The sequence below is a fragment of the Camellia sinensis genome, chromosome 5 (assembly GCF_055761805.1).
Source record: "Camellia sinensis isolate YWXY chromosome 5, ASM5576180v1, whole genome shotgun sequence".
NCBI lineage: Eukaryota > Viridiplantae > Streptophyta > Magnoliopsida > Ericales > Theaceae > Camellia > Camellia sinensis.
Genome location: NC_138965.1, coordinates 41,579,721 through 41,651,809, shown reverse-complemented (window position 1 = coordinate 41,651,809; position 72,089 = coordinate 41,579,721). Strand labels below are relative to the sequence as shown.

The 72,089-nt window shown below is 34.6% G+C and overlaps 1 protein-coding gene across 1 annotated transcript; it reads left to right on the top strand.

The window, feature by feature from the left end:
- The first annotated feature begins 42,995 nt into the window (after window positions 1–42,995).
- Window positions 42,996–52,001, top strand: LOC114257961 (protein root UVB sensitive 6). The gene is made up of 13 exons (XM_028197792.2): window positions 42,996–43,520; window positions 44,341–44,439; window positions 44,607–44,720; window positions 45,807–45,878; window positions 45,982–46,092; window positions 46,192–46,311; window positions 47,908–48,009; window positions 48,130–48,202; window positions 48,348–48,431; window positions 48,522–48,586; window positions 48,729–48,830; window positions 48,911–49,093; window positions 51,455–52,001. Exons 1-13 carry the CDS (start codon window positions 43,179–43,181, stop codon window positions 51,518–51,520), a joined length of 1,533 nt encoding a protein of 510 aa, XP_028053593.2. The 5' UTR covers window positions 42,996–43,178; the 3' UTR covers window positions 51,521–52,001.
- The last annotated feature ends 20,088 nt before the right edge of the window (window positions 52,002–72,089 follow it).

The window sequence follows — 72,089 nt, the reverse complement described above, 5'->3', positions numbered from 1 at the left end:
TGGAAAGTCGAGCTACATGAAGCAATACTTTCTGTGAATTATATTCTAAATAAAGTACCCCGAAAGAAAGTGAATCAAACACCCTATGAATTGTGGCATGGGAGAGTACCATCGTACAAATACTTAAAAGTATGGGGGTGTTTGGCTAAAGTGGCTATTCTTAGTCCTAAAAAGACTAAGATAGGTCCTAAAACTGTTGATTGCATTTTCATTGATTATGCCATGAATAGTAGTGCATATTGATTTTTGATTCATAAGTTAAAACATTCCGAAATGCATGTAAATACTATTATTGAATCTCAGAATGTGTCTTTTTTGAACATGTGTTTCCAAAGAAAACTAGACAAGATATTAGTACTAATAAAAGATCTTTTGTTGCTATTACTAATTATGATTAAGAACATGATCAAGAACAAGAGCAAGAGATAGATCAAAATGAGGAAGAGGAACCTAAGCGTAGTAAACGTGCTAGAACCTCAACATCTTTTGGTCCAGATTTTCTAACATTTTTGTTAGAAAATGAGCCTTTAACGTTTAAAGAAGCTATGTCCAGTCCTGAGGCTCCTTTATGGAAAGAAGCTGTAAACAGCGAAGTTGAATCCATCCGGCAAAATCACACTTAGAAATTGGTGAATTTGCCACCAGGTTGTAAACCTCTTGGGTACAAATGGATTTTCAAAAGAAAAATGAAAGCAGATGGATCAATTGAAAAATACAAGGCAAGACTTGTGGTCAAAGGATATAGACAAAAAGAAAGTCTTGATTACTTTGACACGTACTCACCAGTTACTAGAATAACATATATTAGAATGCTAATTGCCATTGCATCTTTGTACAATCTAGAAATTCATCAAATGGATGTTAAAACTGCTTTCTTAAATGGTGAGTTAAATAAAGAAAATTTACATGGAATAACTAGAAAGATTTACTGTTCCAGGAAAAGAAAAGAAAGTGTGTAAATTGGTTAAATCATTATATAGTTTAAAACAAGCGCCAAAGCAATGGCATGAAAAATTTGACAAAACAATAATGTCAAATGGATTCAAAATTAATGAATATGACAAATGTGTTTATATTAAAAACACAAACAAAGGCTATGTTATAGTATGTCTTTATGTGGATGATATGCTCATCATAGGTAGTAATAATGATATGATTAAAACTACTAAGAAAATGTTAAATAAACATTTTGACATAAAGGACATGGGCATTGCTAATGTAATTCTTGGAATGAAAATTACCAAAACATCATAAAGATGTGCTTTGTCACAATCTCATTACATTGAGAAAATACTTGACAAATTCAGCAAAGATGATGATTATCTTGCTAGAACACCTGTGGATGTTAGTTTGTTTCTTTCTAAGAATGTACATGAAAGTATTTCTCAATTAGAGTATGCCCAAATTATTAGAAGCTTAATGTACTTGATGAACTGTACTCGCCCGGATATAGCTTATGCAGTAAGTAAATTAAGTAGATATACGAGTAATCCGGGAGTAGAATACTGGAAAGTAATTATAAGGGTTCTAAGATATCTCCGATTTACTCATAACATTGGGCTTAATTATACTAGATATCCAACAATACTTGAAGGATACTGTGATGCAAATTGGATATCGGATACTAGAGACTCAAAATCCACTGGTGGGTATGTCTTTACTCTTGGTGGGGCAGCTGTATCTTGGAAATCTTCCAAACAGACTTGGATAGCTAGGTCTACTATGGAATCAGAATTCATAGCTTTAGATAAAGCTGGGGAAGAAGGAAAATGGCTTTGTCACTTCCTTAAATATATTCCAATGTGATAGTCAATCAGCAATTGGTAGAGCACAGAATCATATATATAACGGTAAGTCACGACACATTTGTTGTCAACATAACACCGTGAGACAACTACTCTCTAATGGAATTATTTCCATTGAATATGTGAAGTCCAAAGATAACATAGCGGATCCACTAACCAAAGGGTTAGCAAGAGAGTTAATTGAGAATTCATCGAGGGGAATGGGACTTAAGCCTATTAAATAACAGTTACCACAATGACAACCCAACCTAGTTGACTGGAGATTCCAAGATCTAGGTTCAAAGGGCTAACTAAGTTGTGTATGACTCATAAGGATTACTGAGGAGTTAAACTCCTACCAATTTCTGTGATGAAATAGTGATGCCTGTAGGGTTTTAGGTTAAGTAATACTTTTAATGATTCTTATATCTAGGTATACCTAGTGGAGTATGGTAAGATACTCTTCATAAGAATCACCTATATGAGTGTGAACTGGGCCCGTTTTATGAGATTTCCGAAGGGCTACAATTCTCTAAAGCACTCACGAAAGACCAAGTTGTTCAGGACCAAAATGAACACAATAGTGAGAATTAAACTATGTGTGGTGATATACTGTACTCTCTGTAATTAGATCATATTGTTGCATTTTCTCTCCGTCAAATTCCATTCATATGGGGGATTGTTGGAAAATTATGGTTTTTATAGGCTTATTTTAGGCAAACTTTGAGCCTAAAATTGAGTGGGTCCCACACGTCTTTTGGGGTGGGTCCAAAGAGGTGACGTGTTCCTTACCGCATGGCAAGTCATACGGTGAAAACGGTTTGTCAAAACCATTTATGAGTGAACAGGAAGTTGACGTCATTTTCGAGTTCGTGGAATAGGAAATTGAAGAAGTAAAATGTAGGTTTCCTTGAAATGGTTATCCTACATTGAAAACTTAAGAGAACTTATGTGTGTATATAAGTTTTAAATAGCAACACTTGGGTTGGGCCCTAAAGGGCACCCCAAGTTTGTGAAAATGAGGAGTTATGGACAAAGTGAACCATGACTCAAACCACCACACATGCGTGCGCGCACCGCTGTCACCGTCCATCCGACCGTGCTGGCCCATGTCGAACGCGAGTGTAGATTGTGGATCGGGTTGGTTCTAACATTAATTTTTTGGACAAAATTTATTTGAATTTTTTCAAAAATTCTTACGGGAATTTTTTTTTCTTTGAACAAAATTTTTCGCAAATTTGAATTCAAATTTTCTGCCAAATTTGAATTCAAATTTTCTGCCTAATGCAACCTCCTCCGGTCCAATTTCCAACAGATTTGAAACTGCACTGTTCGAACAGATTCAAACAGTTCTAGCAGTTCGGACAGATCAAACAATTCCAGCGGATCTGTTGAAATTTGAACTACACCTGTTTAATTTGAAATTGTGTCTGTTCGGTTTGAATTTCTTATCTGTTTAGCCCTATGATACCAGGTCATTTCCGGCAGTCAAGCCATTTCAAAAATCATTTTCTTGCCATCTTTTTGCTCTTTTGCATCAATTTATTCTTCATATTATTTTAGGAAAAATTTGGAGAGTATAGAACACAGGTTTTGTTCGCTGTACAAATTGTTTGGAGTGCTACTACAAATTGTGAGGATCATTGTATCCTGGAGATAGATGCCATTTTTCCATAAGCACCGTACCGGGGTAAATCTGTCTTAAGAACAGAGTGTCGCACACTCGACTTGATCTTTTTGTACTTTTACATTTCGGTAAAATAAATAATAAATTTTGTAAGTAATTTTTTTTTGTTTGATTTGTTTCAAGTTGTTTTATTTTATACAGAAGATTGTTCCAACAATAGTTCCAAACTATTTACATATTTTTTGTTCTTTTTAATTTTTTTGAATAGATGTGTGTTAAGAATTTTTGGGTTCGAAAAAAGTCTATTGAGAAAATCTAGTTTTGAAGTATGGTGTATGTATTGATATCAATATTGATCATTTTGTTTAAAGGTAAAAATGTAAAATAATAATAATAATAATTTATAAAGTTTGTGTATAAAGAATAAGAGAGCTGTTGTTAGCACCTCACTTATTATTTTAGGCCCCCCATTTATTTTATTTTACTTACTACAATATTAACTTCAAATAAAATTACTAAAGAGAACATCAATTATTTTGGGATACCCCATCTCACAATTAAACCCACAGACCCACTTAATCATAAGATAGGGTTTATGAGAGTATACACCTCTATCACCACCAACACACTTCAAAACCTTCAAAATTTACCCATCCTCAAAACCTTAAGACCCCTCCGACAGCGATATTGCGGCAGCATGGTGACAGCTAGTGATTATACACACTTCTCCGGCAATGATGATGAGTAGAATTTTTTTTAGCAACTAGAATTCCATGAGACGAATGAAGTGCACCAATCTAAGCTTAGAGGAGGTTCATAACTTGGATAGTGTTCATAGCTCAAAAGAGATTAGCCTTATAATGGTAAATTTCTTAAAAACATGGACAAAAATGGTAAAAATGATTCAACTTAAAAAATACAAAGGAGTTTACATTTTCTAAGGTTTGAGAACATAGGGCCGACTATCAGTAATTTGTTTGGCAACACAGGCCCGAACATAGGTTATTTGTTTGGGAACACATGTCTAAACAATGGAATTTTTAAAGTTTAATGGGTCAAACTTGTGCACATAAGCAAGAGTTCAGATTTTATAAGGTTTGGGAACACAAGGCCGACCATCAGTCATTTGTTCAGCAATATAGACTTGAACATAGGTTATTTGTTTGTGAACACACATATCCGAATAAGGGAATTTCTTGAAGTTTGATGGATTAAGAGAGAGAGAGAGAGAGAGAGAGAGAGAGAGAGAGAGAGATACCGTTGTACAACTTGTGAAGATGGGTTTTAGATTAACAGAGAAGTTCCTCTTCATTTGCGAAACTTGTCTTTCTTTCTATGAGATTCGTTGTGAGAGAGAGTAATAGAGATACCACTGTGAGAGTGAGAAACATGATCGACGAGGAGATCTGCATGGTAAAAGTTCAAATTTTAACTTTTAGGATTTTGCGAGATGAATGATTTTTAAGAGTGCATTTTAATAGGCGTGAAATTTTTAGAAAAATAATTTTGGCATTATTTGGGGTGAAAAGAGAAATTTTAAGGGTTTAGAAATTTATAAGTAGGAATCCAAAGAAATGGGGAGTTCAAAGTAATAAGTGATGTGCTAATACCAACACTCACAGAATATATAATGTGTGAAAAAAAAATTACCATACATGCCCTCCTTTCTTTTTTTAATTACAGTTTTATCCTCATGTAAAATTACTAATAAACTGAAATCCTACAAAGTATAAAACCTTAATTTCTCATACAAAACACCCCAACTACCATTGTCACAAGCAACTTCACCGGTCGCCAACGCGGCACCCATTTCCACTTGCTGCCATAACTCCTTACCTCTACCACAACTCCTTACATATACCTTTGCGAACCACCACAACCTTTCCCTCCACCTTTGTGAACCACTACAACCCTTTCCCTTTATCTCTTCCTCATTGTAAACCCCTTTCTCCTCCCCCACCGATGACTCCCCACCACTGCGAACAACCCTATTTGACCGCAACCCATCTAGGCCCCTACTTCAATTTAGCTACCCTTCCTCTCAATTTGTATAAGAAAAAGTTTGGATCATTGAATGACATGCATATGTGAAGCAAGGGCCTTGGTGATGGCTCAAGTGGTAATGGTTTAAACTAGTAATTTGTAGTTGAATTTGGTGATAACTTGTTTTAACTTTTAAAGTTGGTAGTGTAATTTAAGAGGATGATGAAATTGTATGGCTGAATAGAGCAGTGATTTTGAAAATATCCTTATTTAGTATTTAAAGTTCAATTTGTAATTTAAGAATATAGTGAAATTGTATGGCTTTATAAAGTTTCATCAATTTCTCAAAAAGTTTTGATTAACCTTGCTAGTATTTCTTATAGGGATTGGACTCTCTCTAATCCGTAATCAAACTGAATCGTCCAGTCTAGCCCAGTAGGCCCATTTTTGGGTCTTGTTTCGATAATCTGAACCGTTCATATTTTAGGGTTTGTCGAGTACATTATTCCTGCAAAAAATTAAGTCGATCGGATAACGAAAATCACGTGTTCAGATCAATTTTGTATGAACTATTTATTTTTTCACCGTTCATTTTTTTCATACAAAACTAACCCAAACACATGGTTGTCGTTATCCGATTGACTTGATTTTTTGTAGGGATGATATACTCAAAATAGATCCCAAAAGTAAGCCCATAAGTCCCAACAATACATCTCCAGTCTGATAGAGGACTTGCGAGAAGCCGTAGCCTTTCTTATATCATGTGCTCTCTTAAAAACTCAAAATGGTAGATTTAAATGTCAAAAGAACAACATATTAAAAAATGTATCATCGATAGAATGACTCACCTACTTGAGATAATAAACCAGACGTGTATGCATCCAATGCGTCTCCAATGCGTCTCCAACATCAATGAAAACTTCACTTTCTAGTGTTCTTTAGGCTAAAATAATTACTTTGGTATGCCTTCTAATTTTAACTTGAAAATGGTATGATTCACTTTTCAATTAAAATAACGATTTTGGTTATAACCAAGTACCATTCATGTAATAATTAAAATAACAATCACAATAACAAAAGGCATAATCAGCATCACAATAGGTCAAAATAACAACCACAATAACTAATTTGGTTATAAGTAAATATCACTTTGGTGATAACCAAATTAACAACTACAATAGGTTATAACGAAGAGCATAACTAACACCACAATAAGACTAACAATCACAATAACAATTTGATTATAATCAAAGACCACTTTGATGATAATCAAAATAACAATCATAATAGGTCATGATTGTTGTATGTGTTTCTATAATGAATTTGGGGATTGGCTGATGATATTGCTGTTGTTTGGAGGTTTCAATGCACTTGTATGGGTGATTATGTCTTTGTGTAAGAGTGGCTATTTTTGTTTAGTTTGGTTAAAATATGCTTTTGACTTTTTTATGTGCCTTTTAAGAGTCATGTTTTAATTGGTTTCTAGCTAACTTGAAAGAGTCTTGTTATCTGTAATGCCTCAAAATAATTAGCATTGACTCATTACATAACAGTGTTACAATAGATCAACGATCTCATAACCTCTATTCATTACATCTTTGATCATTACAAAAAATGGCATATCTAATATATATTTACAAATCCTAAATCATGAATCTATAGCATATGGCATGGATACATGGTAAAAAGGAAAGTGAAGTCAAATAAAGAAATGCCCTAATGGCTTGCAACTTTCCAAGACAGTACTTGGTTACAACAAAATATGTTAAATTCAATACAAATAAAGCCTGAGGCTAAAACAAAATAATTACATCAAGAAATCAAAAAGAAGCCTTAAGCTCCGAGTCCTCCCAAGCTATGTTCTTGGCGGAGGCATATCATCAGTACTTGAAAGTTATTTTTTACATAGGGTGAGCCAAAACCCAATAGAGATACTCTAACACAATATATGAATTTTAACAAAATCATAAAGTGAATGCACATGCATGCCATTTTCCAAACATTTCTCGTTTTCCATCTCAAAACAATGCAATGTCAGATTTTACATTAATTCATGAAAATAAACCTTTTATACAGAAAATAGGACAATGAATGCAAAACACTGGGAATGTCTAGAAATGTGTCTGCCAGTAGGCTATACAAGCACTACCAAAGCCATTTTACCGGTACTAATTGGAAGGGTCGACACCTAATTGCGCGAGATTCTAGACTTTCACTAAAGACACACAGGCCAACATCATAACCACAACCATACCCCCTAACCAGATTTACCGAGATATTCATCAATTTTTCTCGAAAACCAATACAATTACAATGTTCAATGTATAATGATCCTCAATGCACAATGGATGGGAAATTAGTTTAAATTCTACCTAATCCTCATACAAAATCAACAACAATCAAGACTATCCTCCATCGATAGCCCAAAACAGATATTTCTATTCAATATATAAATTCCAATCAAAAGATACATTTTTATCAATTACAATGAGAGTCCACCATCATCATCAACATAACCATTATTCCAATTTCACAATATTCAATATCATTTTCCATTTCCCTTTCGCAATTCCAATATCCAAAATTAGGGCAAATCTCTTTTTTCTTACAAAATCAATTTTTAAGAAAGATTTCCACCATTTCAACCTAACTCATCCATAACCATATTTTCACAACCATTTTCAAGAGTCAATTTAGAAAACCCCTCTTCTAATTTCAAACCAAACACTAGGCATTTCTCAAAAATCCCCAAATTAATAATCCTTTTCAAAGAGCAAATAATTAAGTTAAAAATCATATAAAAGAGTCAAAAAAATCCCTACTCAAAGAAGAAGACACAGAAAAAAGATGGGTAGAACTTGATTGCATCAAAAACACAAGATGCTACGATCAAAACAAAGCCCTCAACGTGCTCAACGGTTTTTTCCAAAGGACTAGGGTGAGGAAACTCATGGATTAGGAGTGTTTGAAGCAAGAAATGAGAACTAAAAAGAGAGAGAGAGAGAGAGATAGAGTGGTTGGATCTAGGGTTTTTGGAATGTTTAGAAAGAGAGAGAGAGATGAAAAAGTGATCCAAAAAGTACTCCTCTCGAATTGATATACGCGTAGACCGCTCGAGTGCAAGAATGGTCGCTCGAGCGACAAACACAATAAATGACACCGCTCAAGCAACCAAACCACCGCTCGAGCGCACAATGACCCAGTCCCAATAGTTCAAACCTACAAAAGTTCGCTCAAGTGCAAGAAGGACCACTTGAGCAAAGAACCCAAACTCCCAGTAGTTTTGCAGATTGCAAAGGATCGCTTGAACGCAGAAATGGTCGCTTGACCGAACAAGCAAAAGTCTGGGAACAACTCTTTTGAAAAATGAACTCCCCAACCTGTTTCAAATACAACCAAAACTCCCAAGAGCCAAACCCTACAAACAATAAGATGGAAACGAGCTGAATAACAGTTAAATACACGGGTTCTCAGATCCAAAAGCAATAAATAGGTCGGGTATAAACCAGAATCGTTATATTATCTTTGGGCCAAAAATAAAAAAATAAAAAATCACCAAAAATAAAAAATAAAAAATCTCCACAATGAGTCAAAATTACAACTATAATAAGTTATTCAAAGGTCATAGCACAATGAAATATAACTACAATCCTCTTTTAAATATTACAAAAAATTGTAAAGATTAGCCAGTGTATTACAAGAAGTTAGAAGTAAAAGGTGGGTGCTGTTTGTCAACTACATTCAACACTTAAAAGCTGAATTAATTAGTCACTCTACCTCAAAATAATCGTTCCTTTTATGCTATGTTTGGTTAGGGGATTTGGAGAGGAATTTGAAAAGAAAAATGAAAAAAGTATGTGAAACTAGGTGAAATGTAGGTATATTTTATTCACATTTCACCTAACTTTTCCATTTTCCTTTCCAAATTCCTCCTCAAATCCCCAAACCAAATACAACATTAGGGAATCTAACTTTTTTTTAGGAGTATAATTATTGCACTTTAAAAATATTAATTTTTCAAAATTACTCTTTGATGGTACATTTTTTTGAGAATATTGATTGTCATAATTATACTTTTTGTATTGTTAATAAATTTAAAATAAGGGTAAAATAGGAAATTCACATTATTTTGGTCCATAATTTTTTAAAATAGACTTATATTTTGGGACAACGAAAAATAGAATAAGGAACTAATATTTTGGGACGAAAGGGAGTAAATAAAACAGAATAAGTTGATTTGATAACAAAAATTAATTTTGGTTAATGGCATAAGTCTCTCTTAAAAATAACAAACTTAATTGCTGAATGCAGAATATGCTCAACAAAAAGGGTTTTAATAATATTTTATTTAGTTATTTTTCTCCCTCAAACATTTCATCATCTCAAACTGAACTTCTCACTTCATTTTATGCGACAAAGCTTGGCCTCACTCTACAAAGCAAACCTAATTTCAACCAGCACTGAAATCATCAACTTCAGGTCTAGCGTTCCTTCTCTCAGCTTTGGAATAAATTGGTAGCTTCATTGTTTTTGTTTGGATTTTTTTTGTTTATGGCTACACATTTTTTTGGGCTCTGTTTCAATAGTATTTACTTAGTTGTTTGGTTTCAGAATTGAATTATGCATGAGTTAGGAAGGCTTATTAATTTTATGAATTTTCTTTTGATAGGTTGTGCTACGTATAAGTTTTGTTAATTGATTTTTGATAAGAAAGATTTGATGATTGTGTATTGTTTGTAGGAGTGAGCATGAATCAGTTTAGGATAAAACAAAGACCAAACCACTACAGATCACTATTTTGAAAAAAAGGACCAAATTACTACTGTAACGTATATCAGTACATGCATATTTGTGTGTTTTGGCCGTTTGGCAAACTTTGCTTTTTGACTTTTTTAACTTGAGATTTTTTTTGTTCGTTTGGTTTTTTTGTTTGACTTTTTTGACTTTTTGTATTAGAATGACAAAATTGCCCTCCTCTTGAAATGATACTTTTTTTTACTTTTTGTTTGTATATGGGTCAATTTGATAATTTTACATCAAAAGTTAAGTGTTTTATCATTTTGTGATTTTTTGATTTTTTTTGGTCCTTAAGGGCTTATTTAGTCCCAACTCAAAAACCAAACCAAGGCTAATTGTGGTTCAAAGGATTTTTGCAATAATTCTAAGGCCGAATTATACTAACGATCCTCATAGTTTGTGACTCATATTATTTTGATTTTTGATTTTTCAATTATGACACATTTGATCTTAAATTTTAAATCTTATTTCAGATAAGGATAATTGAATATACCATTACTTAATTTCAAGGGTAAAATTGTCAATTTGATACAATATAAACTAATTTGATAAAAATAAATGTCAAAAAAATATTTTTTAATTTTTAAAAATTATTTATACCCACCAAAGATAAAATTATGTAAAATTGATAAATCATTTAGACATTTATTTTTTTTACCAAATTAATTTTTATTATGTGTTTGGATAATAATCAAATAATGGGTGGTTGTTAGGATTATAATATGTAATCGATATATTTAACATATGAAGTGTTTTTAGTTTTGGATTTTTTGACTTAATGAATTGATTTACTAATGATATTAAAGTTGTCACCATATTTGACTTTCGAAAAAATGTAAACTAATTTAATGAAAATAAAAATAATCACCCATTATATAATTATCATCCAAACACAATAAAAATTAATTTGGTAAAAAAAAAATATCTAAAAGATTTATCAATTTTACATAATTTTATCTTTAGTGGGTAGAAATAATTTTTAAAAATTTAAAAATATTTTTTTGACATTTATTTTTATCAAATTAGTTTATATTTTATCAAGTTAATAATTTTACTCTTGAAATTAAGTAATGGTATCTTCAATTATTCCTATTTAAAATAAAATTTCAAATTTCAAATCAAATATATCACAATTAAAAAATTACAAATTAAAATAACAAAAGTCACAAACTATAAAAATCGTTAATGTAATTCGTCCTAATTCTAATATGCATGGTGAAATAAAGTATATTTATCACTAGTCATTATAATTTCTTTGACTGAAAATTGACTTTTAGTCTGTCATAGGCCCCGTTTGATAGAGTTGTGGGAAAATAATTATAACTTATAGTCTAACAGCTTATAACTTATAACTGTGAATATAAGCTAATTTTTTACTTATAAATTAAGCTTCTCCTCCCTCACTCAAAGAAGAAGTTGATTTTTAACTTATAAAAAGCTATAAACTGTATTGTTAAGCTGAACTAAACACATCAAAATAGCTTAAATTAAGCTAAAAACTGAAATAAGTCCTACCAAATAGGGTCATAGTGGAATTTCATTGACTTTTTGTTGGTGAGAGTGCAATTTTATTGACTTCAATAAGTTTAAAAAAACAAATTTAGTGAATTTTTTTTTTATTAGAAATTTCATATTAATCAATGGTTTTTGTTTGATAGTTCAAGGCAAAAACTTTTTAAAAATACAAATTTTACAAAAAATCAAGATCTAAATAAAAGAAAAGCATTGTTATTTAAATACAAAAGTTAAATCTACTTTTTAAATTCAGTGAATCATTTTCTTAACACATCACTGTATTTAGAAAGTAAATTTATATATTATTTTTCATAAAAAAATAATGATTATTTAAATTTTAAAATCATTCCAAATCTAAACGAGGTATATTTTGTGTGACATCAATCACTAAGAAACAGTAAGGGCATTTTTGCTTCCAAATAAATCTAAAAAATAAAGGACTACAAAGTAATTCTGATGATACTGCTGATCCCTGGGGGTTAGGTCAAGATGACCCATGCTTCAAACACCCTTCTTTGATCACTAAGTCCATTGAGATACCTGCACAAATGCCCAGCGAGAAATGAGAGTTCCTCAGCGGACCCTCCGACGATCAAGTTAGAAGATAGAGAGCTTAATGGCGAGTAGAGAGAGAATAATGATAGGGAACTTAACTTTTTGTGTGTCTTGGAAGCCTCCTTATATCCTTTGTTCATCATTTCCTTGTCCACTCCGACTTGTCATGTTGGTCGAAAGTCTATGCTCTAGCTTGCCTTGTTCATGGTGAGGTTGCATGTTCCGACGTAAAGGGTTTATCGCATTTAATGTTGTAGAGGCCTCATTAATGGCTGATGTATGATGCAATAACTCTGCAAGATCTTTGTTTGCTCACGTGGTTGGTTCTCCTCTTAACAAGTGTTTAGATGCCATTGGTTCTTGGTGCAACGTTGGGTTTCAATGGTGTTGGGCCTTAGTGCTTAAAACGTGAATTGGGCTTTAAGTGGTAGGCCAAAAGCCTCTATGAGCCTACCGATGTCAGTAGTCCCCCATTCTCAAGTACAGTTTCAGTCCAACGAAGGAAATAAAAGGGAAGACGGGGATTGTGTGTGGTCGAGTGAGAGAAGGGTTGACCGCGAACGGACCAACTGAGAGGAGGGTCGACCGCGAAAGAGGGACCGAGTGGGAGACCGACCGAGAGGAGGGCCGACCGTGAAAGAGGGACCAAGCGAGAGACAGACCGAGATGAGGGCTGACTGCGAACGGATCAACCGAGAGGAGGACCGACCGCAAAAGGGAGACCGAGCGAGAAACCGACTGAAAGGAGGGCCGACCGCGAAAGGGGGGCCAAGCGAGAGACCAACCGAGAGGAGGGCCGACCGCGAAAGGGGGGCTAAACGAGAAGTGGTGACGGTGTGCGGGACTCGAGGAGCCGCAGGGCATGTGGTGATGTGAAGTGGAATAGACAGGGAAGGAGAAAACAATAGTGAATCGTGGTTGTACACGTGGTATGATCCTGTGATAAGGGAGGTGATACGTTAGCAGGAGGCGAAGGGTTAGGACTAATATAAGACATGGAAAAGACGGGGGCAGAAACTTTCAAAATTTTCAAACTGGCGAAATTTAATCTCGATCCTTGGAATATAGGCAAATCGTGGGCATTTGGAGTTATCCGTTTTACATACCTCTTTGCGAAAAACCAACACATCCCAAAGTTGAACTCATTTGTTTCATGTGATACGCCTTTCCAATACTTTGCGAACTTTCTTGTGCTAGCGTCCGAAGCAATACGCAGAAATGTAGAAGAGATGGCTTGAGATGGAGTGCCAGCTGTAAGGCTAGAGGCGCTAGAGGAAGATGATGCGGTGGAGTTGGCGGAACAATATAGAGCAGAAAGGCGGGAGAAAAGCAGGGTGGAGAAGATGACGCGAGCTTGCCCATCTACGATGATCGTAGTCGCAAGACCAATTAGCCATGTGGAACCAGACCATTGGTACACCAAGGCCGACAAGTCAACGTTCACAGTGGAGGAGTTGGAGGAGGTACGAAGAAAGTACCAGATTTCGGTGGAGATAGAGCTAAAGTTGCCCATGTCTAAGAAGAGGGCGTCGAATGCATGACTGGCGGAATTTACATTGTACGAGGAAGCGTTGCGGGGGGGCTGAGGTTGCTGCTTCCCTAAATAGTGGTGGATGTACTGAACTGATTGGAGGTGGCGCAAGGCAGCTGATGCCCAACGCATGGAAAATACTAATGGCCTGCTCGATCGCATGGCCACAGGCGATCGGGAGGGCACGATGACAGTGGAGGAATTCTTTTCTTGCTATAAGGCCTTTGGTCAGCAAGAGACGTGGGTAACCTTACAGGCGGTGGCGGGCTTACCATCATTGGTGAAGGGGTAGAGACCGAGGTGGTTCTATGTGTTCGCAAATAGTGAGAGGGGGGTGCGCACAACGTGGAAAATCCCTACGAAGTCGGCGGAGCCAAGGCTAGAAGCAGAGGCTGAGAATAGGGTGAAACAGGTTAAGGAGTGAAGGGAGAAGGAGGGTGTGAAATGGGATGACCTTATCCAATTGTCAACCTTCTTTGCCTTAAGTTTGGGGCCTCAGCCGACTAAAGAGGATCCTGCACGAAAGGAGTTGGAGGCAAGGAGAAAGGCGCAGGAGCCGAAAACGTTTGCCCAGGCGGACAAGTATAAGGAATCGCAGTTGGGGCTTACTCCTAAGTTGGTGATGAGGAAGCGGGTCCGACCACGGCCCAAGCTGTTAGGAGACAGAGATCTGACTGATTTTGCACCATTGCCGCCCTCAGTGGATCCGCTAAAGGAGAGGAGCAAACAGGAGATGAATGTAGTGTTAAAGAAGAAGAAGAAAAAGAGAGTGGCGGCGGAGGAGAGTGAGGGGGGTCCATTTTTTAAGAAGATGAATGAAGGGAGGGCAAAGGAGACCCCAGGAGTGGAGGTGAGGGAAATAAGGGCGGTGGGGGGAGAAGTGATGGGCCCAAGTTTCCAAATAGGAATGGGCGGGGTGGAGCCAGAGCAAATGACAATGGGTGAAGAATTGGGGCCACAATCACTCAAGAAGGGGCCTGTGTCAGAAGTGGCCCCAAGTCCTAGAGAAGGGAAAGTTAGGGCAAGCAAACTAGAGATAGGTGCCACGTTGAAGACTGCCATGTACCACGTGCGCGCGGTGGCCGGTCGATTGGTAGAAGAAGGAGGGGAAGCCAGGGTCGCAGCCGACTGCCTCGTTGGGGTAGTGGAGGATGCGGCCGTGCGGTCAATGGCGCGATTAATAAAGGCCAACCTCCTGAGAGGGTTTTGCTCGGTGCAGATGGAGGCGACGACCCTGGCGGCTGCCTTGTTGAATAAAGCAGCGCGTGCGAAGGTGGAGACAGAGTCACTAAAGGCCCAGTTGGAATGGGTGAAAGTGCAGCTGCAGAACCTAATGGTTGAGACAGCAGGCTGGAGGAAAGCCACGAGGAGTGCGTGTGCCAAGAGGTTGGAGTATGCGTAGAGGGCAAAAAAGATGGAGGTACTGGTGGTGGTGCAGAGCTACTTGGCAGATCATGCCACCGCCGAGCTCGCCATGACCAAGTTAGAGCTGGAAGTGGTGTGCCACAAGGCGGTATCACTGAAGTTTGAGTTCGCGGGCGAGCAAAGGAAGGTAGGCGTAGTCCAGGAAGCCTGAACCACCGCCAAGGAAATGTTGAAGGAAGCCTTGGCCAACAACGAAGATCTGCGTGACTAGGCAATCAAAGACAAGGAGGAAGCAGATGGGTAAATTGCAGACTTTAAGAAGGCGTTGGCAGAAGAGAGAGCCAAATTGGTATCTGAGAGGGCAGCGTACCCCGACTTATATGTGACGACTGTGGAGCAGTTTAAGGGGTCCGCCGAATTCCAGATGGCCATCAACGCCGCAGTCACTCGAAGCTTGGTGAAGGAGGGAGAAGGGGATGATGGGCCGTCGGGAGCGGCTGCTGAAGACAGGAGCGAAAAAGAAGTGATCCAAAGTTTTCAGCGGTCCAACTTCTACAAGCACGAGATGAGCCAATACTAGAATAGCGGCTGGATGTCCTTCAAGCATAAAGCGCAAGAGTTGTTCCCAGACGTCGACTTCAGTGTCGTGAAGGTAGGAGAAGACGACGTTGCCCAGACCCCCTTGGATGAGGGGGTTGAAGAGAAAGATCTTGCGTCAAATGAGGGCGATTAAGCGTATAAAATTGTTTTTTTTTTTTTTTGTACATGTAATTTCTGTGATGAATTGTATAAAAGTGCAAGTTTGTTAATAAAAGGACAAATTCTGTTATTGTTGTTGTTGTTGTTGTTGCTTTGATTTGTAAAGTTTAAATGGTAAAAATGGCTGAGTAGAATTGGATAAAAATGGATAAGAAAAATTTGGGAATATGAAATTTGATAAGTAATCTATCTTGTAAAAATGGGCAAGCAGGCTGACTTGTACGAATAGTAAAAATTGATGATCATGAACTGGGATTTTAACTAAGTCTAGCAATGACTGATTGTAACTGCGTACTTTGTCTGGATGAGACTAGTTTTGACTCAGACTGGCTGAGTTCTTCGTGCTCAGTCTGGATGAGACTTGAAGGGCTTAGTCGGGCTGAGGCTTTAGTTAACTCAATCTGGCTGAGCTTTTCTTGCTCAGTCTGGCTAAGACTTGAAGGGCTCAGTCGGGCTGAGGCTTTAGTTAACTCAATTTGGCTGAGCTCTTCGTGCTCAGTCTGACTGAGGCTTTAGTTAACTCAGTCTGGCTGAGGATTAAGTAAACTCAGTCTGGTTGAGCTCTTCGTGATCAGTCTAGCTAAGGCTTTAGTTAACTCAGTCTAGCTGAGCTCTTCGTACTTAGTCTGGCTCAGGCTTTGTCAAAAAGTTGTTATTGAATGCAACACAGATAATGGAGATGTCAAATTGTTGTCATTTAGGGCATAGCCTGTTGATCACAAGTTTACACCATGTATGGAAAGGGCGAAAATGAACAAGTGTACAGATCGGCAAAAGAGAACATACAACAATTGAACAATAAAAAAACATAAGATACCATTTTACTGGAAATAGCGCTTCAAGTGATCGGCATTCCATGGATGGGGGAGGTCTTTGCCTTCCATGTCGTGGAGACGGTAAGTGCTCGGGCGGGGTCTGGCCTTGACAAGATACGGTCCTTACCATTTAGCTATTAGCTTGCCCTCGGTCGGATTTTTAGTGGCAAGGGTTGCTTCGCGCAAGACTAGGTCCCCCACTGCGAACTTTCAAGATCGAACTTTGCGGTTATAATATGTTCTCATTTCCTGCTGATATGACACCCATCTGATAGTAGTTGTCTCTCGGAGCCCTTCAATTAGGTCAAAGTCAGCCCGTCGCAACTCTTCGTTTAGTTCTAGATTCGGGTGTAAAACTCGAGGGGTCGGCAGGCCGATTTTCACTAGGATAACGGCCTTAGCATCGTATATTAGGCGAAAAGGGGTCTCCTTAGTAGGGGTTCGGGCGGTTGTCTGATAAGCTCAGAGCACGTTCGGTAATTTCTAGCCCAGAGTCCTTTAGCAACTTCTAACTTAGTCTTGATGATCTTCAAGAGGGAACGATTGGTGTCTTCAACTAGCCCATTTGCTTAGGGATGACCTTGGGAGGAGAAACATGGCCTAATGTGGAGCTCTGCACAAAATTTCCTAAACTTGGCATTGTTGAATTGCTTGCCATTGTCCGAAACAATGGCTTGGGAGATTCTAAATCGGCACACAATCGACTGCCAGATGAACCTAGTGGTGTTTCACTCAGTGATTGTAGCGAGGGGTTCTGCTTTCACCCATCTGGTGAAGTAGTCAATGGCAACCACAGCGAATTTGGTCTGGCCTCTACCAATGGGCAAGGGACCTACTAAGTTGATGCCCCACTTGGCAAAGGAGTAGGGACTACTAAGCATAATCAGTTTTGTTGGTGGAGCAGGGGGGATGTTGGCAAAGCGCTGGCATTTATCACACTTAAGCACAAATTCGGTGGTATCTTGGTTGAGAGTAGGCCAGAAGTAGCCGGTGCGGAGGATTTTATGGGCCAGAGACCTTGTACCCAAATGATTACCACAGATACCCTCATGGACTTCTCTCATCACATAGGTCGCTTAAGTAGGACTGAGACACCTGAGGTATAGGCATGGGAATCCTTGTTTGTACAGTAGGCCACTGATGAGGATGTAATTGGACGTTCGGGCTCTGACTTTGGCAGCCTGCTGTTTATCGTTTGGCAACTCCCCTCGTGTCAAAAACAGAATGATGTCTGCAGCCCATGGGATAGGTTTGTTTTGGAGGAAGTTAACCTCTTGCTCGTTTGGTGAGGTAGCTGGATGGGTTAGGTATTCAATGTGGATGCCATGGCTAAGGTTTAATTGGTCGGCCGAGTCTAATTGGGCCATTTCGTCCGCCTTGGAGTTTTCTGACCTGGGGATGTATCTGATCTGGAAAGTATTGAAAATGTGAACAAGAGGGAGTGCAATATCCCTGTAGGCTCGCATTGTGTCTTCCTTTGCGTCGAATTCCCCAGTAATCTGCCCGACGATCAATTGGGAATCACTGAACACTTGGATATGGCTTACACTAATGTCTCTGGCTATTCAAAGACCTGCGATCAAGGCCTCATATTCGGCTTCATTATTGCTCGTGTCAAATAGAAAATGGAGGGGACACTTGAAATACCTACCCTTGGGGTCGGTGAAGATAAGACCGGCTCCACTACCTTCTTTGCGGGATGATCCATCAACATTAAGGGTTCAAGAATGGGGGTCTTCTGCCTCAGTGTTGAATTGTGTTGGCGGAGGGGGCACGTTCGGAGTGAGATTGGTGAATTCCAAGATAAAATCGGTGATGGTTGTCCTTTGATCGTTGTTCGAGGTTGGTAAGAGATTTCAAATTAATTGAGCTTGACGGACCATTAAATAAGTCTGCTCGACAACTCTAGCTGTTGCATGACCTTCTTCAAAGGCTAGTCAGTGAGAACCACAATGGAGTGAGCTTGGAAATAAGGTTGGAGTCGCCTTGAGGCTATGACTAGGGCAAGAGCCATTTTTTCCAGCAGAGGATAGTTCTGTTCTGCCCCCTGAAAGCGCGGCTAATGTAGTAGACTGGACACTATACTGAGCTGTCTTCCTTGATGAGGGCAGCACTGACTGTGGTGTTTGATACAGCTAAGTAGAGGAAGAGGGTTTCGCCTAAGAGCGCTCGAGAGAAGAGGGAGGGTTGGTGTCACGACCCAAACCCACCCCTATGGGTTTAGCATTGCAACCGGCCAGTAATCCATGATTACCAAAGGCATGCTTAATAGTGATGACAGTAATACAGAGTAAGGGGCTGGCGGAAGCCAAACAGTAAATAAAAGACGTCCAATGAGCTGTGAAAATCTAAATGCAAAAAGGCTTTTATGAACAAGCCACATTCATAACCAAAACATATATACATACATCATATACACAAACATCCAGGTTAAGGACCAAATCCCTTCTCCATAACTGTACAGTCAAGTCTTATTCAGTTAATACAAAATGGAGACGAAAGGGTGAATCTGGAACACCCCAAAACAGCCTTAGCTTGAATGGACTCGGAACCTCGAAGTGAGGCACAATGGTTGGCTCGACAAAACGAGAGCTTAACTTGACGCTCCTAGTTTCGGTCCGGTGCCTGGACACCTACATATAAATATAAACAATGAGCTAAAACCCAGTGAATAACAAATGCGTAAAGGGGTTAAGAATGAATGTCTTTTCATTAATCAAAACAGTCATTTGCATCAGTAAATCAGTTGTTCAATCAGTGGCTCATATTTCATGCCATATCAGTCATTTAAAAATCATAATAGTCATACGTGGTACGTCCAATAGCAAAACAGTACAGTAGGTCTTAATAGACCGAACAGTCAGTTGATGGCATCAGAACAGTATACAGTAGTAGTTCCAAACATTGGAATTGACAGAGATCTCTGTAACAGTAGTAGTGACAGTACAGTAGCAGTAAGTTGTTATGGATGCCACGAGTATGGTTTACAAATAGGATAAACATTCATTCTGTAAACAATGCCATTTCAGAAAGTAGTATAATCAGTTGTTCAGAAATAATTATAATTGAACGTATCTTTACAACATTGTTACTTACAGAGTACTGGGCTACAGACAGGCTAGTCAGCGTCCTCGGGTGCCAACCTTACACAGTTGCAGAACGAACACACACACTAAGTTACACACTGGGATTAATAACTTAGCTCCTTAACTTGACTTGGTGTGGTTCTATAACATTATCCTCATTAAGATGCCTTAAACTTAGCCTAGGAATGCCTAGGATGGAATGAGGATGCAAAAATGTACTTTAAAACACTTTTCAAAATTTGCTGAAAACAAGGGTCTTGCTCGAGCGTAGACTTCCTCGCTCGAGCGGTCTGTAAAAATGCCAAAAGTACTGGTTGTTGAAATTCTCCGCTCGATGCTCGCTCGAGCATGAGACACAGTCCTTCGCTCGAGCGCAGGTCTCGTCGCTCGAGCGTACTTCTGCGTCCACAAAAACCTGAGAGCTTGCAATCTACGCTCGAGCCAGCATTCCGTCGCTCGAGCGGAATCCAGAAAACAAAGGTGCTTGCTCGAGCGTGGAATCCTTCGCTTGAGCGAGGAAGCCAAAATCTGGGTTTTCCAGATTTACCTCCAAAGCTCAAATCAAGAATTAAACTTATCAAAACTAAACCTTTTGGGCCAATTTTCTGGAATACACCTGGAAATTCATACTACAACATGTTTTGAAGATCATTTTGTAAAATCAAGCTCAAAGGTAAGCCAATTGAACCCCAATTTCAAATAAACTTGAAGAACAATGCAAGAACATAACATGCATGAGTTCTTATGAATTCCAATGCTCTAAAACATGATCAAATGCAAGATTGAGCTCAAAACTATGGTGAATTCATGGACTACAACCAAAATATGAACATGCATGTATGGATTTCATGAAAACAACCTCAAAATTCTATGATATGGACATGCATGCATGAAATCACTCTCAAAACAACACTTTAAATTAATTCTTGACTCAAATCACTAATTTACCATGAACCATGCATGTGACAACTCAAATTCATAATTAGGAGGATGAATTTCCTACCTTTGGTCTTGAATTCTAAGTATGTTGGCTCAATTTTGCAAATCTCCTTCAATTCCTCTTATTTTCCAAGCAACTCTTGATGAAATCAAGTTTTTTTCCTACTCTCCCTCTGTCTCTAGGTTTTGGTCTTGGAGGTGGAGGATGATGTATCAAATGCAAGAATTAAGTCCCAAACAATGTTTTAGAAAATGGCCACTCAATGGCAAAAGTGTAATTACATAGGTTCAATTAGTTTAACATTATTTAATCTAATTCAATCATTCCAAATCAAGTTTTAATTAAACCTACCATAAAATTACATAAATCCTAATTAGCATATAACACTAATCAATTTCTGATTCGGTCGCCGATAAGATCTTCAATTTGCAATTTGAAATTAAAACATGAACAGATCATTTAATGACAAACAGATAGAAATGCAATTAAAGCAACACACTCATGCAAACAAATTAGGATTTCATTCTAACCAATTACTTATCATGCTCAATCACAGTTTAACACTAATCAGAGGTGAGGGTTGTCACAGTTGGCCATGCATTGCTTCAGTTGTTAAAAGGCCACCTCAGATTCGGTGTTCCACTCAAAAGCCTATCGGAGGACTTTAAAAAATGAAAGACATTTGTCTGTTGCTTGGGAAGTAAAATGGTTGAGGGTGGCAACTCTGCCGGTGAGTCGTTGAACCTCCTTGACCGTTCTGGGAAACCGTATTTCTATCAGGGCCTTGATCTTTTCGGGGTTGGCCTCGATTCCCCGTTGGCTGACCATGAAGCCCAAGAACTTCCCAGATCCTACGCCGAAGGCACACTTCTCCGGATTTAGCTTAATCTGATACTTGCGTAAGGTTTCGAAGGTTTTTCGTAGGTCTGCCAAATGATCAGAGGAGAGTTTACTCTTGACTAGCTGTTATCGACATAGACTTCCATGTTCCAGCCTATCTGGTGGTGAAAAACGGCATTGACCAAACGTTGGTAAGTTGTTTTGGAATTTTTCGAGCCAAACAACATAACACGATAGTGATAAGTTCCTCTGTCTGTGATGAAGGAGGTGTGCTCCTGGTCAGCCGGGTGCATCAGAATTTGATTTTAGCCGGAGAAGGCATCCATGAAACTAAGCATCTGATGTTCGGCAGTGGCATCGACCGATAGATCTATCTGGGGGAGGGGATAACTACCTTTGGGACAAGCTCGATTAAGGTCAGAATAGTCGATGTAGAGTCGCCATTTACCATTGTTTTTGTGGACTAGGACCACATTGGACAGCCACATGGGGTAGTCCACATTTTTGATGAACTGCGCCTTTAGTAGTTTGTCTACCTCAGAGGCGATGAGGGCATTGCGTTCCAGGTGAAAGATACGCTGCCTCTGGTAAAAAGGTCGGAAGTGGGGCTCGATACTGAGATGATGAGTGATAAAAGAGGGATTGATGCCCGGCATGTCAGAATGGGTCTAGGCAAACACATCATTGTGCTCGGTTAGGAGAGTTGTGAGGTCGACCTTGGCCTGGGAGGATAATTGGCTGCCGATCCTGGTTGTTTTAGCTGAGTTAGTAGGATTGATGGGGACTTCGACAAGTTCTTCCACTAGTTCCCCTCTAACTAACTCTTCTTTATCTCTGATGTTGAGTTCTTCGATGATCATAGCCTCCTTCAGCTAGACCTTTTTTAGTGAGGCGACGCAGTATTCTCTGACCATCGTCTGCTCGTCCCTCACGGTGCCTACCTCAAGGTCGGTGGGGAATTTCATGGCTAGATAGTATGTGGAGGTGACAGCTTGGAAAGCGTTAAGAGTTGTGCGTCCGAGGATTATGTTATAAGCGGGAAGATAGTCGACGGCAAGGAAAATGAGTAGCTTAGTGGTCTGCCGTGGATACTCTTTGATGGTGATGGGAAAATTGATGGAGCCTATGGAGGTCATCCGATCCCCCGTGAAGCCGACTAGCGGGGTCTGAAGAGGGGACAATTTTTCTTCTCCGACCTTGAACTGACGATAAGTGTTCAAAAAGATGATGTTTGAAGAACTGCTGTTGTTGACAAGTACTCGTCTGACTTTGCAATTGGATAGAAGAGCAAAAATGACGAGGGGGTCATCGTAAGGGTAACAGATGCTTGTGAAATCGGCCTCCGTAAAGGTGATGGGTTCAGTTCACTGCTTGAGGTGTTTGAAGGGGCGATCCAATGTCACGACTTCCTTATCGGAGCCCTGTCTGATTTTTCTGAGTTCAGCTCGTTAGGCTGAACGGGATGGACCTCCACATGTGAGCCCGCCAGCGATGACTCTGATCTATTCGACCTGGGAGACAGGGTTGCCTTGTGCTCAGGGTTGTGGTAGGGGCCAATCATTGTCCCACTTGGGTTGTGCGGGTTGTAGGAGAGGGATATGTCGGCGGTGCCCTCCGGGGGGGTCAGTCCTTGGTCTCTGCTGGGGACGAGCTGCCGTGAACTGACTGAGACGACCCTGTCGTATCAAATCTTCTACTTGGTCTTTAAGGTTAACACATTCATCAGTGTTATGGCCATGGTCCTAATGGAAACAACAGTACTTGGATTGATTTCGCCAGTTAGAGGGAGACTACGACGGTTAGGAGACCGTGACAATTGTAATCTCGTTGGATCTGGTTCAAGACTTATTCCATGAGGGAGTTGAGGGGGGTATATCGCTTAAACCGATCAGGCGGTCGGGTAGGTGCCGGTCAGTCGGCTCGGGCAAGTCGGTTGGTAAACTGAGGGGTTTGCTGTGCATATTGGGAGGGTCTGGTTTCAAATTCCTTTTTCTTCTCCCTAGGGGTTGGATTTTTAGTTATAGTATCTTGGCAGGCTGCCAAAGAGTCTTCGGCGTTCATATATTTTTGGGCTTTGGAAATGAGGGTGGCTATGGAGGTTAGAGAGTTTTTGGAGAGAGAGAAGAGGAAATCGGATGATTGTAAATCGGCCATGAAATGTCGTCGTTTTTCACCACCTGTAGGGCTTCGGTGTTGAAACGGGTGACAAAGTTACGTAGCGACTCCCCTTCCGTCTGACAGATATTAAAAAGTTGAGTTGTTGGGTGCCACTAGCGCTGAGCGCCAATGAAATGGCTCAGCAAGGAATCACTTAGGTGTTGGAAAGTAAAGACGGAGCTCGGCGGCAGCTGATTAAACCATAGTCGAGCCGACCACTTGAGCATCACGGGGAAAGCCCGACACATGATCTCATCAGGAAAAGCATGGAGGATCATGAGGGTCCTGTAAGTCTCTAAATGGTCAATCGAGTCTGTTGTGCCGTCAAAAGAGTCGATCGAGGGCATTTTGACCTTGGGAGGTAGGGGTTTGTCCCTGATGAAGGCGTTGTGGAGGGTTTATTTTATATGTTCTGCATGACTTCTTGAAGCTGGAGTTTCATGGCTTGGAGTTCCGCATCCCAAATAGGAACATTGTCACCTTCCGAGTGAAGTGGAGGCTGAACACTACTAGTTTCTCCTTTAGGGGTAGGTGTTTGAACGGACGGATGTAAACCTCGAGGTGGTGGGTTCATGTCTTGGGGTAGGGTTTGCCGACCCTCTAAGTTGGAGATGTGGGTTTGTTGGAAAAGATGGCTCGGGGTTTGTTCCCGATTGGAAGAGATATCTTGTGGTGGTGGAGGAGGTATAGGGAGGTTTCATTGGAGCAAAGCGTTGATCAAGGCCTGGTTTTGCTCGGCTAAGCAGTTGATGCTGTTGGTGAGTTCTGTGAAGTACTGGGGTGGGTTGTTCGGATTGGAAGGGTCGGCTTGGGAGTCGAGGACGTTGTGTTGGGAAGCCATGGATCTCGTTGTGACCATCTACCTTGATGGCCAGCGAGAAGGAACTATCGGGAACGAGTCTCCGATAACAATGACTACAATTATCATGCGGAGTGGCATTCCCACAGGCGGCGCCAACTGATTATACTGCTGATCCCTGGAGGTCGGGTCGAGGTGACCCACGCTTCCAACACCGTTCTCTGATCACTAACTCCACCGAGATACCTGCACAAATTCCCAGTGAGAAACGGGAGTTCCCCAGTGGACCCTCCGATGATCAAGTTAGAAGAGAGAGAGGTTAATTGTGAGCAGAGAGAGAATAATGATAGGGAACTTAACATTTTGTGTGTCTTGGAAGCCTCTTTATATCCTTTGTTCATTATTTTCTTATCCACTCTGACCTGTCATGTTGGCCGAAACTCTATGCTCTAGCTTGTCTTGTTCATGGTGAGGCTGCCTGTTCCGACATGAAGTGGTTATCGCATTTAATGCTGTAGGGGCCTCATTAATGACTGATGTGTGGTGTAATAATTCTACAGGATCTTTGTCTTCTTACGTGGCTGGTTCTCCTCTTGACAAGTGTTTAGATGCCATTGATCCTTGGTGCAACGTTAAGTTTCAGTGGTGTTGGGCCTTAGTGCTTAAAACGTGAATTGAGCTCTAAGTGGTGGGCCAAAAGCCTCTATGGGCCTATCGATGTCAAATTCTTTTATCCTTAAACTAACATAAACTTATAAGGAGGGAGATCCACCTTATTTCCCAAATAATATTTGTTATTAATTTTTTATATATTTAATTGGATCTAAACAATAAATAATCCTTATAAACGTAAAATTCACCATTATCTACAAAATAATGAGACTATTATTGTTTTTTGAACATAGTGAAACCTATACAGAAAGTTAAAAAAATTAGCAATATTTGTTTAGAAAAATATATGGATCAGGGTCATCTAATATCTTTTTGCACTAAGGTAATGATTTTTTTTAGTTAGCTTTTTGACTTTTTAAATTTTTTTAGTCTGAGACTTTTTTAGTCATTTAGTATTTTTGTTTGGCTTTTTTAGCTTTTTAGCTTTGGAATGGTGTATTTTTTTTGTCTTTTTCCTTATTTTGTCATTTTGTAATTTTTTGACTTTTTTTTTTTTTTTTATCTTTTTGTGCTTTTTTAGTCCAATAGGAAAACCAAACATCACCTAATTTTGTTGTGGTAATCCAGAGTTTAGGTTTAAAGTTGAAACACATTAACATCATTTTAAGGTGTGTTTTTTTATGTAATTTTATTTTAACTTAAAACTTGGACTTTTGAATTATATATTTTTTGATGATGTCTTGTTGGGCAAAGTACAACAAAAAATATTATTAAACAATTATGATATCTATACTATATATTAAGGGAAATGAGATTTCTATTAAGAAGAACATTGTGAAACTCAAAACTCTCATACTATGTTTTTTAGAATTCCTATTTTTTAAATAATTAAAAATATTCTATTGGATAATTTTTATTGAATCATTAAAAAAAAATTTATTATGTCTTGATCTATATATTTCAAAAGTAAATTTATTTAATTCATTTATAAATTTAAATTTAGAAATTTGAAAAGAAAAATTAACTAATTAGTTTTAAAATTTTTAAAAAAATCTTGTAATATTTATTAATCATTTAAAAAGAAATCTTATTATGCCTTGATTTACACATTTAAAAAAAAAGTTAATTAATCCATTTAGAAATTTGAAAAGGATCAGTTTTAAAATCTAGATTTTGTATCACTAAAATATAGGAATCAATTCACATCTTCCATAGATTATTTCTCTTGATGTTTAATTTTTTAAATAATTAAAAAATCTTTTATTGGCTAGATTTTATTCCCTTATAATATGATTGATGATCCATTTTAAGAACTTGCTTCTCCCATCAAATATTATATAGTTTTTTTATTTTATTTTATTTTAGATAGTGTATATCAATACAAAAGAGGATCCAAAACTCATTTCAAATATTGATTATGTGTTTGGTTCATAGCTTTGGTAGAAGTTTTGAAAGAAAAAATAAAAAGATATATGAAATTAAGTAAAATGTAGTTATATTTCATTTATCTTTCACCTATCTTTTTTCTTTCTCGTTCCAAATTCGTACCCAAATCCATGAATCAAACATAACATAAAGTTAGGTACATATTTTTCATACTAAAAAATTTGAATTAATATTACTTTTTGAAATTGTGTACTACAAACTCTTATCACATATGTCTCTCCATATAATAATGATTGAAATTTGTTTTAGTTACTATCTCAAAGATTAGTTATAAAGTCAAGTAAAAAGTGTAGGCCTTAAAGTTTTAAAGTAAAAATTTTATATTAGAATTTATTCAAATGTAATTCTCTTAACATTTATAATTTTTTTATTGATTGACAAAAAGCACCTTAAACGTTAAGAATTATTATTATTATTATTTTTTTTATGATATTGAGTTATTAAAATGTGATGTATTATAAGCTTAAACTAAGAATTGTTTAAAAAAAATCGATTCAAATTAGATTTTTTATGTTAATTTTTAATATTTAGTCTAATATTAGAACCCCAAAATAGTTCTTACCGGTCAATAACCGATAAAGACAATATTTAATGATTTGATAAATGTCACATTGGCATAAAATATTGAGTCAAGTTGTTTGTAGGTCACTTTTAATGTTTAGTCCAATATCCCAAGTCAATTTTAATCCATTTTCACGTAAGAGTTATGACATGCGATAATTTACAATTTTGAGTAAATTTTTTTTTAAGTTTTAGAAAAAAAGAAAAAATGAGTATACTAACAAATGTAATTTACTACTATCATATGGTAAATTAAAATTACGAAATTTATAAAATGAAATGTATTTACATTTTATCTTAAATATCATTTTTGTAATTTATTATTTAATTCTTACTAATTAAATTATGACATGCAGATTTTTATTAAGAACTAAGAACACACAATTAATAATATCATAATGAAATTTTTCTCTTCTGTATAACTTTGATAAAAATGAATAAAATTTAATTGATTATAAATTATTTTTATTACATATTTTAAATAAATTTTATATTATTATTTTAGTTTAAAATCTAATTTTGGAGTATTTATTCATACCCTGTGCATAGCACAGGTAATATGGTAGTAATATTCTTATTCAAATGTGTCGGTAGCGTTTGGTAACGTTTACGTTTTTTGTTTATGTTTACAAAAATTTTATAAACTGGTTTTTGTTTATTTTTAGAAAAACATAAATTATAAACGTGTTTGGTTTGAACAAAATGTTTAAAAAAATTCAAAAACATAAACTAAAAAATATGTTTGTTCAGGCCTAAAAATAATTGAAAATTAATTAATTAAAAAAAGGGGCATTTACATACAAGTTTCATTTTGTGAACTTATAATCTATTAAGTCCTGAATAAAATTATTTGCTCCTTCAAGTCCCATTAATTTTTAATAACCTAATTTATCCTTCCAAGACCTCCTCATAGCTGCCAAACATCGTTGTTGTCTTCAGTCTCTCCCTCTCTTCACAGTTGCAATTTGAAGTTCTACGCAACTTCAGTTCGACAAATCCATGCACAAGAATCACAGTAGCCAAGCTCATGGACAATTCATGGTTCAAGAAAGGATTCAAACAAATTGAAGTCCCATTGCCCATTCAAGACGAACACGACAACACACCTTGCAGCCTTCTAAACTTCAACGAAGCATTTGAATCCGATTCAGAAATCATAAAGAAGAAGAGAGGAGAGGCGACAACAAGTTCCATGATCATGAAGCCAACTTGCATGAATGCCTTTGATATCATCTCTCTTTCGCAAGGATTTGATCTCTCGGGCTTGTTTCAGAATGACAACGATCGGAATCCAAATCTGGATCCATTTCGGATCGCTTGTGAAACCTACCTAAGTTCCACTCAATTGAACCAAGAACAGGTCAAGAAGCACGTAGATCACACCAGGGCTTCAAATCGAACCCCAAATTGCAACCTTCCAAGTCAAAAAGTTCACCAGATCTAAAATTGTAACCTTATGTACTCGACTACACTGTTCTTCTGAATTCTAATTTGAAATTGAGAACATTCTCAATTTATAATATTCTCAATTTTAATCATAAAAAAAATTGAGAAATTTCTCAAAATTGATAATTATAAATTTCTTAGTTTTGATAATATTCTTAGTTCATACTGGGAAAAAAATTGTGAAATTTCTTAGTTTTGATAATTATAAATTGAGAACATTCTCAGTTTTAAAATTGAGAACATTATCAGTTTTGGGATTAAATGGCAAAACGTCTTTTTACCTATAAATGGGACTTAATGGTTCAAAATTTTTTTGACAGGGCCTAAGCTACCACCAAATATGTAGATAGAACTTTTTGGTAATTAATCCAAAACATAATTGAAAAAAAATTAATTGGGAAAAAAATATTTCAAAAAAAATTAATTGAAAAAAAGATTAATTGAAAAAAAAATCGAAAAAAAAAATTATTTGAAAAAAAAATTGAAAATAAATTATTCGAAAAAAAAAATTTGAAAACTGAAAACGTAAACTCATTTTTTGAGTTTACGTTTTTTCCTCAAATTTATAAACTGAGACAACTATTTATAAACCAAAAAAATTATCAAACAAGTTTTTAAGACAGTTTTTAAATTTTTGTAAATATAAACTGAAAACTAAAAATTGAAAACGGAATGGTTACCAAACAGACCAATAATAAAAATGAATAAAATTTAATTGATTATAAATTATTTTTATTACATATTTTAAATAAATTTTATATTATTATTTTAGTTTAAAATCTAATTTTTGATTATTTATTTATACCCTGTGCATAGCACAGGTAATATGGTTGTAATATTCTTATTCAAATGTGTCATGTCCCAAAAATTTATACAATAAAGATTCACTAACTTCCATTGTTTAATGTAAACATAAGTAAGTCTCAATGTTCACATCATCCTCAAATCTCTAACATTTGTATTCAGTAACCATCAAGAGATTTACAAAAAATAATCCACATGCGAACATGCATTCAATATCCCTAGTATATGAATCTATAGCATGTGACATAATAAGTCAAGCGCAAATAAATACCCGCAAGAGTTACAAGTTCCAAGGCTTAAGTCCGGTTATACAAAAAATGATTTTTAAACCTATACATATAAAGCCCTTGGCTGGTCAAAAATAATTACAACAAAGAAAAGAGCCTTGTGCTTTCAAAACATATTTCCACGCCTCTAATTTGGCGAGATCACCACATCCTTTCTTGTACAAAATCTCATAGGGTGAGAACACAGCCTAGTAGAAAAATCTTCACAAACTATATACATTTTATACAATTTCACGAGATGAATGCATATGCCATGCCATGTTCAAAAATATATGTCTTTATCTTTTGAAACTTTTATGCACAGTACAATCTTGAGAATTTAACAATTCAATAATTTCAATGTAATTCAAATGGACGGAAAATATGACTCAGGTAATCCCTAGGTTGGTATTTGCAAGTATGCATAACAAGCACTATCAATCCTCACTTTACCGGTAGCTAACTGGAAGGCACGTGGTACCTCATCTGTGCGTGTTTTTGGTTTTTCACCATGGATACTCAGGCCAACTTAACTAATACCAACTATACCCTCTATCCGAACTTACCAACGTATTTACCCCAAAAACAAATTAATATAATATTGTTTCACAAAACAATTTCCTTTTTCAAAGTAGTACTTTTTCCAATGCAATATTCAAAATCAGTTGCATTAATGATAAAATGGAATGGCGATACAAATGTCCAATGCAATAATAAAGTTCCATTTGAACATCTCAACAATGACAATTCGAAAGGTGATGATAATTAAATTAAGTGCCAATGCAATATATTTATACACCAATGCCTTGAAATTTCTCAATTCATCCACACAATCTTTCATTGTGATCAAATTCCACATCTCTTGTTATTATAACCTCGCGATACACTTACAAGAGAATAAATAATACAATTTCAACCTTCATGCATTTTCTATAAATTCATCATCATTTTTAGCATTTGGTCTTTCCAAAATAATAACAAGAAGCCATTGCTCAAGCTTTTCAATTTTACAATTTCTCACTTTCTCATGAAATCTCTTTATTTGATACAATTATAGAATTTTTTCCATTACTTACTCACATAGAAAATTATCAAGTATCAATTTCATAATATCATAACTTTTCCCCAAAATCTCCAAATTCTAGGGTTTCCACAAAAAACAAGGTTTTTGTTCCATTTTTGAAAACGTTTTTTCAAACAACACCCACAACTAGAATATGCTCATATTCTCAAAAATTTTGGGCAAAAAAAGACAAAATCAACTTCTAACATCATTTAGGGTTCAACAACCCAAAATATATATATATATATATATAGAGAGAGAGAGAGAGAGAGAGAAGAAAATCTGTGCAAAAAAACACTTTTGGCATCAATTTTGAGGAAAAGATCATGAATTTCGAGATAGACGCGTCGAAATCTGCCCGAACGATTTCAATTCCGTACGAGCGGAAATTTTTGCCTTCAGGTCAGATTGCTCCAGAGAGCTATCCAAAAAAATCACCCAAAATCCGCTCAAGCGGTTTTCTGCCCAAAAAATTTTGAAAATTTTGGAAAACCCGGTAATGATCCGTTAAGGTGGTTTTCAATTTTGCACAAGCGATTTTGCCCAGAACTCAGAAAGTGATTTTGCAAACCAAGGCAAGTTCCAATGCCCAAAACTCAAAATTTTCAACTCGGAAAAGTTAAGAGAGGTTAAGTAGGAGTAGAAAAGGAATCTCAATGACCCGATATGGTAAACAAAACATCGAAAAAAATGCATACTACCCTACTACACAATACCATTTAAGCCCAAAACTCGGGACATCACAAAATGAGTTGTGTTAGGTATCTCAAATGAATTATTAAAGTTTTTACGTAATACATACACTAGTGAAAATCCGTGCTATGCACAGAATGTAAAAAACTTAATAAAATATGTTTATATAAAATAATATAAATGGTTAAATTTTTGTATGTAAATTATGAAAAAAAAAAATATTGAATCTTACAATTTAAGTTTCACAATTTTATCATAATTTATGTATCAATTTTTAATTTGTCACAACTTCAATCATGTAACTTTCAACGTCTTGTTAAAGTTGTAAATTTAGGCGAGTGGAACGCAAGCAACTCGAGTCAAGCTTGTAAATTTTTAAAGACTGAGCAACATAATTTTTAATTCTATGAAAACCTATGTAAAATTCAAAAATTTGAATAAATTTGAATCGACTTTGGCAGAGACGGAAATGGAGTACCTGTTGTGCCTCAAGGCACAGCAGGCTGCTGTGAGGCCCAATGGGGGTGTATCCCGAGTCTTTTTTGATGATTCAAACCGTTCACATTGTAAGGTTCATCAAATAGATCATTCATGCAAAAAATCAAGTGAATTGGACATTTGTAACCTCATAATAAGACCACGTTTGTTTTTCAAAAAATAAATGGTTAACATAATATTAATAATTTTTTTAAAACAATTAAGACTTGATCATGGGGTTACAGATGTCCGATTAATTTGATTTTTTATATGAATAATATACTCGACAAACCTTACAATACGACCGTTCAAATCATCAAAATACTGTCAAAAAATGCCTCTATGAGACCTCACAGCAGGGCTGCTGTGCCATAAGACATAGCAGCAACCCTTAGTCCGGCAGAGACACTAAATAACCTGAGCAATCGAAACAAAATTGTATATATAAATATATAAAGTTATTTGCTAATTTATTTTTTTAATAATAAATAAGGTTAATTAAAAATTTAATATTATTGAATAAAAGCAAATACACATTTTAGAAAGGGATTACCGAATACGTTGATATTAAAAAAATTACATTTTATAATGGCATAAAATAATTTAAATATGATCTTTTAAAAATTATTTTTAATTTAAAAATTACAATAAAATATTTAAATATAATAAAATTAAATTTCTTACAAAATAAAAGTATCTGGATTAAAAAAAAAAGGCAAGAAGGAAATTTAAAATAATATTTTCATTTGATTTGAAAATAATTCTAAATGACCAATAAATTATCACTTATCACCCTCAAATTTTTTTTTTTTTAAATAAAAAGAGATATTTCGCAAACCATCACTTTTATTAGAAAAATAGCATTTATTTATATTTGTTTTAGCTAAAGTTACTTTTTTGCAATTTGAGCCAAATTTTTTCATTTTTTTTAATTTGTTTAATTGACAATCGAGATTAAAAAAAAAAATTTAACAGGATCCACCATGTTTCGCAAGTGTTAAAAAAATCTAGATGAACAATAAGAAAAATATTTGAGTCCCACAAAAAACACCCACAGTAATGTGATATCATAACTCTTAACTTGCTATACTCTCAATGACATGGGGCCAACTCCCTTGCCACATCATTATGGGTGAAAGCATGGGTCTGTAGTATTGCTAAAATAATAAATTATCACGTGTAACTCTTATTTTTTTATTATATAAAAAAAATAAGTTTCACCAACTATCACTTTTAATAGAAAAAAAAAATTATTTCTATTTGATTTTAGCAAAAGTCACTTCTTAACTATTTAAGCCAAAAATTTCATTTTATTTTATTTTATATTAATTTGTTTAATTGACAATTGAGATAAAAAAAATTTTAATAGAATCCATTATGGCTCTGTTGGGGAAGTTGGCTATTTTAGTAGGCTAAAATAGTTGTGTTTGGAAAGATTGTTGGACTTTTTTTGTAGTTGAATATGATGTTTGTGAAAAAAAAAGTGAAATGATTATGAATTTGATATGAAATTTTTTCTTATTAATTATTTTAGGCTATTTTGTGTTTTAGTGTTATTTTAGCCTAAAAGGCCAAAAAAGTTTATTCCCTAATACCTCCTATGTTTGACAGTTGTTAAAAAAAGTCATCCATTTTCTTAATATTTGTGTCTTTTGTTAAAATATATATATATATATATATATATATATTTGTATTAAAAAAATTTATTGTTTAAGTCCTTATCGTTTAGAAGGAATATATTTTTTTAATTATAAAATTTAAAGCCCAAAATGACAAAAAAATAAAAATATTTTTTTTAATAACGATTAATAATTTAAATATGTGTATTTAATAACATATTATGTTTTGAGTAATAATATTATGACGCATCATTATGACACATGTGGATATTGATCTTATTTAAATTGTGATAACATAATTTAAATTTAAAATTTTATTTTATAATTTAATAAAATATGCATAAATTAATAAATGAATATTGATCATATTCAGGTAACATAATTTAAGTAATAATGTAAATTTAAAATTTGATTTTAATAATATAAAATTAATTTATAGACCAATCAAATTGTGAAACATATTGACAAAAATTTTAAAAAAAATCAAAAAAAATAAAAAAAAGAATTGCAACTTTCACCTTTAATAAGATGACAATGTTTTGCAATTATAATAGTATATAGATTTTGTATGAGGTTTTGAAACTCTTATAATATCTCTTCTTAAAAGTATTATTTTGTAAAATATATAAATAATCTCAACGTTACTCTTATTGCTCTTTAATACAAAAATTATGAGCCAATTATGATAATTTTAAATTTGTATTTAAAACTTATAAATCATGGGATAGATTATTATAATTTTAAATTTATATTGTGCCATTTTTAAATTTAAATTAATAGATCACTTTTCATATTTAGTGACCTTTAAATTTGAATTTTGAAATAGATTAGTATATTTTTCATTTTTTTTTTAAGATTTGATATACTTTCCATTTGAAAGTCATAAATTAAGAGATATTAATTTTTATTTACTTATTAATTTTTGCTTGAATAAGAGCTAACCAATTGAGAATTTTTTTTTTAATTTTTAAAAATTAAAAAATTTAGATTGGAAACTTGAAATTCTTAAAGGCCTTATGAGTTAGAAATTCTATTTTACTTATATAATATATAGATAGATGGATGGGTTTAGGATCCACATCATATAAAATCTAAACTCATATAAATATAATATCAATTTTTTAATAATTCTTTTAAGGTGTCTAGCAATTTAATTTCAGTTGAACAATTGCTTCAATAGTGGATTTTTTTAATTATTCAGTCAAAAAAAAAAAGAAAAAGAAAAAGTTCATTTGGCAATGACTAACTATCAAAAAGAAAAGAAACAACGGTCACACTCAACTTTTTTAATATAAAAAATTAATTAAATATTTTTAATTAATAATTCTTTAAAAATATATGTATTATAAAATTATGGAAAATTTCTTTATAAATTCCATTTTGAGGAATGGTGATCCATCTAGTTCTTTTTTTTTTTTTTTTTAATAAACCAATTAGTCACATTGATTTTGGAAGGTAGATTTAATATATTATTTAAAAATTAGATTTATGATTATACTCTTATTTCTATTATATTTCTTTTTTTTTTCTTTTGTGCTAGAAATGTAAAGTATATAATATATGAGGATCAAATTTGTGATGAATTTTTATGTAAAAATCTTTTTTATTTGGAAAACACTTCAAAAAGAATACAAAAATAACTTAAAATATGATATTCTTCAAACATTTTAAAAGTATGTGGGATTTTTTAAACATTTTAAAAGAAGTATAAAAACTGCTTGGTAAGTTTTGGCCAAATGGCGTTTACTTGGGAACTTGGTAAAAAGCTAGTTTTTTGACTTTTTATCAAGTTCTCCCAAAAAAGCCGCAAAAAAGTCATCAAAAAAGCTAGTTTTTTGGTCAAGAAAGTTAAAAAGCCAAAAACTCATTTTTTTACAAACTTATAATTTTAAACTGTAACACTCCAATATAACTCCAATGTAATACTTACAAAAAAAAAATCTTAGTGTAATACCTTAATGTAATACAAAAAAATTTCTTACTGTATTTTTTTCAAACGTAATACTTCAATATAACACTCTAAAAAACTTTTTAACGTAACATTCTAATGTAACAAAAAAAAAAAAAAACTCCTTAGTGTATTTTTTTTTAAACGTAACACTTTAATATAATACTCAAAAAAAAAAACTCCTTAATGTAGCATTCTAATGTAACACACAAAAAAACTTATCACACAAAAATTTCTTAATGTACTTTTTCTAAACGTAACACTTCAATATAACACTCTAATTTTTTTTTTTTAGTGTAGCACTTTAATGTAGCACACAAAAAAATGAAGCTATTTGGTATATTTTTTCCAAACGTAAAGCTCCAATGTAACACAAAAAAAAAACTTCTTAATGTATTTTTTCTAAACGTAACACTCCAATGTAACACTAAAAAAAAAAAGAATGTGAGATTCTTTAAATCATTCTAAAATGAATACAAATATTCCTTAGTAAGTTTTGGGCAAATATATAATTTCAAACTGTGAGTTTTGTGTTTGAAAAAAGTACATATGTTACATTGGAGTATGTTACATTACAATGTTACATTTGAGATTATATTGATTGAAGTGTTACGTTTGAGAAAAATACGCTAAGGATTTTTTTTTGTATTACATTGGAGCGTTACGTTTGGAAAAAGTACACCAAAAAGTTCTTTTTTTTTTGAAGTGTTACATTGCTACATTTAGAAAAAATTACATCAAGGAGTTTTTTACTGTGTTACATTGAAGTGTTATATTATTTGAGTGTTACATTATAGTGTTAAGTTTTTATTTGTAATGTGGGATTTGTTCTAGAATGAAGGAGAATCCAAAACTTTTATAGTGCAAATTAAGACCTCTGTTTGGCAAGAGGCTTTTTGGGTTTTTTTTGGCTAAAATAGCCATAAAAGACAAAATAGGCTATTTTAACCACAACAAATAAAACATCACATCAAATCCATAATCATTACACTTTTCTCTTACAAAAAAAGTCCAAAAAGTCAAAAAGTCCTTTCCAAACCAAGTTTTTTAGCCCAGGCTAAAATAGTCAAAAAAACCAAAAAGCCAACCCACTTCCCAAACGAAGCCTAAATGTGTAATTTTATATTTTAAGAAATCCATTTTTATTACCCTTCTATGTAATTTCTACTTTAATAAGATCTTTGAGTTCATAAAAAAAAATAAAAGACTAAACAATTTATAATATCACAATTTAAGATTTATTAGTGTTTTACCCAACTTTTTGTCAAATATTTTGTGAAGTTAGTTATAAACTGGCCTTTTAATTTTTTTTTGACATTTTTTTTAAAAATATTTTAAAAAGTAAAGAGGTAACACAATTTAAAATAAATTAAAAATAAAAAATTAACTTCTGGTCAGGATCCCAAATTGCCCATAGCAACCCACTTTTTCAGGTCGGTGCAGAGCTCACATGCAACATTAGAAAAACAAGGAAAAATGGATCTAATGGAGATGACGAGCATAACTTTTTGGGAACTTTACCTATAAATTTTATGTGGGAGAATATTAATCTATTTATGTTTGGGATAATTTTTTTTGATTATTTTAACTCAAAAAAATAAAATAGATTAAAAAGTCAATAAGATAAAATGTCATATTCAAATCATAATTATTTTATTTTTTCTTTTATAAAAGTTAAAAAAGTCAAAAAATTCATACCAAATGAGACTTTTTACCTCTAAGTTAAAATTACCAAAAAATTAACCCACAACCCAAACGAGACTTAATTTAAAAAGTTTTCTTATGAATTAATTAGTTTATTTTATTTTATTATTATTTTGAAAAGTTATATTTATTTGATTTGATGTCATTTGAGTTTAAGTAAATGCCCTTTTGTGATTTATTTTTTTAATTTTCTAATTCGTTTTTGGGATGATAATGAAAATGTGAGGTGTGAAAGATTCTTTTTAGGGGGATTGGTGGCTGAAATATTGGTTGTCGAGTGTGAAAGTCTATATTTCTATTAGTGTGGTTTTTTTGATATTACATTGGAGTGTAGAGTGTTACATTTTAGAAAAAAATACAGTAAAAATTTTTTGTGTGTAACATTGATTGGAGTGTTATATTTAAAAAAAATACATTAAAGAGTTTTTTTAGAATATTACGTTATTACGTTTGAGAAAAGTACACTAAAGAGTTTTTTAGTGTTATGTTTGAGAAAAGTACACTAAATTTTTTTGTGTGTGTTATATTGATTGGAGTGTTATGTTTGATAAAAGTATACTAAACAGTTTTTAGTGTGTTATTTTGAAGTGTTACACTTTTAACGTATTACATTAGAGTGTTACATTGAAGAAAAATGCACTAAGTAGTTTTTTTTGAAACGTTACATTTAGTAATTTCAATATTATGAGAAAACATATATTTGTCCCTTAACACATAATACACGCGTGTTTATACTCGACCCTTTATATAATTCACAGCAGAACGAGACTTTTAGGTCTATAAGAAAAAATAAATGATTAAACAATTCATAAGATCACTATTTATGGGGATTTTTTAAATTATTGAGAAGTATTATTTAGCCTCTTAAATTATAAAAATGTATAAATAGATTACTTAAACTATAAAAAAACATATAAATTGGATCGTTAATGGAAGGGATTAAAGTGAAACACGTCAATAGTTTAGGGGTCTATTTATACTCTTTTATAATTTAGAGAGTACATTTATACGTTTTCATAATTTAAAAAGTCAAAATGATATTTTTTAATAGTTTAAGGGGTTTTTATATAAATAACCCTATTACGTATTAAAAAAATTATTTAAATAATGATTTAAAAATTATATGTATGGACTACAATTATTTCTGAGATAATTTATAACTCATCAATTTTAAATTTACATCTACACCTATTTTTAAGGTAAAATTTGAAACAAAAATTTATGACACACCATTTTTTTCATAGAATATTAGGAAATTTGAAAAATATTAGAAATAATTATAAATAATTATAATATTTATGAATATGCAAGTGGATTTGTATTTATAGCATGATACTCAAATTTGACTTGTTTTTTAATGATAGTCACAAAAGACAAAATAAGTTATTTTAACCACAATAAACAAAATATCACATTCAATCCATAATCATTATACTATTCTTTCACAAAAAAAAAATCAAAAAAGCCAAAAAGTTAAAAGTCAAAAAACCCTTTTCAAATCAAGCTTTTTAGCCCAGGCTAAAATAGCCAAAAAAAGTTAAAAAATCAAAAAGTCAACCCACTTCCCAAACGTAGGCTATAATTATTTTGAATTGCTTGTATTCTTAATTGTTAATTCTCCTTATGTCATGTTTAAATTTTAAATTTGAAGAAGAATTTGTTCAGAAAACTCTAAACTAAATTATTTTTACATTTTTTTTCTTATTTTTTCCCTTATATATGTCCTTTCATAATAATATATATATATATATATATATATATATATATATATATATTTTTGGGTGTCATTTCTCTCTTTACTTTTCTTTCCACTCCATCAATTTCTATATCAAAATCTTGTATAGTTGGTGAATTCGGACAGACCGCTCGAGAGTAAGAAATGTCGCTCGAACGTCCAAACACAACAAGGTGTGACTGCTCGAGCACAAGAATCACCGCTCGAGCGAATAATGTACCTTTCCAGTGATTTTGCAGATTTACAAAAGTATTGAGAGTTTTCAAACACCGCTTAAGCACAAAAAGCTTCACTCGAGTGTAAAGGGCAACAACAGTTTAAAAAAAAAAACAACCAACCTTCTCTAAATGCAGCCAACACACTTCAATAATCAAACTCAATAAGGAATAAAGGGAAACAAGACATGAATAACTATATAAGACAATGAAATCCGAATTCAAAACATTAACATGTTAGATCAAAACCAGAGTCACTATAATTTCAGTTGAAAAATTTCTTAAGTAGTGGAATTGTAACTATTCAGTCAAAAAAAAAAAAAAACAAACAAACAAAAGTTCATTTGGCAATGACCAACTATCAAAAGAAAGAGAAACAACGGTCACACTCAACTTTTTTTAATATCAAAAAGTAATTAAATATTTTTAATTAATAATTATTTAAACATATATATATATATATATATATCAAAAAATTATTTGTCAAATGTTTTGTTAAGTTGGTTTTTTGATTTTTTGCAACATTTTTTTAAAAAAAATAGAAAAATAATATAATCTAAAATAAATTAAAAATCAAAAAATAACTTTTAAAAATAAAAATTGATAGAGACCCTATTTTTTTTTGATCCCCACAACCTCTATAGATGCATCAGTGAGTGATAAGAGAAAAAAAAAAAAAAAATTGATCAATCCCAATATATTAAAAGTGGTGAGGATCAAAAATAAAAGAGGAGTCAACTTTTTTTCGTTTAGAAATTGCCCATAGCAGCCCACTTTTTCTGGTCGGTGAATGGCGCACATGTAACATTAGAAAAACAAGGAAAAATAGATCTAATGGAGATGACGGGCATAACTTTTTGAAAAATTTACTTATAAATTTTATATAGGAGATTATTAATCTATTTAGTTTTAAATTTTTTTTTATATGAATCAATTAATTTTTTTAAAAGTTATATTTATTTGATTTGGTATCATTTGAATTTAAGTAATTATTTTTTTGTGATTTATTTTTTAATTTTTTGATTTGTTTTTGAAATGTAAATAGAAATGTGAGGTGTGAAAAATTCTTTTTAAAGGGATTGGTGACTGAAGTGTTAGTTGTCGAACGTGAAAAATTCTTTTTAGGGGGATTGGTGTGAAATATTTCTATTATTACGGTTTTCTAGTATTATATTGAAGTGTTATATTTGAAAAAAAATTACAGTAAGAAATTTGTGTGTAACATTGATTGGAGTGTTATATTTGAAACAAATGTATTAAGAAGTTTTTTTTTTAGAATATTACGTTTGAGGAAGGTACATTAATTAGTTTTTTAGTATGTTACATTAGAGTATTACGTTTGTGAAAAGTACACTAAAGAGTTTTTGTATTATATTGATTGGAGTGTTACGTTTGAAAAAAGTACAATAAATAGTTTTTTAATGTGTTATTTTGTAATGTTACGTTTTTGGTGTATTACATTAAAGTGTTACGTTGAGAAAAAATATACTAAATAGTTTTTTTTAAAGTGTTATATTTAGTAATTTTAATATTATGAGAAAACCTGTATTTGTCCCTCAACACATAACACATGCCTGCTTATACTTGACAATTTATGTAATTTACAGTAGAATGAGACTTTTAGGTCTATAAGAAAAAAGAAACGATTTAACAATTCATAAAATCACTATTTATGATTTATTGGATTCACCAAATCAATAATATTATAGAGGGATTTCTTAAATTATTGAGAAGTACTATTTAGTTTCTTAAATTATATATAAAAATATATAGATAGATTACTTAAACTATAAAAAAACATATAAATTGGACCCTTAATGGAATGGATTAAAGTGAAACATGTCAATAGTTTAGGGGTTTATTTATACTCTTTTATGATTTAAGGAGTCAATTTATACGTTTTCATAATTTAAGAAGTCAAATTAATACTTTTTCAAAATTTTTATGTAAATAACCCTATTACATATTAAAAATATTATTTAAATAAATATTTAAAATTTATATTTATGGACTACAATTATTTTTGAGACAATTTATAACTCAGCAATTTTAAATTTACATCTACACCTATTTTTAGGGTAAAATTTGAAACAAAAATTTATGACACACCATTTTTCATAGAATATTAGGAGATTTGAAAAATATTAGAAATAATTATAAATAATTCTAATATTTATGAATGTGCAAGTGGAGTTGTATTTATGACATGATACTCAAATTTGACTTTTTTTTACTGATATTATAATTATTTTGAATTGTTTGTATTTTTTAATTTTTAATTTTCCTTATGTCATGTATGAATCTTAAATTTGAAAAAGAATTTGTTCACAAAACTCTAAACTAAAGTATTTTTACTTTTTTCTTCTTATTTTTTTCCTTATATATGTCCTTTCATAGTTTTGTTTTGTTTTGTCATTTCTCTCTTTTCTTTCCACTCTACCAATTTCTACATCAAAATCTTGTAATTTTTTCTTTTCATTTTTTTTCCTTCACAAATTTATACATAAATTCAAAATTCAACCATAACCTTATAAAATTATAAATGATCTTAATTAACAAGTGTCCCTGAGGCAAAAAAAAAAATTAAAAAAATTAAAGAATACGAGATATTTTGTACTGAATACAATAAATAATTTTTTTAACACTTTTACATATTTTCAATATATATATATTATCTCAATCTCAATCTCAATCTCAATGTTAAACAATATTTTAAGGGTTAATATTTTCCAATTATAAATAAATTTGTGTGAAATACTCTTTATATCTCAATTTAATTCTTATAAGATAAATTCTTGTAGGAATTACAAAAAATAAAATAAAATTCAGGATTTGACTCTTGTAACAAAATAAATTATGAGGTCTTAATTTTATCAATTTAAATTATAATTTTTTGATTTGTTTTCAATATAAACTATTTGTCTATTTTTGTTAACTAAAATTGATGAAAAAATGAGTGTTTTAGTCATTAAACTCAATAAAAAAAGTATTTTAGATATTTTATGTATATTTACATTGAGTTTAATAATTAAAATACTTTTTTTTCGTTGATTTTACGTAACAAAAATAAGCAAATGGTTTAGATTAAAAATTAAAAATATTTAAATTGATAAAATTTAAAACTCAATATTTAATTTTTTAAAATGCTCAAACCTTGATTAATTTTTTTTTTTGTAATTGCCCATAAAAATAGAAAATAATTTTTTTTTTTTACAAATTAAAGAAAGTACATACATAAATCACTTGTATTTTTTATTATATAAATTTACAATTATTTTTTCTAACTTCTCATTTTTGATATTCCGCCATAAATGTTTTACTGTTACGTTTAATAAATTTTGAGTTATTTACATAGAGAACCTCTTAACTATTGAAAAATATCACTGTAATATACAAATAGACTTTCTAAACTATTGAGAAGCATTGTTTTGCCTCCTTAATCACAAAATCATACAAATGAACCCCTTAAGGAGTGCTTTGAGAAATTGGTAAAGAATTAATTTTTTGATTTTTTTAGTTTATTTTGTCTTTTTGTAGATAAAAAATGTGAGAAGTGATGTGACTCAAAATGAGTAAAAAGTTAAAAATTAACTTTTTACCCTATTCCCAAAAGACCCCTAAATTATTGAAATATATTTCACTTTGACACCCTTATATTAGCGGGTTCAATTGGTACATTTTTATAATTTAAAAGGTCTATTTGTATATTTTTATAATTTAGGGATCGAAATGATAGTTTTTAATAATTTAAGGAATCTATTTATATATTTTTAAAATTTAGAGGGTTAAAATAATATTATTTTAATAATATAAGGGTCTTTGTATAAATAACCATTAATTTTCTTTACAACTCCATGTGGCTCCCAGCCTTTCTCTCGTAGTTTCTCTCTCTACCTCATTAGCTCCGTTAGGCCACCTGCTTTTTGTTCCTCATTACACACAGCCATGAAAACGAAAATCCCTCCTTCGTCAATTCCAATGCCGCCTCCACTCCTTCAATAAAAACCCTCAATCACTGCATTTTCTTCAATCCCCAATGGCACCGCCATTGAAGCTCAACCAATCCTCCTCCTCCTCCTCCACCTCCTCTCACGACGCTCGCCTTCTCGTCCGCGAGACCCTCCGAATCAGCGCCAACCTCGCCTCCTCCTCCTCCGCCACCCTTGTGGCCGCCGAGAGCACTCGATTCAGGCCCGAGGCTGCCAACTTGGGCTTTGTCGATGAACAATTCGTTGATTCGAGCTTGAGATTGATTTGTTGCGAAGAGATCGATGGCCGTCGCTGGAACTACTTCGCGGAGAAGAATGGATCCTCCAACCAATTCAACAAGGGATCAATTCGTGCTGTGACCTTGCAGACTCCTCAGGCCCCTGTTGAGGTCATTTTCTTATGAATTATTATTCATTTTTATATATATATTTTTTTATTTTTTCTGCACAATACTTCAGTTTGTTGTTTTATTTGAATGTGATTGAACTTTTTCAATTTGCTACAAATACAGAACTCACACTAGTTAAATAAGCACTATAATATGTTAATATATGTTTAACATGATGTTATGCTGAGTCTGGATTTGCTAAAGTTGAACATTTCAACTTGACGGTGAAGTTGACCCATTATGGGATTAACTTGGATCAATTTCGGTGATCTAAACCGTTCATCTCATACAACTAATTGATAAAATTATTCATGCAAAAAATCAAATTGATCCATCGATTGTCACGCCATCAGATTGTTTTTTTATGGTAAGTTGACTCATTATGACACTAATTTGGACTCACTTCGGTGATCTAAATCATTTATCTTATATAACCAACTAAGAAAATCATCCGTGTAAAAAATCAAGTTGATCCAACATAGATTGTCACACACCATTATTTTTACCTGTGTCATACATTACTTATGCCTGATCAACCAAATTTTTTCTATGCATGTTTTTCTCAACTTGTTATATGAGATAAATGATTCATATCACTGAGATTGGTATAGATTGGTCCCACAATGCACCAACTTTAGTACATCCAAACTCTGTTAAGCTGCTGATAAAATATGAGATTATGCTTTTGCATCGCAGACTGATTGTATGTAAAACGAAGGACTATTTCTGTGCTCCTCATATTGAGCAAAAAATGAATGATATTGATTGTGCTAGCTCCTGAAGTAAATTGTGGTGGTTTTGAATTGAATATGTGGTGCAGGAATTGATTTCATTCATAAGATCTTATGTTGTGCCAGAAGGCTTTCCTGATAGTGTTATCCCATCATATGTGCCATACATGACATGGAGGGCTTTAAAGGTACTTCTATGGAGATATTAAACTTGGGTTGTTGTTTACAAGGGAATAAATAGCCCTCAGTTGAGAATTTTATTGCGGATTAACATGACAGTTTGATTCATATTGGTGGCCCTTTGTTGTCTTGCTACTGTTAAATGATTTAATAATGATTACTGTATTTATTATAGCACTTTTTTGGTGGAGCAATGGGTGTTTTCACAACACAAACGCTTTTGGGTTCAGTTGGAGTCTCCAAAAACAGAGCTACTCCAGGTGCTGTAGCCATCAATTGGATTCTCAAGGTATGCTGATGTTTATATAGTCAACATGAGCTACCTTCTTTATTTTGGATAACTGATTCATATTTAGAGATAATTCTTGTAGCTTTTGATACCTGAAATGGGATTTTGCATCTCTCCTTGGGTGTACTATTAGTTGCATTAGATAGTAACACTTGTTCTGTAAGACTATTATACTGTCTCTATACTTATATTGTTTTGATAGACTTGTTCGCTTTTATTATCTTTAACTGAGTTCTAATTGCTTGCATTCAGGAATGTGGAATCATCAGACTGTTAAGCCACTGTAACCACTGTTTTGTAGTTACCCACACAAATGCACATACTTTGGAAATATAGGTCTCATGATCCTTGCATGGACTTAAATGTATTTATTATTTTCTATTTGAAATATCAGGAACTCAAAATTGAGGTATTTTAGGCTAATTTTAAACTAAATACAGTTGAAAATGTTTTTTTCTGGGTATTGTCTCCCTTTGATAGGGGATGGCATTCTATTTAAAGTAAACTATGGGGAGTAAGGTTTAGAGCTTTGTACCCAACACAAATGCATGGAGTGTTTAGAGGAAAAGCGAAACTGGAACTAACTTTAAATAATAAAATACTGACGTAGCTGTTATATTGCTTTCCCTGTTTAATCCATTAAAAGCAAAGAAAGACAAACCCAACCAAATGATTGGTAGTTGAGTCTTTTTCTGTTTAGAGAGTTCCATGAGAACTCAGGCATTTGTTTGTTTTCTTTCAAATCTTTACTAGATATTACATGGTCCATATTACAAAGCAACTTTTATTTGGACAAAAGTCTGAATATGCTTTCTAAGCATGATTGCAGTAAAAGCAAGGTGGCTGTAATTACAATTAGTGTATGTTTGATCTATCATCTCTATTAGCAAATTGTGAATTCTAAAAACATGTCTTAGATCCATTTGGGTTTAAATTGTCAATTGTGCTGGTAATTTAATTGAAAGTTTGTAGTGCCTTGTCATATTTTACTTAATTTTGCATTATAATTCTAACTTTGCAGTTTGAATCTGGTGAATAAGAGGTATTACATCTGATTTTATTAAGTGCATCATATGCTTTATGTAGGATGGTGCTGGTCGGGTAGGAAAAATGCTTTTTGCTCGGCAAGGGAAGAAATTTGATTATGATCTAAAACAGGTGAAATTGCTCTCAAATACAGTTATTTTTGCAGTTAATTTTCAGTGGATGTAATTCTTATTTCTAACAAGACTTTTCTGTGGAAAATTATGATGTCTTTCAGCTTCGCTTTTCTGGTGATCTTCTAATGGAACTAGGTGCTGGGATAGAATTGGCAACTGCAGCTGTGCCACACCTTTTTCTGCCTTTAGCTTGTGTTGCCAATGTAGCCAAGGTTTAACTTCTCTCTCTCTCTCTCTCATCCCATTTTATAAATGTGGTCAATGTGTTGAATTAGCTTTATAGCTTTACATTTATATTTCATTACTTGTAGAATGTGGGTGCTGTCACATCAACATCTACTCGCACTCCAATCTACAAAGCCTTTGCTAAAGGAGAAAACATTGGGGATGTTACTGCAAAGGGAGAATGTGTGGGCAATATTGCTGATCTGGTATGATTTTCCAACTTCTTTTGCAATTTCCAGAAGCTTGTGTTTGCTGTGAGGACGTTGGGAATGAATTTTGGTCACTGCTCAATATCATGAAAATGTTATGAATAGTGGTTAGGATGTTGGTATCCTCTGTTTGGGACCCCCACGTGTTATTTTGTTTGAGATCGCGGAAAAATGGCAAAATAGGAATGTCCTAGTTACATAAGGATATATATGTTGTATTCCTATCTCTTTTATGTGGTTTCCTTTACTTGACACATATCCTCCAATCCTTTTAAATTCTTGGTGTATAGAAATGTAAATAGTGGATTTGATCTGTGTTTCCTGTTTTCAGGATAGAATTAATAGCATGCAAAACGGGAAAATTTTGTGGCTCGTTGACTTGATGTCTTTCAATTGACATATTGACCTTGTGACATTTGTGTTGAGTGTAGATACCATGAGCTGGATGTTTAAGCCTTTTGAATTGAGTCTTTTAATTTATCTATACCCGAAACCCCAAAATTCTTTTCAAGAGATTGAAATAAATGCATGAGCTATTGTAACCATGCTGCATCCATTGAATTTTATATGAATTTCAATTCCAAAGAAAACATAATCAAGTGCTTGCAAATACAATTGATAATGTGAGGGGCCACTAACTAAGGTTTATAGGATAAATGACATATATTAATACACATTTGACAGTTATTTGGACATTTATCACACAGGTCACTCTTTATTAGATAGAAGAACTCACCAAGGAGTCTTGGTTATCAAAAATAAATAAAATTAAAATAATTAAAAGAAAGAAAAGAAATACACAATTAAGAGTAATTTTGTCATTCTTTTGTTATTTTGGAGATCATTAAAAAAATTCTTATGTTCCATTTGTATAAAACTTGCAAATGACTAAACAAACAAAAATAAATAGTATTTTTTGCTAAGTTGAGTTTCTATTTACTCTTCACTCTGTTACTACCAAATTCAAAGTGCTTGATCTCTGAGGCAAGCATAAAGGGTACTATCCAAAGAAGTGATCTCTGCAATTAGTCCAATATGAGCCCCTGCAAAGAAGGGGGGTTGTGGGGTTGGGGTAACGTGTGTTGATACCTTATTTTTAAATCTAGGTACGACAATGTGCCTTGTTCGACATCTTCAAATCTTATCTCCTCCTGTCAAAAGATTATTGTCCAAATATGCTGCCTTTCTTATAAAAGAATCACCAAGGGTGCACAAGCCACACACACACACAAATGTTATATCACTGTTTTTTTATTTTTTTTATTTTTTTTTATTTTTTTGAAGAAGTAATACACTAGTGGAGTCAAGTGAGTTTCTACTTTTGAACTTCTACATATTGTGAGAGTAATGACACATTGATGGGCATCACACCTTTTCATGGCAATATGTTATTTCATGTTAAATAAAAGGTAAAACTGAACTACTGCAGCATTATGTTGTAACATTTCTACTTTGGCACTTGATGGTTCTTGGATCAGTGAGCTGAGAATTGTGTATGAATATTATTGTCTCTTGCAGTGTGCATGATGCACATACTTAAGCATTGAACATCTTTACTCAGAGCTAATGTTGCTGAACCCTTGTTTTTTGAAGCTTGGAACTGGGTTGAGCATCATGATGACAAAAAGAAATCCCTCCCTAGTCACAACATTTGCCTTCCTTTCATGTGGATACCTTTGTAGCTCCTACCAAGAGGTTGTCTGTTGTATATTAGTAATAATTTTTTTCCCTTTATATACTTTTGTGCCATATGGAACAAAGTGTGTCATTTTTACCTACCAAGTGTTCAATTTTTTTGTTTTTGTTTTTGCGTAGGTTAAATCTGTTGTGTTGCGTACGCTGAATCGAGCCAGGTTAAATGTGGCTATAGATTCCTTCCTTAAGACAGGTTAGGACAAGTGCCCCACTCACCTGTGCTGATGGGATTCTGTTGTTTGATCCTCTCACTTAATCATCAAGTCCCATATGCACATAAAATGAAGGCCCTTTTCTGATATCCTGTGGCTTAATTGTGTTGTGTATTTATTTTGCAGGGAGAGTTCCAACACTGGAGGAGGGAAATAGGATGGAAAAAATATTCAGTTTTCCCTGGTCAAAAGAGAGGCCTGTTGTTCTTGGTATGCAGCATGTATATAACAACACCTGATGCACCTCTAAATTCACTGATTCCCAAGTTAAAACTGAAGTTTGTTATGATTATTTGGCAGGACCGAGATTTAAGGATGCATTCCAAGACCCAAATTCATATCTTGCCATAGAGCCTATCTTTGAGGTATATGCCTTTTTAAGGGAGATGATTCACAAGCAGGGAATTCCCTCTCATATCCTCTTCTATTACCCTGAATACCTTCTGTCTTCTCACATATGATTTCAACTTCTTTTCTGTATTTCTTTTTCTCTTTTTTTTTTTACAGAAAGAGAGATATATAGTAACATATAATCCTTCAAAGGGAAATATATATGCATTGCTCAAGGATCAAGCAAAATCTGATGACATTTTGAAAGCTGCTTTCCATGTGAGATTCTGGTTTCTTTGTGTTATTCTGCCCGGAATTTGGTATAATTGTGTTTAAGATGAATTTACCTTGTATTACAGGCTCATGTTCTCCTGCATATCATTCGCTCATCAAATCAGGGCCAGCCTTGTCCCAGAAAGCATCGAGAAAATGATCATACGGTGTTTATGCCTTCTATTGCTGATCTTGAAGCTCATATTGCTGAATCTTATAAGATCGTCTCAGCTTTATATGGGCCTTTTAAGGGCAAAGCTACAGAACAGGTAGGATGGATCAACATGGTTTTCCTTCATATTTAAACAATATTGAATAAGTTACATAAAACATGTACGTTTGCCTTGCCATCTTATCTTGAGTGCTACCCTCTATTTTTGCTTAATTCCTTATGATTGACTATGAATTATAAAAAAACAAATTGAGAAATACTTGGCGTCTTTTTGGGCCTCGGTGAGTCCTGTGTTCCGAGGGATTTCTCTTTTTCTGATTGCTTCAGATTGGGTGTCAATTTGTTTTGTATAGTTGTTGCTTGTTGTCTTTTTGTCTTTTGGTTTGGTTTTCTTTTTGGTTGTCTTATTCTTTCTTCTTTCTTGTTGAGGATGCCTTATCCTCTCTTCTTTTTGGCCATGAGCCTTAATAAAATATATCTTTTCTGTTGCTGATCAAAAAAAAAAAAAGGAAAAAAAAGAAAAAGAGAGAAATCATGAAGATAAGATGCATAATTGTTCATTTTGAGATGTTTATCTGTGCTACTGCCATATACTAGTAATCTATTTTTGATCAAGTTTGCATAATCTGAAATATGGGACACAGAACTTTCATAGCGCTAAATTGGTGATGAAAATTATTATTGTTTCTTTGACATTATGTTAATCCCATACTAATATAAAAAATGACGAAGTGAACTTTTAAGACATCAAACTGCTGGGGCAAATTGTTAAACACAACTTAGTGAGAGTTAAGAGACCAATGTTGCACGCAAGCAAGTTCTGTTGTGGCCTTGACATGGTTATTTATAATTTTTTAATAGTTATTGTTTGCTTGGCAGTTTAGAATTACTTTGATATCCTGCTTTTAGGAGCAAAAATAAAAGCATTTTATGTCCTTAGACCATTTTGAAATTCTAAAGCATAGTTCACTGTTTTAAGATCTAGGATTTACCACCGAATAATAAGAAAAACAGACTTGTATTTAAACTACTTGAATTCTACTTCAGCAATCTGTGTATGCTAGATAAGCCAACCTCCAGATGGCACATTACGAATTATTTAGATTAGTACGTCATCTGAACCAATTCTTCAGACCAGTTCATACTTCCTGGAATTAGTAACATCCATTTCAAAGGTTGCCATCAAATTATATCCTATTTCCTTAAACCTTATTGTGACTGGAGAAAAAAATTTCTTTAGAAGAAGATCCTTCTTGTTAAGGTTGTTGGAGAACTTAATATGCTTTGTTCCCTTTTCCTAACAACTTAAAGCTTTTGGGATTAGTGGTGATCTAACATGGACTCAGAGGTCAGGTTGGGTGAAGTCTTGGATTCAAGTCTCTTTCTCTGCATTTGTTATCCGTGTTTGCATTCTGTTTCTTGTTTGGATGATTGTATCTCCATGTGCAATACGGAGTTGCATGTGAAGGAGAGTGTTGGAGTTGTTGGATCCCTTTCTTAACGGTGTGTATTTCCATATATGGTAATTTTGTGGTAGGTCAGTACTCTGTTTTGTATTTTTTTCACTTTCTCTTTTGCTCTATTAAACAGTCTTTGAAGTGATGACTAATAGTAATGTTTGGTTTTGAGTTTTCAATCCGTATTTTTTTTACTTTTAGTTAATTTTTTTTTAATAAATATTTTGGTCAATTTTTATTTTTTAATTTTTTAGATGCATCTGATGTAGATGTACTTAAAAAGTAAAATATTTGTGAAGAAATCTTTAAAAAAATTCAATAAATACAACAAAATACTAAAATATATTAAAATTTTGTATTTTTTAGTATTTATTGAATTTTTTAAAGTTTTTTCATAAATTTTATACTTTTTAAGTGTATTTAGATTCAGTAGATCTAAAAAGTGAAAAACATTGATTAAAATATCTAAAAAGTTGACTAAAAATAAAAAAATACGGATTGAAAACTCAAAAACTGTTTTTGGAAACTCTAAACCAAATAGAGTAATGACCAAATTTTATTACCATATTTTGTTTATAACATGATGTGTTATCATTGCATTGACAGACATGAGTAGCAGGACTCATTAACTAATATAGTGGTGACACATGAAATGCTAAAAACTTTTGATTATTATGACATGGTTTCAGTTGCTTTATGGCTTACATGAGCCACATAAGATTATACTGATGATTGCCTGAGTTGCGTCCACACTTCCTGAAGGACTTTTCAATTTATTCTGCTTGGCATTGGAGTTGGGAACTTCGTAGTATGTTTTGTGCATTTGGTATATGGCAAATGGACAATTCCTTCGTAAATTTTTTTAATCGAACATGGCTTACTATTTGCACTTAAATATTGGGTTACCATTGCTTGATTAATTGTATAATTGTATTTTGGAAACTTGGAATGACAATATGCATTTGCAAGCTATTTGTAATGTGAAAGTTTATTTTTTGCAGGGTTGGGTGATGTCAGAATCGCTACTTAATCCTGGACGAGCTCGGCTCTGTGACAGAGTTAATTAAGGCAATTTGTTCACACTTAAATCTGTATATGGAAACTTGTGTTGGGGCAGCAAGCTAGTGCTCAGGTTGCTGCTGATACTTTTTGACACTTTTGTGGACAAAGACCATGAAGGCATGTATATCTTGCACGGGGGCCTTTCCGGGATAATGGGAACTGTGATTTTCAGAAAATTCTCCATGTTAGGGGCACAAATACGCAAAATATGCTTTCTGTGCTCGATCTGATGTAGCAGACCTTGCTGCACGGTGAAGACAACAGCATGGTACATGTGGGACATCAGTCTAATAGGTAAATATGCAGTTACCATAGAGTTGTAGAGTGTAATGGTACCCAAAAACAAAGAGTACATTTAGGTTTTCTGTTCATGGTTTTGTTTTGTTTTGTTTTCGGTTTGTTGTTCTCTTTAGAAAGCCTGCGTATATAATATCCAGGGGACATTGAAATAATTTTGTGGTAATAGATGTCTCTACTTGTGTTAAATTTGTTTATCATTTATTTTGGGTAATTATCTATGTAGCCTCGTATTTGAGCTGGAGCTTTTTGCAAGTGTTTTTGGATTTGTGAAGCCAATTCGGAGTTTTTACACACTTTTGTAGAGATTTTAGTTGATATGCAGTTACCATGGTTTTTTTTCCCAAACAAATCCAAAATCCAAATACAAGCTTAAGTGGATTATTTTATTGGTATCAAAATTAAAAATGGTTTCCACTAAGGTTTTAAATTTTTTTGAATACTAGAAACGAAAATACGTGTTGATAACCGTTTTTATTATAAAAAATTGGCAGTAGTCTTCAATTTTTTTGGGAAAAAGTGCGAAAATGTGTTCATTTGTTTTTTGAGCAAGTATTCTTCATTCACTCCTGTTTCCTCCGGGCCAACTCTTTGACCACCCCTAATCAGCCGCCTCACAAAAATTACTTTATTTTTATTTAAAAAAAATATGTACTACACATTGGCCCTGTTTGGCAGAGCTGTAGGAAAGTGTTTATAACTTATGCCTAAACAGCTTATAGCTTATAACTATGAACATAAATTGATTTCTGACTTATAAATTAAGCATCTCCTGCCCCACTTAAAGAATAAGCTGATTTCTGACTTCCAAAAAGCTATAAGTTATAAGCTATAAGCTAAATCAAACACATCAAAATAGCTTAAATTAAGCTGAAAGCTGAAATAAGCAGCTTTTAAGCTGCACCAAACAGGCACATTATTTGTTTTTGCACCATGTCAGATTTCAAATGAATTATTAAATATTTGGGTGAACTACACCAACGAGCTCTACAGTTTAGAATTTGTGTCACTTTGATCTATGACTTTTCAATTGTGACATATTTGACCCTGTATTTGAATCTTGCTTTAAATAAAGACAATTGAAGATACTATTGGATTTTTTAAGGCCAAATTCGTCAATTTGATAAAATATATATTAATTTGACAAAAATAAATGTCAAAAATTATTTTTGAATTTTTAAAAATTATTTCTACCTACTAAAGATAAAATTATATAAAATTGATAAATATTTTAGACATTTATTTTTTTTTACCAAATTAATTTTTATTATGTATTTGGATGATGATCATGTAAAATTAATTTTTAAAAATTAATCATGTAATTTTTATTATTTTTTATTAATTTTATATAATTTTATCTTTGGTGGGTAGAAATAATTTTTAAAAATTTTAAAATATTTTTTCGACATTTATTTTTGTGAAATTAGTTTATATTTTATCAAATTGATAATTTTACCCTTGAAATTAAGCAATGTTATGTTCAATTGTCTTTATTTGAAACAACATTCAAAATTTAAGATCAAATATGTCACAATTGAAAAGTCAGAGACTAAAGTGACACGAGTTCCAAACTATAGGAACTATTAGGCTCCGTTTGACAAGGAGGTTTGGGGCTATTTTAGCCACAAAAGACAAAATAGGCTATTTTTGTTACAACAAACAAAACATCACATCTAATCCTTAATCATTATACTCTTCGCTCACAAAAAAAGTTGAAAAAGCCAAAAAATCTTTCCCAAACTAAGCTTTTTAACTCAAGTTAAAATAACCAAAAAAGCCAAAAAGTCAACTCATTTCCCAAACAGAGGCTTAGTGTAATTTGTCCTAAATATTTTATCAAATGTTTATATGGGTGTGAGATTCACTTTACATAGGATGTACAGGAGTTACACACACCTAAGTATAATTCGTCTGGAGTTTTCAATATTTTTGTTTATTTATTTGTTTTTTAGTGTTTTTGCAAAAATTGGTGTAAACACGGAATTGTAAAACTTTTTTTTGTTAACGTTACCAAATCAACTGTAGCAAGCTGTTTTGAGCACATATTGCCCTTGTTTGACATAAGTTAAATGGGTTTTTTTCGCTAAAATAGTTACAAAGAGATAAAATAATTTTTTTAATTTAATAAGATAATATGTCACATTCAAATCATAATAATTTTATTTTTTCTTTCATAAAAATTAAAAAAATCAAAAAATTTATGTCAAACGAGACTTTTTAGATTCAGATTAAAATAATCAAAAAATTAAAAAGTCAAAAAACTAACCCATATGCCAAAGGAAGGCACAAAAGATTGAAGCATTTGCTTGTTTTGATAGGTTGTGAATCTGGTTGTGAATGGTGCAAGGGCAGCCCTAGCGCACATGCTATGGCCATTAGCATGATTACATAGATCACTGTATGACTTCTAATTGCATTTTACGAGTTTAACAAAAATGAATGATTTAAATAATTTTAATAGATCCAGAGTGAGCCTCTCACTGAAAGGCACAATATGGTAGGCATCTCGTATTCAAAATTTGATACTCAAATTTAGTTATTTAATGAGACTAATGATTGACCAAGTGAATAAAATGTTCTTTTATAAGAGCATTTCTAATGGTATAATTAAAAATATGTTAAAAAGTGACTTATACGATAAAAAGTGATAAAAGTGAGATTCATTTATTTGTGCCTAGTGTTTATTAGTTTAAACATTGATGATATTTGTTAATTTAGAGATTGATGATGTGCTCCAATAATATAATTAGATGTGTGTTAAATTATGTATTATATAAGGGCATTTCGAACAGTGCATTAATTTTTTTTAATCAAATTTGAGTAAAAATTTGAGGGAAAGTTCTTTTTGATATCAAGTGTTCTAATGGAGGGTTTTGCGGCTTCGTCAAGCCACCGGTCAACCGAGTGGTCGACTGGGCAGATGTCCGGTCAGTTGACAGACCAGTGCAAAATTTTCACATTTTTTCTTCTTGAGGTGGTCATTCGAAGAGTCGACCGGGAGGATGACTTGGTAGTTGACCGGCCAATATAATTTTTTTACAAACTTTTGCCTTGAGGTGGTCATCCGGGAGACATCTGGTGGTAAAAATTCAATGGCAATAAACAGTGATTTGATGAATGATACATTGATTCTCAGTTTGATAAAAAAAAGAGAAATCTTGAATTTGATACCGATTTGATGAAACTGTTAGAGTTGAAAAAAGAATAATTTTTTATCAAATTTAAATTTGATGATAAATTTAATACAAGATTGAAGATGATCTAAGATATATAAATAGATCTTATATTAAAAAAAATAAAATGAAAAAGAAGAAAAAAGTGCAATCTATATCTTGTCCCATCTTTCTCCTCACAGTCCATCTCTCCACTTTCCCACCCCCTCTAACTGTAGCGAGCCTGTTAACAAATTCACTAACTAACAACACACAACATATCCATTGGAGAAAAATACGAAAGTGTAAGTTTGCTAATTGTTATTGTCCGACATTATCAGTGGGTTTAACAAATTCATTGGAGATATTTTAAGGGGATAATTAGTAGTGTTAGACTTCTTTCATATTAACATATCAACCTGGCAAAATTTGAGGAGCTTATAGAGTTTAATATGAGTCTTGTTTGAATGATTTAAACCTTTTATTTTGTAAAATTCATAATGTATATTATCTATGAAAAAATTTAGAGTGATCTAATTGTCATAACATTTTCATTTTATCGCATTTGTTTTTTAAAAAATAGATGGTCTACTTCAATTATATATTTGTCGTCTATTTTTTCGAAAACTAATGCGATAAAATGAACAATGTTATGATTATTGAACCGTTCTAAATTTTTTTCATGGACAATATACAATGAGAGCTTTACAAAATGAACCGTTCGGATTATCGAAACGAGACTCGTGTTGAGCGGCTTCTCAAGTTCTATTATGTTAAGATTTTAACATAAGAGAGAGCCTAATCGTAACATGTTTATTTCAATAAAATTTTGGATAAATTACACTTTACTCTCTTTATGTTTGGATACTTTTTCATTTTGGTCTTTAAAATATTTTTTTTTCTTTTACTTTGACTCTTCATGTTTTAAGTTCTTTTTTCCTTTACTCCTAAAACTAACTTTCATTCAAAATTAAACAGAAAATGTCAAATAACTGTTGCATAACATAAAAAATATATTATTATATTAATATTTAAGTTTATGTTAGAGATGTGATTGATACATAATAAAACATTTTTATGGCATGTAACTAATAATGTGTTATTTTTGTCTAATTTTTAATAAAAATTAATTTTAAAAGTAAAATAAAAAAAATTGAAACATGAAAGAACAAAAAAAAAAAAAAAACCTTTAAAGGTTAAAATCCGATGAAATTATTAGGGCTCTAGGCATAGGTAAGCAAGGCCGCCACCACCTTGGGTCTCCAAATTTATGCACAAATTTAGGGCCCTAAAAAATATGGTTCTTATAGTATTAAGTTCAGTTTTTATTTTTTATTTTTATTTTTAACTATTAAGTTTAGTAATACTTAGAACACTAAGTTTTCATTTGACATGTCCGACTTTTTGGCTATTTTAATTACAAAAATACAAAATAAATTTTTTAATCTAATGAGATAAAACATTACATCTAACTCATAATCATTTTATTTTTTCTCTCACAAAAGTTAAAAATTCCAAAAAGTCCATTCCAAATGATACTTTTTAGCCCAAGCTAAAATGGTCAAAAAGTCAAAAAATCAAAAAGTCAACCCACATCCCAAATGAATCCTAAGAAATATACAAACAAATCTAATTTATCTATGTAGTTTCCATTTAATCATATAAAAATAAAATTTTAATTAGTTTATAATTTATTTGATTATCTTACATTAAGAAAAGAAAGAAAAAATGAATTGCTTCACTTATATAAAGTGAATCTTATACTCTCATTTAATATTATAGTGTTGTGCGTATTTCAATTTGATATAATTTAAAATTTAAAATTTTAATTAATTAATTTTTGTGTAAGTTAGTTGGTCTTTTGACCTAGCCAATTAGGCTGAATCATTTTTGATTTGATTGATTTGTTGGTTTAACTACGATTTTAGCGGTTTTATTAAAATATATTGGTTAGATTTGTTTGATTTGAAACAAATTAAAAATTGATCTGATTAAAGATTGAACGACTAAGATTGTTTGATTAGAAATAAACTTCTTCTCCAAACTTTTATTTTATAATCACACATTGGGAAAAGAAGGAAAAAGTAAATTGTTTCACTTATATAAAATGAATCTTATGCTCTCATTTAATATTATAGTGTTGTGCATGCTTCAATTCAAGATAGTTTAAATTAATTAATTTTTGTATAAGTTGGTTGATCTTTTGATCTAATCGATTAGGCAAAACTGTTTTTGGTTTGACTGATTCGCCGGTTTAACCGCGATTTCTTATACTGATTTTTTTAATTTTAAACAATTAAAAAAAATCTCTATTGGCTAATTTCCATTTAACCATATCAAAATAAAACTCTAATTAGTCTATGATTTATTTTATAATCCCATATCGGGAGAATAATGAAAAAATGAGTTGTTTCATTAATATAAAGTGAATCTTATACTCTCATCTAATATTATAGTGTTATATATTGTTTAGTTTTAGATAGTTTAAATTTTAAAATAAAAACTTTAATTACTTTATGATTTATTTTATAATCCCACATTGAGAAAATAAGAAAAAAGTGAGTTGTTTTACTCATATAAAGTGAATTTTTTATTCTCATTTAATATTGTAGTGTTGTGCGTATTTTAATTCAAGACAGTTTAAATTTTAAAATAAAATTTGAAAGTTTTAATTAATTAATTTTTGTGTAAGTTGGTTATTCTTTTGACCTAGCTAATTAGGTTGAATCATTTTTTGGTTTGACTGATTCGTTGGTTTAATAGCGATTTTAGCGATTTTATCAAAATATATTGGTTAGATTTATTTGATTCGAAATAAATTAAAAATTGATCTAATTAAAGATTGAAGGACTAAGATTGCTTGATTAAAAATAACCTTCTCGCCAAAACAATTGTTAACTTTTATTTTGTAATCCCACATTGGGAAAAAAAAGGAAAAAGTGAGTTGTGAACCTTATGAATTGAAGTATTGTGCATACTTCAATTCAAGATAGTTAAATCTTAAAATTAAAATAACATTTTGTAGACATCTTATTTTTTACCGTTCTTAAGACTTGGACGCCTCAAGTTGAACACTCGATGAAAAATTACGTTGTACAATCATTCAAATTTTTTAGCAAAAAGCTTCAGTTTTTGAGCTTCAAATCCCAACCTTACACCCTGTAGCTCGACTTTCCGCGCTACTTTCGAAAGGTGAATAGCCCTACAGTTCAGACTCCACTTGTGGTTCTGAATTTGATTTCACAAGTGCAATGTGAAATAATGAAAACCCAAAAATAGTCTAAATTCGGCAATTCTTTTTAGAAAATCGATGTTTGAATCAAATGCCCAAAATGGACTGTTTTGCTAGATTTTAGAGTCGCCACCTAAATATGTTTGGAAAATTTAAGAAACTTGAGACTCGTGCCAAAGGCCATTAGTCCGTCATCACCAAAGTGTCTTGGCTCGGGAACTTAGGTACGAGAGGGGAAGGTCATGAATTGAGCACCCCACTTGCCCGATCAAAGATCGACCTCTACTAATCATGATGTGTTTTTTTATTTACATTATATGCTCTTGTTCAGATTTTTTAACTATATTACTATGTGATGCATACACAAGGTATACACTAGTTTGCATGAATTGGAACACTTGATCTCATGTTTTGTTTCGAAATTATTTTGTGAATTTGCCACTTGAAAAAGTAGGCTAAAATAGACATTTGATCAAACCATTCTAATTTAAGCAACTAGCTTTCATCCACAGCCATTAAAACAATTATATCATTTAAACAATTAGCCTCATGGGAGTATGCTTTGACATGGCAACAACCACATTCATACAATATGCTAAAGTAATAAAAATTCACTTAGTACTCCAAGCCAAGATAAAGTAAATTTCTTAGAAAAAAAACATATTCTTAATTAATGCAATATGACTAATGCAACGCATGCATTATGCATTTTATAGGCTCGGCTATGAGTATGGCATATGATTCCATTCAAGACATGCGAGAGAGCACATAGTAAAGTAATGAATTTGACCATTTGATATTGGGTTAGCATGATGAGGCGAACCTCGGATGCATGTAAGACAATGGATGCAAAGCATAAGAATGCTAACGAAATGTGATGTCCTATACTAAACATCATAAGTAAGTAAGTAAAAGGGAGAAATACGTGGGGTTGGAAGACATACAACTTATTACAACATTGCCCTCGTGTAAGAGGGTGCGAATTAAAGTCCAAAGTCTGAATTAAACTAATTATTACAAAACCGAATGAATAAATTAAAGAATTAACTAACTAACTATGCTATTATAACAAGGGTAATCATGATAAATAAACTAGCTATAACAATTATAAATAAACAATATTAATTAATTAAAACATTAATATTTAACGAAACTAATTATAACAAACAATATTAATTAATTACAACAATGCACGGAGCATTAAAACGCAAGGGTTGCATGCACAAGGTCCAAGAACAACACTTTCTGCCTTGGCTTGCTCTGTTTCACCTTCAGCCACTGTCCTCTGTTCTTTGTAAAAATACACTACTGACCAAACATTGATGACCGGCCAGCCCTTAATGAAGCCTGGTTGGGCCTAAAGAAGGTCGACCGTGCCTCAAGTTCATGCCAAATCTTGTTTTGTGCTCTGAAGTGAAATAGTGCAGATAGAGGGTTTTGGACTCTATTTGTCCCTCTTACACTTCTCTGTCATGGGAAAAGCTCGAGAGAAAGTTAGAATTGTTTCCAAAACTATCAATGAGCAAGTTGATGGCTTGATGATTTCGATGCACAATTTTGGACAAAAATCAATAAATGAAATGAACAACAGCCACTCATCTCTCCTATCATGGAGTGAACTCAAAAAGGGAGGTAGAGATGCTTCAAGATCCATCAAAACATCATGAATTGGTGTTAGACAACTCTTGATACAACGGATTCGGCATAACGTCCAGCCGAACCCCAAGCAATATAACTCATTTTCTTTATGTGAGTTGGTTCATTTTGAGCCAAATTCATTAGTCTTTACCATTCTTGAATCCATTAAGTCCAAGGTGATTGTCATGTCCACTAAGTGAGAAATATGTCAATCGAGAGGTGATTCTCAACATGAAAGAGAGACTACACCATTGGCAATGAACCTCCGTAGAGATTAAGCCATTAAGCGTAAATCACTAGTTCATGTTTTGAATAACTGTCAACCGATTGAAATAACTCTCAAATGAAAGAGATGAATGGTAAGTTGATTATCGAAATGAGGTTCTTAAACATGGAAATGAATTGAAGAAAAGCCTTGAATAATAGACGACAAGCTATGTATGCAAATTTATGAAACAACAACTAAGCTAATCGAAGCATGAACTATTTAAACAACTTAAGATAGCTCTAAAACAGCCCTAAACAGATGAGAAACAGTGGCTAAAAATGCATGAAAGGAACCTAAAAAGCTAAACAACAAAGAGAGGAAACAAGGCTAGTAAACAAGAACAATGAGAGGTGGCTAACCCCTCCACTTTTGAAACCTCAAAGCATGGTTTTTAGCCTTTTTTAAACTCTGAAAATTAGTGTAGAGAACAAAGAAAAATAGTGTAAAAGGGTTTGAGCTATAGGTAAAGGTGTAGAAAGAGCAAACTCTCTCTACCCTTTTGGTAGCTCTTCAAACCCAAACTTAAACACCTAGAATAGGATCAAAACAACACAAAATAATAAGAATTAGGCAGCAAATGAAGGAAATGAAAGCAAGAGGGAAGATAGCAAGCTTATACCTCTCAAGGGAGTAAGCTTTTTGCTTGTGATCAAACTAAGCTCCAACACACTCTCAAGCTTGAATTATGGTGTTCAAGGCTCAACCAAGGTTCCTAGACCAAGGTATGAAGGTGTGTATGGTGTATGAATATAGGTTCAAGGTGGTAGGTTAACTCAAAGTGTTGCTTGCACAAGAAGAAGGAGAAGAAGGAGCTCTCAAGGTGGTATATAGACTTTCTTGAAATTCTTTAACCCTCAAAACAGAGATATATGGTCATTTTTATAGAATTTGAGGAAGAAATATCATAAATATTTTCAAAAATGGGCAGCTGGCGGCCTCTTGCCCAGAACAGTGTTTCTCGCTACTAAAACCCAGCCGACCTTTAATAGAATTTGAGCCAGAAATATCATAAATATCTTCAAAAATGGATAGCTGGCGGCCTCTCACCCAGAACAATGTTTCTCACTACTAAAACCCAGCCGACCTTTAATAGCCACGGCCGGCCTTCACTGAGGGACGGCTGGGCCTCAATGCATTTCCCTATTTTTCTGTTTCAGCCTCAACATAGGGTGGCACAAGGTGCAAAAGTGGATTTCTTGGGTATAATCAATGGGAATATGGGAGGTTTGGTGTAGTTTCAAAGCTTAAATAAGGCTCCTTTGTTAAGACCTCGAACCACGCACAATACCACTTTCATCATCGAGTGTGCTGGACAAAGCGCTCGAGCCTTGACGACGGTCAAAAATGGGGTGTCCATAGTTTCCCCTCTTTAACAGAGCTCGGAGTCATAACGTGACATGAGTGAATGTCAAAGCCTAGAGGCGAACCATTTAATGAGGCTGCAAGGCTTGGGCAAGAAATCAAGACATAAATGCAAAGATTAAACTCAAGGGCAAAATGTAAAAATGAAATGCAGCAAATAACTTATGATCATGCAATGAAGCAATGCAATGAAAATGCAAATGAAGCACTGAAACAACGCAACACTCTAGACAAGAATGCAACGTTGGAATGAAAATGCGAATTAAAGCAAAATAGACCTCGCCGTGTTTCACATGGAAATGAAGTAAATAAATAGAAACGTTTCGCGTGAAAAACACAAAGAAAGCATAAAAAAGCCTACGTCTCACGTAGAAAGGATGTAAGAAAATGCAGACCTAACTACGCCTCGTGTAAAAAGGGGGAAGGGCAACGTAACCATCGAGCGCACTCGAGATCCTAACGTGTTGCACACGAGAGGAGGAAGGGTGGTATGAACAAACAGGCGCACCTGATGTTTTTAATAGGGGTACAATCCTAACGCGTTGCACGCGAGAGGAGGAAAGGTGGTGTGAATAAACAGGTGCACCTGATGGTTTTAACCGAAGATACAATCCTAACATGTCATACGCGAGAGGAGGAAATGTGGTGTGAACGAACAGGTGCAACTGCCATTTTTAACTGAGGGTATAATCCTAACGCGTCACACATGAGAGGAGGAAATGTGGTGTGAATGAACAGGCGCACCTGCCATTTTTAACTGAAGATACAATCCTAACGCGTCACACGCGAGAGGAGGAAAGATGGTGTGAATGAACAGGCACACCTGCCATTTTTAACTGAGGGTACAATCCTAATGCCTCGCACGCGAGAGGAGGAAAGATGGTGTGAATGAACAGGCGCACCTGCCGTTTTTAACTGAGGGTACAATCCTAACGCGTCGCACGTGAGAGGAGGAAAGATGGTGTGAACGAACAGGCGCACTTGCTATTTTTAACCGAGGGTATAATCTTAACGTGTCGCATGCGAGAGGAGGAAAGATGCTGTGAATGAACAGGCACACCTTCCGTTTTTAATCGAGGGTACAATCCTAACACGTTACATGTGAGAGGAGGAAAGATGGTGTGAACGAACAGACGCATTTACCGTTTTTAACCGAGGGTACAATCCTAACGCGTCAAACGCGGGAGGATTGAAAGGTGGATTGATAAAAGAACAAACAAATCGCATAAGTAAAATCAAAACAATCAAAGTGGTGTAGTAAAGTGAAAGCCAATATGCCAATGTGTTGAAACAATGAACACAACGCATCGTGTTTCAATGTGTTTGTGAGATGGATGATGATTTTACTGTGGCACGAATGATTTATCTGGAACTTCTTTGAATGAACTGTACATACAATATTGTTTGTTTACGATATAACAGAACAAACAATTTAAGCAAAACAATTTTTAAACTAACAGAATAGTTTAAACAAATTTAAACAGATCAAATTGCGACTTAAACTATGAGTTAAACAAACAATTTATGAATTAAATCATGCATTCATACAATTAGTCCGAATGAACAAATTTTTTTTTTTGCTCTTTTCATATTTTTTCTTTCCTTCTCTTTGCTTTCTTCTCTTTTTTTTGCTCTCTTATTTTCCTTGTTTTCCTTTTCCAACTCTCTCTCTCTCTCTTTTCTCTTTCTTTTTCTTGTCTTCTTGTTCTCTTTTTCAACTCTTTTTTTTTGGTTTTTTCCTTTTCAACTCTCTTTTTTGTCTTTTTCTTTTTGTTCTCTTTTTTCAACTCTTTTTTTTCTTTAACCCCATAATACAAGAAACAAAAAAAAGCAAAGAAAAACAAAAACTAGACTGGGTTTACACTGAGAGCCGGCCGGGCCTCAATAAAGCATGGTCGGGCATCGCGACAGCCAGCCAGACTTCGATAGCGGCAGGGGCAGTTTCGGCCTTTCCTCGCAATTTATTTGTTTAAAACAAACTCAAACCCTATTTCCTCACACCCTATCAGCCAAAATCCCTTCCTCTTTCTCTCTAACTTTCCTCTCTCTCTAGATTTCCTCTTTTCCTTGCAATACCCAACAACCCTCGCCATTTTTTCTTCAAAACCCTTCCCCTCCTCTATATTTTGAACCGATTGGATTTTGATTCGGTCAAGTTTAAGGTTTCTCATTGTTTTTAACTTGTTTCTCATGGGCTTTGTTGGTTTTTTGTGCAATCACTCTCGTGTTTTCACTTTCCCCTCTCATTTTCTCTCTCATAGGGTTTAGTCCCCTACATTTTTCTTGATTTCTCTTCATTTCCTCCACTCTTCTCCATGTCTAGTGACGAAGTTCCTATCTTGAACCCTGCCATTGGTATTGGGGCTGCCCTAGGCACAGACATGGAGGTCGAGGACGCTCCCGCGTTGCCTTCCCTCGTTGATAGGCCATTTGATGCGGCCACCTACCGACCATGCACACATGCTCCACCCCTGGGTGATATTTTGAGATTTGAGGGCCTCATCCTCGAGATAGATGAGGATATCTTGCTGTGAGAGCCCACAGAGCACTTGTCCGCCGATGCCTCCACGGTAAGCCACTTTTCTTTGTTTTGATGCATTGTTGAATCTCATAAGTAGACCACTAGTTAAATGCCATATATTTCCCATTTGCAGGTGATAGCCAAGAGGATTGGTAGATAGAGATCCATATCCGGCCCCCGGTGCTGGTATGAGAGACTGCCCGCGGAGGTTCGTGAACTAGTTGATACAGTTGGCTTTAGGCCTTTTTGCTCAGGGCTCATACAGATGAGGGCCGAGTCGCTACTATACGGGGACTTGGTTGAGAGATGGTGGGACACCAAAGATTCATTTCACTTCTCATAGATCAGGGAGCTGACTCTAACCCCGTATGATGTTTTGATGCTCATCGACCTGCGGGTTGGAGTTGGTGACCTAATCCTATGCGATCTTGACATGACTCAATGGAGAGCTGCACAACGTCAGCTTCTTGGAGCGATCCCGGACATCACTAGTCATGGGATGGTGAGGTACAACTAGTTTTATGATCATTTCTCTGAGTCCCAGCTCGCTACTTCGAATAAGGTTGTCCAGTACACTCGCGGCTTTCTCATGTATCTCCTCGGTACTACCTTGTTTGCGAATAGAGAAAATACCGTGGAGTTGTACCTTCTAGAGGCACTGGTGCACCTCCTCAGGTGATAGAGTATGATTAGGGTGGCGCCGACCTGGCCACCTTATACTGCTATATGAGCTCTGTCTTCCGCTGTAAGGTGGATTCACTCGGCGGCTACTGGAGGGTTTGGGAGGTATGCCTCACACTCATCTTTTTTGCGCATTTTGTTCTTTCTGCATTTTCTGCTCATTTGTATTTCATTTTCTGCTTATTTACTTCATCCATATTTTCCTGTTTACGGCTCTGGGCTTATACATATTTCACCTCTTTGGCTCTAATCCCGGTGAAGTCGATCGAGTTGTTAGTACCCCGCTCACAGTACTACAACTCCCGATTTGAGCGCTGTCGCCGTGTAGACCGAGATTTCCCCTACTTCCGCCGCTTCTTTGATATGATCACTACGGACCAGGTAACAAAATACCAACCTTTAACTGTTACATACTATAAGCATACTGTATTGTTTCCCACACTACACAGTCATTCTCATATTGTTGCTTCTATACCGCATTGCCATTCTCATACTGCACTAATTTCTGACACTACATTGATTTCTGACACGACACTGATTTCATAGGTTGACTGGCATCCTTGGGCGGGCATTCCCCAGGCATCGAGGACGACCTATGTCATTGCATGGCATGCCTCCACTATGCGGATTCTATTCGAGGGCCCCTTTGGCTGGGCTTATTACCTGGGAGAGAGGTTCATCCACTAGACGCGGGGCGTTGCTGACCCCGACATTTCACATCTTCCTTCTCCAGTCATGAGGGTAGTTGATTATTTGTAGGACGGTCCTCAGATCGACCTCCTGATGTTGGGCGAGGATGGTGATCAACATCACGAGCCTGGCAACTTCACTATCTTCTTACATACTCAGGTGATGGCGCCTCTTACCCCGGACGTGGTTTGCGCTATGTCGGAGGTTGCTGTTGTTGCTGCTGCAGCTGGTGACACCTCTGCTGGAGGTGCCCCTACCGTTGCTCCCATTCTTGGGTTTCCTGTTATCCCTACTGAGATCTTGTATATGTGTCCAGATGGAGTGATCGAGCAGATCCCACTTGAGGGCATTAAGGAGAGGGATCGCAGTCTGGTGTTTGCTCCTGACATCGAGTAGTTACACATTTCTTTATGCTTCTACTCTCTGCACTTTATTTTGTTTTGTTTTCTACCATTTTTGTTCATTATTCTCTATCACTTCTGTCTACCTTTCTCAAATTCTATTCCTTTTGCAGATACCCCAGGCATATGCTGATGACCTCCTCCAGACGATCGATTGACTGCTTTTTATGGTATGGAGGAGGCAGACCGCCTTAGTCACTCATGGGATTAAGGTACATTATGTCTATAGTTCACTGTTGTTGCCGTACTATTTGTACTCCTATTAGTCAATATTGATACCTGTACTCTTTTCAGCTTGAGCCGGTGCCAATAGTGCTCACAGGACCTCTTGCAGCTAATAGACGGAGACGGGGCCCAGTAAGGGGCTGAGGGGGAGCCGATCGAGGGAGAGGTTGAGCGAGGCAACGCTCACCTTACGATGAGTCTTTTGATGGGTCTACGATCCCCGAGGACGAGGGAGAGGAGGTTGACTTGCAGTCCAGTAGCCCTAGCGACGACAGTGATGCATCTCCTCAGCAGTTGAGGAGGAAGAGGGCGATGATAGGTTATTGATGAGGACGACAATTTTGTTTTAGTTTTTGTTGTTTTTGCTTTGTAGTTAAAGACTAGCTTTAGATAGACCCTTTTGTTTGGTTTGAAAGATTTTGTTTTATTTTGTTTTATTTTGTTTTGTTTTTTTTTTTGCCTTGTAAAACGCTGGTCGGGGTTAGACACACTAGTTTATAAAAGACAAGTTTTTTGAATGATTTCCTTGCACAATATGATAAATGGTATTTGCATGTGATGAATGGCATAACCTTTGCATGGTAACTTCGCATAAGACTTGAAACAACGAATATCTACTCTTGCATTCATTCTTGAATTGGATAACTACCCACAACTAGACAAAATGTGAAATATAACTCGATAATAGGAAAACAAAATAAAAACAACTTGAAAATCCTAAGAAACACTTGGTACAAACAAAACAAGACTTGCAATACAACTGTGGTATGTCAAGCCAAAGGCCAGCTTTTCCTGTAATTGCACTGATTTGAGCCATCATTTAGACTCGGTCAGACCTAAACATGCACGGCCGGGCTTCACTGAGGCATGGCCAGGCCTTAGTGTGAGGTCGGTCAGTGCTGCCCAGATGTCATGCACTGCTTCTTCTTATCCTCTATAAATGATGCTCCCATATTGTTTTTCTGGTATAATAGCAAGTCTTTGATATTTTGCTCTCAAAATGGACATATGGTGCAACAATAGGCTCCGAGACTGGATCGCCACTTTTGACGGCTCAGAAAAGGTGAATTTTCGTGGTTTTGGCATGAATGCCCTTTTTCCTCTGAGTTGCACTTCTCTTTACTTTCCATTCCTTCATGCCGCCATTCGATGTTGGAACCCAATCACACATGTGTTTCAATTTGGATCACAAGAGGTGTGTCCAACACTTGAGAAATTTCAAGAATTAATGGAGTCCTGGTGCGACAAAGAAATCATACCGTAATCCCGTTTTAGCCATGGCCAAGCTTTGGGACGGATGTGTGGGTTATCATTACACGAGGCTCGGTCTTTGGCACATGATGGGGAGCTAGACATCCCTGGTTTAGTTCATCAATTTTCTATTATTGGAGATAGAAGTGACCTTTTTTGGCGAGGCTGTCGGCAACATGCTCTCTGTTTATGCTTTCTCGCACAATTCCTCCTCGCTCCTAGTTTCGGTGGAGCTAGCATCTGGTTGATCAAAATAGCTCAACATCTGAAAGAGGGTAAGAGTTGCATGGGTTTGGCATTGGCCAAAACCTTGATGGGTTTAGAAGCTTTCTGCCGAGGAGAGACCACCCGGTTGGCAGGGAGTCCGCTACTTTCCAGATATTATTTTCTACCCTTCTAATTTATGATTCTTACATCACTCAACACTCATTCTTTGTTTTTCTCTTAAAACCCCTTTCCTTACTTTTCTCTTATCGTATACCTCTCTATTCTTTTAATCTCTCTTATTTTTCATCCCTCCCTAGGTATGGCTTATGGATAAACTGTAAGTAGCGTCTCCTTGCCCCGAGTATTCGGCCCGAGCTTACTTTTTTCGTCAACGGCTAGTGGATTTCCCCTCAGAAGGGTTGTGGTGTGATTGGATGTGTAGCCAGTCCACAGCTAATATAACTTGGCACTGCCCTTGGCTCAATTTGGTTGAGATGAGCTACAGCATGTCTCGACAGTTGGGTGTAGAGTTGATTGGGCTCATACATTGGGTATTCTATTTTCCTCTCCAGTTCCAATGCCAGTTTGGGCATGATTAGATATGTCTAGATGAGGGAGTGGAATACACAGCTTCATTTCCAGTTCACGCTTTGCACCTGCCCCGGTATCTTGTGGCCTGGAGGATGAGAGATTCTGGCCATTGCCATTAGTTTTAGTTACAACCTGTCTGAGGAGTGTTTGGCTTGGCTTGAAGAGGAGGCAAAGGTTGGGCCATCTTTGGCATAGAGCCACCTGACTTAGCTGTGCCCCTAGTTTTACTGCTTTGATATTTTCTTTTCAAGTTTTAAGATGTAAAAAATAACTTTGATCTAAATCAAAGAGTTTGGAGAATGTATTTGTGTTGAAATCAATAAAATTAAAGTCGCAAGTACTGAAAATTTTCCTTTCGGTCCCAAAAATGGTCCAAATTATAAAAGGGTAAAATTTTGAACAAAATCAACTTTTATTAAAACTTTTAAAATAATTTTCGAAAACAATCACCACTTGACACGCATAGAACCGATCCTCAAGATTTACAATCCCAAATCAAAAGAAATCATGCCCCTGGTTGAATATCACTGCTGTTCTGTACTGCAATTAGCTTTTCTTCCCGAGATAAAGAGCGCAACTGAACTAACAAATAATGAACGCAGATGATCTGATTAAGAAAATGGATAGGACAGTTGAATTGGAGATAGTTACGGCCGAACTTCAGGATAAAGTTGCCTACGTATCCCAAAAATGGGAATCAGGCCTTACGTAGTTTGGTTCGGGTTCATTCGAGTATTAACTCTCTCCTTTTGCGCTCTAACTTTTGCCAAAGTCGCCTTTTAGGGTTTTCAATCTTGTGAGCTTAGTTTTTCTTTATTTCTAATTTTTCATGCTCTAACTTTTGCCTAGGTTGCCCTTTCGAATTTTCGGTCAAGCGAGCCTCTTAGGGGTAGTATTTCTTCAACTTGTGCATATTGATTGGTTGCGAGAACTTCAGATCATCCAAGTCCATAAGAATAACTGCCCCTCTTGACCAAATTAACTTAATGATGTAAGGACCAATCTAGTTAAGTTTGAACTTGCCCCTAGGGTCATGAATGGGAGCTTGGTTGTCTTTTAGCACCATGTCCCATTCTTGAAGATTTATGGACTTAACTTTCTTGTTAAAAGCCCTAGGAATTCGGCGTTGGTAGCCTTGGACATGATACAACGCTCTTAGTCTTCTTTCATTAAACAACATTAACTCCTCAAACCTACTTTGCTAGCAATCTACCTCTGCTATCTGACACTCAGCCATAACTCGTAGCGGGGGTAGTTCAATTTCAATCGGCAAAACAGCCTCTATCCCGTAGACAAGAGAATAGGGGATTGCCCCTGTTGATGTTCGGATCGAGGTTCTGTAGCCCTAGAGTGCAAATGGCAATTTATCTGGCCAGTCCCTGTAAGTTTCTACCATCCTCTGCAGAATTCTCTTGATATTTTTGTTGGTGGCCTCAATGGCCCCATTGGTCTACAGCTTGTAGGTCGATGACGTATGGAAAGCCACGTTATATTTCTCAAGCAAGTCTATCACCTTTTTCTTAAAGTACGTCCCATTATCAAAGATAATCTCATTGGGCACCCCATACCTACATATGATGTTGTTCTTGATAAACTTAGCCACATGCGATGCTTCCAGCATAGAGTAGGACTGGGTCTCTACCCATTTTGTGAAGTAACGATTGCTACCAGAATGAATTCATGTCCCGTTCGATCCCTTTGGCGTAACTACGCTGATAACATCTATCCCCCAAACAAAGAATGGCCATGGTGAAGTCATATTGTAGAGTTTAGACAGTGGTATGTTCATGCGATTGGCATGAATCTGGCACTTGTGACATCACTGAACAAAACCAATACAATCCTCTTCCATGGTTGACTAGTAGTAGCCTTTTTTAAGGATTTTTCGGGCGAGCATCACACTGTTTATGTGGGCTCCACACTCTTCTCCGTGGATGGCCTCCAAAAGGCAGTTTGATTCCTCTTCCTCAACACATGGCTTGTGCATTCCCAAATGGCCTCTTTTGTACAACTTGCCTCCGCAGATGATAAATTAAATGGCCAGACACCGTATTCCCCTTTTGTCCTTGGCATTTGCTCATGGCGGATACGCCTCATTTTCCAGGAAATTCTAGATATCATAGTACCAGGGGTTCTTGTTTGAAGCCTCATCTATTGCGGTAATGGTTTCATAGGCCGGCGTGTACTTCTATTCAATAATGATCGGACACATCCTGACTCCCAATGGAATGTCTACCATAGAAGATAAAGTTGTTAGTGCATCAGTGAATCGGTTGTTCTCTCTTAGTAGATGGGTAAATGTCAACTTCTCAAACCTCAGAATTAGCATATCCAAGACTTGATGGTAAACCTTTATTTTCTCTTCTTTTACCTGTCAATCTCCGTCGGCTTGAGACACAACCAAGTTCGAATCCCTGATGATGTCCAACCTTTTTGCCCCTAGTTCCAGGGTAGCTTCTAAACCAGCAATACACGCCTTATATTCTACTTCGTTGTTGGATATTTTGAACTGGAGTTTGAAGGCTAAGGGTATATGGGAGTCATCAGGTGCTATTAGCAACACACCGATCCTATAACCGTACTGATTGGTTACTTTGTCAAAGTACATCGTCCACGTTTTTTCCTCTATTTGCAGAATATCTTCATTTGGGAACAAGTACATCACCGTTTCATCCCTCTCTACTGGGTGATCTGCTAGGAATTCCGCTACAGCTCTCCCTTTAACCGACTTGCATGTGACATATGTGAGATCAAATTTGGAGAAAAGAAGCAACCAACGAGCTAGCCTACTCGTAAGTGCTGGTTTCTCGAAGAGATATTTGATAGGGTCTAATCGTGAAACCAGGATTACAGAGTGAGCTAACAGATAGTGTTTCAACTTCCTGGTGGCCCATACCAAGGCTAGACAAGATTTCTTAAGGGAAGTGTAACGGGGTCTTATGATCCAGCATTTTCTTGCTCAAGTAGTAAATGACTTTCTCCACCTTAGCCTCCGACTCCTGAGCTAACATACACCCCATGGTTGAGTTTGTCACTGACAGGTACAAGATCAGCGGTTTTCTCGATTATGGCGGTGATAACACAAATAGATTCTACAAGTACTGCTTGACCTATTCAAAAGCGAACTAACAGCGATTGTCCCATTGGAACTTCTTTCCTTTCTTCAAGAGACCAAATAGTGGTTCACAAGTCAAGGTTAGTTTTTGAAATAAACCACCTTATAAATTGCACTTTACCCAGAAAGCCACACACCTCCTTTTCAGTCCTTGGTGGTGGCATTTCTAAGATGGCCTTGATTTTGGAAGGATCTACCTCAATTCCTCTCTGTGTGATTAAGAATCTTAGCATTTTTCTTGTTGCTACACCGAAAGTGCATTTTTGCGGGTTTGACCTCAATCTATACTCCCTGATGCACTGAAAGAATTTCTCCAAGGTGGTGTAGTTGCCCTCTTGATCTTTGGACTTGACAATCATATCGTCCATGTACACCTCAACCTCTTTGTGGATCATGTCATGTAGAATGGTAGTTGTAGCCTTTTGATAAGTGGCCCTAGCATTCTTCAACCCAAACAGCATGACTCGGTAGCAATAGATGCCCCATGGAGTAGTAAAAGCGGTCTTCTCCCTATCCTCAAGTGCCATCAGAATCTAGTTGTACCCGGAAAACCCATCTATGAACGAGAACAATGCGTGGCCCACGGTGAAGTCTAGCAACTCATCAATATGCGGCAGTGGAAAATCATCCTCAGGGCTAGCCTTATTCAGATCCCTGAAGTCGACATAGACTCTGATTCTGCCATCCTTCTTTGGGACTGGAACAATATTGGCCAACCACGTCGGATACTCAGATACAAGCAAGAACCCTGCCTCAATTTGTTTGGTAACTTCTTCCTTGATCTTCAAAGCCCAATCTGGGTGAACTCTGCATAACTTTTGCTTAACTGGCCGAGCCTCTGGGTCAAGAGGGATCCGGTGCTGGTCAATCTCAGGATCAATTCTAGGCATATCTTTGTAGGACCAAGTGAAAACATCTTTGAAATTTTTAAATAAAGCGATTA

What these genes read in the sequence shown, in the direction of transcription:
- LOC114257961 (XM_028197792.2), top strand. Translation starts at nt 43,179, where the DNA reads ATGGCACCGCCATTGAAGCTCAACCAATCCTCCTCCTCCTCCTCCACC. An exon ending in TGGGCAATATTGCTGATCTG is followed by an intron (nt 46,312 to 47,907) that starts GTATGATTTTCC and finishes TGTTTTTTGAAG; the next exon opens with CTTGGAACTGGGTTGAGCAT. An exon ending in TTTGTAGCTCCTACCAAGAG is followed by an intron (nt 48,010 to 48,129) that starts GTTGTCTGTTGT and finishes GTTTTTGCGTAG; the next exon opens with GTTAAATCTGTTGTGTTGCG.